Raw genomic sequence first — 71,634 nt, 5'->3', positions numbered from 1 at the left:
TCTCCCTGATAGTGAGTTAGTACTGTACTACCATGGGATATTTGTGCAAGAGTGAAACAGGTTAGATGAAATGAGAAACCAACTAGATAGAGATGTGAGTCAAAGATAGTAAGTTGCTAACCTGATCAACGTTACTTACAACACCCTAATACACATGCTTTGGCTAACCATGGACCATGCCAAGATGGGACGGGGAGCACTGAGATTTCTACATGAAGCCGAAGAAATAGGGTTTCTGTATACAAAGTTGGGCACACTGCTGTAATAAATTGCTTGTGTCGACAAGGAAGGATGGATAGGGCTCAAGATATAGTTGAAGAAATGTTCTCAAAGGGGTACAGTCCTGATGTTGTAACATATACTGCTGTTTTGAATGGATTCTGCTGCCTAGGAGAGGTTGATAAAGCGAAAAAGTTACTGAAGGAGATGTACAAGCACGGTTGTCAGCCGAATGGTGTCTCATTACAGCCTTGTTGAATGGGCTTTGTAAGACTGGGAATTCTTCAGAGCAAGAGAGATGCTGAGCATGAGTGAAGGATGGTGGACTCCAAATTTTGTGACTTACTGCGTTGTCATGCATGGATTTCGTCGGGAAGGAAAGCTGTCTGAGGCCTGTAATTTGTCAGTGAAATGATCAGAAAAGGCCTTTTACCTTCCCCAGTTGAAATTAACCTCTTGATTCATTCTCTTTGTCATGGGGGCTTTCCGGAATCGGGCGAAAAAGTTCATGGAGGAGTGCCTGAATAAAGGTTGTGCAGTCAACGTTGTAAATTATACTACTGTTATTCATGGCTTCTGTCAGAAGGATGACCTGGACACTGCTCTATCTGTCCTTGATGACATGTATTTGAATAACAAACACCCTGACGAAGTGACTTATACGAACGGTCATTGATGCATTAGGCAGGAACGGTAGAATAGAGGAGGCAATAGAAATGAGCAAGAAAATGCTGGCACAAAGGTTTACTTCCAACTCCTGTGACATATCGATTACTCATCCACCATTTCTGTCGGCATGGTAGGGTGGATGATTTGTTGATGTTACTAGAAAAGATGCTTCCAAGACAAAATTGTAGAACAACATATAACCAAGTTGTTGAAAAGCTTTGCCATTTTGGACACATTGATGAAGCTTATAAACTGTTGGGAAATATTCTGAGAACAGCTTCTAGAATTGATGCAAACTCTTGCCACGTTCTCATGAAAAGCTTTTTGAAGAACGGGAATCCTGTTGGGTCATATAGAGTGGCATGTAGAATGTTTAACCGGAATCTGATTCCTGATTTGAAGCTGTGTGAAAAAGTGGGTAAGAGACTAATTTTAGAGGAGAAATCAGAAGAGGCTGATAAGCTTATGCTGCGGTTTGTGGAACGTGGTCATCTCGCACCGCAGGTTTAAACCCCACGTACTTGTTTAGGGTTCTACGTGGTCGAAATGTGGGGAGTGCTGCCTTGTTTATTCATGCTCCTCTTCTGGTAAAACCAACCTCAATCAGAGTAAACAAAAACAGATGTTGGGGAAACCAAAGACTAATTTCTTCTGTGGATTTGAAGGAAATAATTTCCTTGTCCACCGGTAAAGCCAAAAGATTGTGCCCCATATGCTGTGATGTGGCTGTTGGTATAATTACTGGCTGAACTGCTTCGCGTGAAGATATTCAGTTTATGCTCCTGCACAGAACTAGTCTCAAGGACTTTGGTTGTGGTAACTTTTTTCTCCTCAATCCAAATGTCCTTTAGCAAACTTCAGAGTTTTAATTGATGATCAATGGAGAAGAATAACAGTACAACACACACCTATTGCCGGCTACGGTGTAAATTATAATCCAGTTATGTGTTGTAGTTAATAGTTGCTACGGATTATTTTTAAACAGGATACCGATTTTGAACGGTAGTTGGTTCAAAATGATTAAAAGTTTATTGAAGTTTGCTGGTGCATGAAGAAAATTTTGTAAATTAGCACGTGTGGAGATTTGTTATCAATCAACATGCACTGCTTTGTTTGTTGCTATTTTATTTTGTGTTTTGTGTACTTTGATTTTATTTCCATATCATTAAAGTCTTCTGTTTTGAATAGGGGTGCTAAATATTGATTTGACCTACTTAACTTCTGATGGCGGACCTTCTAATGCCCAGCATTTTGAAGCTCATAACCATTATATTAAGAATGAAATCCAATCATAATCCATTAGTTGTTAGTGGAGGTTCAAATATAGGAGTCAAGTCCACTATATTTTAAAAAGATCTTAATGAGCTAATTCCACAGTTGCTTGGAACATATTAATGAGCAGAGTTGAAGTGGATCAACTTGATGAGGACAAATATTAGAGAACTCATCTATGTGCCTGATTCACATGTAAGACGGTGAATCTTGTCTCTTCTGCCCGAAATGCTAAAAAATTGATGCAAATATAATTCGACTTAATATTAATCTCCGAAAAGGTAATTTTTTGAAAAACAGAAACATTTACAAAGAAAATAGAACCGCGTTGGTAGAGTAAGGGAAGCATCCAAACGATCAACTTTCAGGCATTGGTAATATATTCAGTGCCAAAACAGAACATAACAAGAATTAGCTTATCAAACCAAAGTTCTAACATGTACTATTTGCACGTGAGATAATTACTAAAAAACACATTGATTTACGATAAGTATTCTCCTTGACGTGTTTCCCAGCATGTGTTTTGATCGGTTTTACTTTGCTTTCAAAATAACAATTCTTTTGCAGCAATTTCTCAACAACGGAAGGTATCTTGGGAGACGATGCCGCCAAAACATCCCACAAACATGAAAGACAGGTTTAGTAATTTGAACATTTATCTTTGAAATTAACAAAAAATTATCGTTATAGAACACTTGATGACTGAACTAATGGCTATCCCAAAGAACTGTAAAGGCCTTCTTCGATGCTGTATTGTTGTGGATGCTTAGCACCTTTGTTGCAGCTCGTTGGGGGGTAGGCACACCCTGCTTTTTGATATACTTTCTCCACTTTCAAAGTTTCGAGCCTTCAATTATATTTGTCAGAGGTATCCAAAACCAGCTACTGTTAAGCCATAAAATCTGAGCATGGAAACAGTGGTAGAAATTATTATGGTTTGCACAGGTTCAAAGCCAGTTCTGATCCAAGTTATGGTTGCCACAAGGGGTGCAACAGATGCTTTTTCTAATGTGCAAAGACATGCCAATAGTTCTGTTAGTCTCTCTTATATATCATGTTTGGATTGTTTGTTGCTTTGTCCGAAAGATCTAACTGTCCAATGTTCCTTTTGCTCATCTTTCCTATGTTCTATTGAGAAAAGTGGGTGCAAAGAACATTGAAGTGGGAGTCAGTTGTGGAATAGGTTTTGGTCGTGGCTTTTGTGTTGGTGGATACACTTCTACGGTATACTTCCCTTTTTGCAAGTTAATTATCACTTGATATTTACTATTTGAACTTGTTGGGTCTATACTATACCGAGATTGTCTTTTTCGTATCACTTTTACCACCTACATGGCTAATACGACCTTGGAGAATAATTGAAAGTTGACTTGGTTTTAAAAATGAGTGAAAGTGGAACATAATTCTATAGTCATATAGCTTCTTTTAGGTTGTGTTGGATTGAATAATTTAATTTGAGAAATGAATTTGAAGGTATGGATATCAAGTCCCACCAGAATCAGGTAATTTGAAATAAACTAATGTCATAACAAAAATTAGCAAAATTGTTAGTTTAAAGATTTGGAATCAAGTGATTCAGTGTGAGTGTCAAAATGGATTAGACCCGTCGGGTTGGCCCGCCCCGCCATACAAAATAGGTGGGTTGGGTTGGGTTGGCATTTTTCCAACCCGCCTAAAAGGTGGGCTGACCCGCCCTGCCTAATGATGGGTTGCGGATGGGTTGCGGGTTGGCCTGCCAAAACCCGCCAAATTACATGTAGGCCCGCTGGGTTGGCCCACCCCACCACCTAAAATAGGTGAGCTGGGTTGTTTTCCCAGCCCGCCCCGCCTACTTGGTTGTGACGGGTTGTGGGTCGGCCCGTCCTGCTAAGCCGTTTTGACACCTCTAACTGTGAGCCAAAAATGGAATAGGTATATGATGTTAAAAATAGATAATTTGAAAACAAATATATTCCTCAACAACTGGAGTATCACTTCATTAACAGCCACAAGTTTTCATCCATTAGCAAGCTGATCCATCATCATCATCATCATCGTGACCATTTAATTTATAATCGAATCCAAGACCACTTCTTCATCCTTAAACATTGCAGTCGGCTGAACCACTCTGTATTTTGATCTATTTTAGCCCTCCATTTTCTCGATCTTTTTATGATTATATATCACTAGTCACTACACCCAATGTACAGCGGTGGTTTGAGATTCTTTCTTTTCCAATCCTCTAATCCAGCAGACTGCTAGATAATTGACCATAGCAAGACTTATAGCTGATTTGTTCTATAACAAAAACCTTTCATGCCATTCAGGTCTTGCTGTGAAGCCTCGTGTGGTACATCGGGTACAACCCCATTTTTCTGTACGTGTCATGTTGTTTGCTGTTTGTTCGTTGTTGTTCCAAATCTTACTTTACACCCTAATTTCTCAGCAGGCGGTAACACCATATGCAGTGGAAAAACTTGGAATAGCTTCTACTTTACTGATTAGTCAGGGCGTTTTCCCACCATCTGTTCAAACCGGCACAAGAATGATCAAGAAGATTCAGTATCAAGCAGTTCATTTCAAGACAATGTCTAGGATGGAAAAACAAGCATTCTTTTTTTCGGAAGGAACTTTAGTGCCAAAAAGTGAGGTGAATACATAATATGGAAGTTGAACAGAAGTTGCCATAAATGACTTTTTGAACAATCTCCTTCTGAAGTATTGGGAACTACATGAACAATATGTTTAATGAAGCTTACTTTTGTTTTTATATTCGCTTTGTATCGTACTTAGACTTGCATAAGAGGGAACATGGGCAATTTTTCATTCCTTTGAAGTCATATTTATATAGGTGAGTGGGCGTGTCGTGCATTTGATTAACCGAATCTTATTTATTTTAAGATTAATAACTGAAGAATTAGAGTTTACATCTAATTTTTATTGCATCGTTGTTCATATCCTCTTATCTGTATATAGCATAATTTGGAGCACCATCGTAGTTTAGGGTTGAAAAAGTATGGATCTTTCCTAAATCCTAGAGAAAGACATGATTACTCGAATAAATGAGATGAACAATGGACAGTGATTTAGATTGTACGATCGAAACTCAGTTGCTTACATACGCATAGAAACTCTAAGAGAGTCGTGAACAAAAAGCTTCAGTTTGGGCAAAAACTTGAAACAAAATATTCAGCGAAAATATTAAATATTTGATATATAAAGTTTTCTTCCTAAAGACACCAAAATATTATTTAGCTAGTTGGTCTTGATAGAAAAATAAATAAATGCATTAAAAAAAAAGATAGAAATTCTAAAAATACATTTTTTGTATTTTATGTGTTCGTTAATCTATTGATTGATTTGATAAAGTTAAAATTATACTAAAAATAAAAATGTATGTTCATGATTAATCTCATACTAACCTGTTTAAATTATAAAAATTGATATCAAGGTTTCGACGCGCTTCATATTTTTAAAACCTTGTTTACAACACGACTTTAGAAAATAGATGTAAAAACATGGACAAGCCTCACTGACAAGAGCCTGTGTAACTGCATTCCCTCTATCATAACCAGGCCCCGTGCTTGGTTGGCTTAGATCTGTCAAGTGTTTTAACATCCCTACCAAGAGTAGGATCAGAATTAGCATTATTTTTAGGGAGACATAATATATGAGAATATTAATATAATTTTAATATGGTGGAATATCGAAAAAAAAAAAAGATAAGGTAGTTATTATAAAACTTAAAAATACCAAAATATTTCCTTAGTATAAAAAACTATAGCTTTATGAGACAATGTGTTTGATCGTCTCACATAAGTTTTGTGTGTCTTTATATATACTTCAAATCGATACAAACAAGATATGATACAGAGCTCCGGTGCAGCTTGGTAACTATACTCGTGAGTGAAAAAAAGCAAATCTTGTACAAAACAGACGGCAAATAATTCCTGGATAACTCAAACTAAAGTTGCTAGCAGGTGAAAAAAAAAATAATTCCTTGGAAGAGCGTGAAATACAAGCCTCTCTCTCATTTGAAAGTCGAAAGCCTAGGAAGTTTGTCACGAAGATAGTACAGCCGGGCTCGTCTGACTTTCCGGTGCTGCAATACTTTGATCTCTTTGATATTTGGTGAGTATCTATCAATAAGAGAGGCAAGAGTCGCAATCAGAAGAAACCATCTTTACGAAAAAAGAAAATAATTATATAAATGGCGAATACCGAACAAAACACATTCACAAACTAAATTATCAACAAATTCATATGACGGAGATGATCATAGAGGTACATAGACGATAAAAGAGCTTATGCTGAAAACGTACAATCTCCGTAGTCCATGCAAATTTAGTGCAATGCAGGACTAGATGGACCTTTTCATATGCATAAAGGTGGATGCAAGAAAATTTGCAGATCCAAAGTGTGTAAAATTAACTATTCTTATATGCTAAACACTTTTAAATTCCAGATCCAAACTCTTCTTGTAGTTCAAATTTCCAGATCCGAAGTCTCCTTTTTCAATCAGAACATTTTTAATGCTGCCATTTCTAATCGGATTTTCACTTGCATTAGTATTTTCAGAGGATATCCACTAACCATTTTTCAGAGGATATCCACCAACATTTTTCAGAGGATATAAAAGGAAACAACAGTAAAGTACCATAAAATTGCTCAATGACAACGGAAAGAAATAAATAAAAAAAGAAAAAAAAGAAAAAAAAGAAAAGGAGGGTTCTGATTAAGCCACCTCAGAAGCAAACAGTGAAGAATACTTACACAGGGAACACAATTTCAACTCCAACACCAGCAATTATTCGTCTAATCCGAATTGTCGTGTGGATGCCAGCATTTTGCTTCGACATAACTATCCCCTTATACACTGATAAACGCCGTTTATTCTCAGACTTCCTGTAAGCCAATTACATCCATTCAAATTTCTCAAGATACTAAGTGGGCAGGTACAAAAAGATTGACCAATCTAAAATTCTTAATAATTATAAGAGTTTGATGATCGGGCAACCAATTTGATCTCCACAACATCCCCAGTTCGAAGATCAGGAGTTGGCCTTTCTGTGTCTGCTGCTTCGATTGCTTTCTTGTTCAAAATCTGTATGAAAAAAAGCAATCTTCAACTGCTTGCACAGCAATTAACATATTTATTCTAAAAACCCAAAAAATGAAAAGAGAGATTTCACTGGTAAAATGTGAGATTCACCCTCATACTATGTGTGACATATTAACTAAAGAACAAGTATCTGGGGCAGAATCTATTAGCTGCTTGTTTTGATGGTTAGTTCACCTCATTGCTCTCTCTCACCGAAGAACAACACATAGACAACGGCATATGTCACATCCTCATACTATGTGTGACATATTAACTAAAGAACAAGTATCTCAAATTTCCATTCCTTCAGTTATCTTGGCGTCACATTGACAGATTCGAATACAATTTAATTTGCAGGTAATAAACATCCATTGTACCTAAAGCAATTTAAACAAAATTAGAACCCAAAGCATTACCCCCATAATGTCACCAAGCTTGATTCTGGGTTTTCTTGGGGATTTCTCCTCAGAAGCAACAACAATCTGGGTAACTTCGGCCTCCGCACTATCTTCCACTTCAACTTCAGCATTTGCCTCCGCTCTCACAACAAAGGAGCGACTTTTACTCAACTTCGGAAGACTCAACTTGCGAGAACAACTTGTAGAAATCAATGCCGCGGCGGAGGGATGCCGCGAAACTGCCGCGGAGAAGGCCAAAGTCTTGGGAGCTCTCGGGACCATGAACGGAGCCTAGGAAAATAATCAAACAACAGAAATTACACAAGAATTGAGGCCGATTGCATCACGGGAGAAGAAGTAGAGAGCGTAAATTAGGGTTACCTGTAAAAGTACGTTGGAAGCCATGATTGAAGCCTGGAATGGCTTATCCTCTTCTGTATGTATGGTTCTGTAAATTGGATTTTTCTTCTGATTTGAATCAAACGGTTTCGGGTGCAATTGGACCGAACCAAATCGGGTGTTATCAACTAAACGGTTTGACACATAAGGGTCCGGGACTCCGTTCATAGAACCAAACCGTAATTCCAAACCGAAATAGATAAAATAAATAATTAGAAAAAAAATTTCGGTTTAGTCTCGAATGTTTTGGGTTATATCCGGTTCAGTCCAAATGAATTTAATAGGCCGGTTTAGTCCCAAGCGTTTTAGTTTTTTTTTTTTTTTTTCCAATTCGTTTTTTCGTCAATTAAAACGTTAATTAAGACGCAAAAAGTCCAAAGTTTATCTCCTACAATTCCCAAATCCGTCCGCCCTTATTATTCTCCCCAAACCGTCTTCTTCCTTCTTGTCAAAATTCCTCATCGGTTACTGCCGCCGACGTCCGCTGCAGTACCATCGCTTTTCGGACGATCCTCATTTAAGGTTTCTTCTTTCTTTTTTTTTTTTTCCAAACTCTTCTCTCCTTGCATTATCTTTCCAAATATTTGTTTTTTTAAAAAAAAAAAAAAATCTCTTTCACTCATATATATAGACACAAGAATTATAGTATACTAGTAATTCACGCACGCAAAAATTCACGTGTATAAAAAGTTTATGTTACATCTAAAAATAATAAACATTTTTTATATTTTTAAATTGAAATAAATAAAGTTGAAATATGATAGTTATAAATATTAAGAGCGTTTTTGTTCATCCATTAATTTGACCAATGTAGTTATTCTAAGGAGTTCATATTTTATTATATTATATAGACTTGTTCCCCTCGCCCTGAGCTGTTTGGCCCACCCATGCTGTAATAGTTGGGCCATACCTGCCAAAACCCGTTCCCCCATGTTTTGTTATTCTCATTGGTTAAAGTTGTATCACCTCGATCGATCTCTTCCTGCCTTCTATCTACAAATATTTCAACAGTCCACCGTGACCGAAACACATGATACATCAAAAGGAAAGCAAATATTTTCCAACTTGCATAACATGTTCTTCAATTTCCCCTTAAATTATTTTTAAAAAATAACCTTGGAAACCATAACACAAACTCCAGAACATCAAAATAAACTTGACCTAAAGCTTACAAACTTTGCGGTGAGTTTGAATGAGATCTTTATGGTGAGAGTGACGCTTATCCCCGATACCATGCTCTGGTACCAAGTTGTAACGTACTCATTTTTAAAGGAATACATAAAATAAAATGATGAATATTTTTTTTTAAAAAAAAAGTGGGGAAGGGAGAAGCCTAAATAAAATATCAAATCCTTAAAAGAAATTGTTTACAGCAGTAAATTCAGCGATCAAACAAGCAATGAAAAGTTTAGCAAAAATCAAAGGATTTCTTTCTATACCCCATAACTTAAAAATTTCAAACTTCAAAATAACAAGCTAGTAAGAAAAATAAAAATGGATTTCTTGTGCAGAACTAGATGGTCATGGATAAGCGCTTGTTCAAGATCGCTACTTTCGCCAGGCTGCACCGTATCAATCATCCTCACCTGCATTAAAGAAGTTAGTAAATCTAAAGGTCCGACAAATAATATCGCAAGTAGCAAGGTACTTAAATAATAACTCAAAATCTTTCGAAACTGAACACATTTAAAATTCTCAACTTCATGTCATGCAAGAAAATATCATACACATGCACACAAAAGTTATTTTTTTTTCCTCTTTGACATTACCCCATCACAATACCTCAAAATTTTTCACAGTCATCTCAAATAAAAATATACTCACACCTCAAAACTTTTTCTCTATTTTAACATGTGGTTCGAAAACTTCTACCTCAATTTTTTTAAGGATGCTTGATCAAGTTAATACAAGAAAATCCAGAAAAACACACACATAGAAATCTGCACGCACACATAAAAAATATCTGCACGCACATACGCAAAAATCTGCACACATAAAAAAAAAAAGCTGCACATGCATAAAAACACACACTACACACATAAAAAACATACACACATTGCACACACAAAAACACACTGTTCATGCGCGCGCACACACCAAACACAAACTGCTCATGCACACACACACACACACACACACACCAAACACACATTGCACACACCAAACACACATACACACACACATATAGTACACGCACACACACAGTACACACATCGAATTTTCATAATCATGTACATAATTCATCAAATAGTGTATAGATCATTAAAAACTTGTAAAAATCCTTTAAAAACTACTATGATTTCAACGATATATCAAAGAAACGGATTTTAATTGCCTTAAATCAGAGTGGAGATGATTTGGAGATGATATGCGATCGGAGCATAGCCGAAACACGTTCGAAGTCTCTCAAGAAGGCGAGTGGATCAAAATCTCTACCTTAGCCGCCCTTCTCCTCTCACGTTTTCTAAACCTTCTTTTTTTTTCTTTTGACTTATGCAACCCAGTCCAATAGTATTTTTAAACACTCTAAAACTTACTAACCAAAGAAGCCCAGTTCACTCTCTAAACTACACATTTATTTTTGAAATAAAATAAGTAACTAAATAATTAAAATAAATTTTTTTAAACTTCTAACCGTACTCGGGTATCTCTTCTCCAGAATGCATCTTGGAAATCATCACCTAAAACTCAAGCCTCAGAAATAAATATTAAATGTTAGAAAAATAAAAATAAATAAAGTCTAGCACACAAAAAAAAAAAAAAATCTAAACCCTTAAACTTTAAAAATCAATTGAATGTAATTCATGCGGTTTGGTCGGTCACTTAAATTCCTTGGTGTTACAGGTCCAATTGGTATTCTCTCATGTAGAAGAAAACCAGTTGGCTTCTGAACCAACTATTCTTTACTCTCATCCTAACTTCCCAAATGAAAACTTCATCTCCAATGAGAGCATATATTCCCATCTGGATGACATCCGACAGTTGATCCAAAGCACAGACAACCAGACTATTGCAACTTCAGTTGCACCGACAAACTTCAGGAACATGGTTATGAGAGACTTGATACACCTTTGTGAAAACATGAAAACGTGTGTAAAGAAACTCTTTGATGCCAAGTTGAATACATCTGAAACTGTGACTGAGCTTTCAATCAATTTACAATAACTAAGAAATGGTTGGAAGTAGGGGTGTCAAAACTTAAATCAACCCAGCAACCCGACACGAGTCAAACCAAAAAATATCGGGTTAGAGTTGGGGGTTTTTGGGTTCGGGTCGAATCAGGTTGACCCGAAAGCTAACCCAAAAAAATTAATTGGGTTCGGGTTAACCCGAGTTGACCCGAGATGACCAAAATTTTTTTATTAGAATTATTTTTATGTAAATTAAGAAAGATTTGCTACATTTTTATACATGATATGTTTGAAAAAAATTATTGTATATTGATATAATAGATTTTCGTCATTTAATATATTTTTTTGTATAATTTCTATTATTTAAAATATGTTTTTATTTTTTGTAGTAAGTATACTTTAACTTTTTTACAACTAGACTTTCAAATTTAAATTATACATAAGCTTAGATTTTGTTATCATGTAATTAAATTAAATATTTTTATTATTATTGTGTTTTTGAATTTTTATTTAATATTTTGTTAAAAAAATAAAAAAATAAAATCGGGATGGTTCGGGTAAATCGGTTTAGTCGGGTTAGCCGGATGTGGGTTCAAGTTGGCCATTTTTGGGTCGGGTTCGGGTTGAGAAATTTTTAGAAAATATTTTCATGAACCCGAGAACCCACCCGAATTGACACCCCTAGTTGGAAGCGCTTGAATTAGCAGTTTGGAAACCAATCTGGAGACCCAAATTCATGAGATTATTTAACATTTGCAAAATGGTGATGTCAAAAATGGGGAAGATGAGCTAAGAATAAGATATGAAGAAGAAAAAAGGAGAAAGAAGAAGCTATAAGAAAAGATTTATATAAGAGAATAGGAAAGATTTAAATAGGGTAGCAGTTTTGGAAGAGGAGCTTCATGGTTTAGAAGATATGATTTTCCTCTTATTATTCCAATATGTGTAATGGATTTTATTGTTCTATTCTTATCATTTTAAATTTGAAATTCATTCTCTCAATGAAATTAAAATTCCTTTATATCTTTAATTTTGATATTTTTATGTCCAAAGGGTTTTTATGTTTTATTATCATCAAAAAGGAGGAAATTTTTAGATCTTTTAGTTTTGGTGATAAAAAAATATATATCATTGTTATAGGTCAAACTGTCATTATTTGTACCACAAGTAACCAGTTCGAGACTGACAACTGCTCAACGGTTCAAAAGATTGGAACACTTCTACTAGTTCAGAACCATTAAAGTTAGATCAAGTCAGCTCAACTAGTTCAGACAGTCCAAGATCAGTTTCAGATGTATTCAAGAATGTTTGAACTACCTAAGAAGTTTAAACTGCTAATATAAGTTCAAACTGCTCGAAAGCTTAAAACGCTAACACAATTTTTTTTACTAACTCTAACATTTCAAACTGCTAATTGTTGAAGATATTTCCGTTGAACCAATACATCAAATTTAAAATTTGTGCAAGAAAAGTCACCCTTCACATATGTTAAGTGCATAAAAAATTGATGGTAATAAATGAACAAGATTTAGACATTCAAAAATCAAATATTTGTCAAAAGTAGCACATGCGAGAAGTTCACTTTAACGGTTGCAATAACCGCTCTCCTAAATTTTAGGAAAGAGTCTCGTCTCACATTTATTAAAGAGGTACAAGAGTTAACATGAAATGAGACATCTTTGCTCCTCGCATTTAATGAATAGTGCAGTCAAACGTTGAAATTCCTGTCTATAATAGAGAATGCAAAGTGATTTAGAAGATACAAGAAACAAAAGCTATCGACGCTAAAAAATCACAAGCTTGCATTTTCTCTGAGCACTCTAAAGTTTATCATCCACTTTGATCAAATTGCTGATACACAACTGCCTATCAGATCATCAAGGATCATCAAGGGCCTTGAGTCAGCCATTCAACCGTTTATCTTAAACCATTGAAGGAGTTTCTCACTTTTTTAAATCTATGAATTCATTCATTATCAAATATATGTATTTGTATTGGTGTTAAGGCATATTGTTTTGAACTTGTTGTTGACTAGGAGTTCCTGTAGTGACCTATCTCGGAATCACCTACTAATCATACTTAGTCATGCAATAAAAATTAAAATGTAATAATCATAAACTATGGAAATAAAATGGTACAACCAAAAAATCGGCGAAATACAACCAGCCCTAAAAAAAGCAACAGTGAAATATTGTTTATACAACTCCATCGAAAAAAGTACGGAAACTAGAGTCCCCAATTCTCAACCTGAAACGAAAACAACGTCAACACCCGTGACATCTAAAACTCAATGACTGCTACCAACTGGTCCATCCAACTTAAACCCTGCTCCGTGGAATGGGGTGTCTGTAGTAGTCAGACTCCTAATTAAGTTAATCTACTGCCTAAACATGGTTAAGGGTTTCTCAATTGGATTTAAGGAGTTAGAAATCAAATTCAGGACGACCAAAAGTGGTTCTGAGAGTTTAAATTATTGGGACAGCTCGGAAACACCAAACTAATTCAGAAGCCAGTATAGTTAATCGGAAGTACCAAGTAGTTCAGTTTTACCAAACTGCAGATCAGAAGCTCCGATCTTATGTCAATCAGACATGGTAGATTGAGAGAGTTTAGTAGATCCGAACTATGTAGACAGGAGTGTGTTGTCCAATCAGAGACATGCATTTAAAAGAGGGAGTTCGGAAGGACGATCGAAAGTTCCGAAGTGCGTTTGGAAGCTCCGAATGAGGGATCGTACATTCCAATTGAGGTCTATATATAAAGGCTGAGAGCCTCACTTTCTTCACATTTCTCAAGCTTTTCTCTTGTTCCCAACTAGTCTTAAGGGTTTTTGGGTGTCGTATTCGAGGGCTAGACGGTGACAAAGAGCTACCGGATCATAGCGGTGTTTTGCCTTGAGTTTAGGGCAATCGTCATCAAAGGGCTGACTACGGACGCATGTATATCGCTAGAATCTGATTAGCTTCAGTGAGTAGCTATTATTCTAGTTAAGGCTTTTAGTAGACGTTTAATGATACTGTGATTGTCTGCTTATAGGCTTGAACTAGAGAGCCAGTATCGCTAGGCTACTTATTTTGAGGTGCGGACGTACTATCCAAGATACCCTGATTGAGTATGCATGTTCTATGTTTGCATGGTTTATATGACATAATTTATGTGCATTTATTATGTCACGATTATTATGCTGCATGCATTATCACGTTGAGCCTATACCTTGATATTATGAGTAGAGAGGTTGCTCAGTCCCGAGGTTTTGTGGATGAATTCCATGGATTTGGGTCTGGATATTCTACTTATTTTTATGGTATGGGAGTATCTCCTGATACGATGGTCCAGTGTGCTACATACCATGTCGCCATTTTTTGAGCAAGATTTTTTACCGAGATAGGTTTTTGGTACGCATGTGTTTTTTTGGATGAGATTCCAGGGTTTCCTCCAGTTCGAGAAGTCAAGTTCGGGATCAATCTTGAGCCCTGGATGACACCGATATCTCGTGCACCTTATCGTCTAGCACCAGCAGAGATGAGGGAGTTTCAGCCACAATTGCAGGATTTGTTGGATAAGAGATATATCTGACCGAGCGTTTTACCTTGGGAAGCGTTAGTGCTTTTCGTCAAGAAGAAGGATGGTTCCATGCGTCTCTGTATTGACTACAGACAGTTGAACCAAGCGATAGTTAAGAATATGTATCCTTTGTCGTGAATTGATTTGTTCGACAAAATTCAGGGTACCTGATTTTCTGAGGTCAGAGTATCATCAATTGCGTGTTCAAGATGTAGATGTTTTTACGTCAGAGTTTTGTACCAGGTATGGTCACTACGAGTTTTAGTGATGTCTTTTGGACTAACGAACACAACTGCAGTGTTCATGAATTTGATGAACAAAGTTTTATGCAATTATCTGGACAAGTTTGATGTGGTTTTTATTGACGATATATTGGTCTACTCACGTATATTGACGAGCCTGCGCAACACTTGAGGCTCATACTGTTGATTCTTCGTGAGAAGCAGTTATACGCCAAGTTTAGTAAGTTCGAGTTTTGGATTTACCAAGTGGTATTGCTTGGACATGTCATTTATTGGGAGGGCGTAACAGTGGACCCGAGTAAGACTGAAACTATATTGAATTCGTCACGTTTTATGACAACATCAGAGATTCGTAGATTTTTTGGTTTAGCAGGTTATTACCGACGATTTTTCGATAATTTCTCATAAATTTCTAGACCTCTGATGCAGTTGACGAGGAAAGATGTTCTTTTTTTCTGGTCAAGATATTGTGAGCAGAGATTCGATGAGTTGAGGAGTCAAACAACTATCATGTCTGTTATTGTCTTACCATCTAGACCCGGAAGATATGTGGTTTATACCGATGCATCTCTTCAAGGATTGGGCTGTGTGCTGACATAGAGTGGGCATATGATTACCTATGATTCCAGACAGTTAAAAACTCACGAAGAAAACTACTCAGTGCACGATCTAGAGCTTGCAGCGATCGTGCTTGTACTAAAAATTTGGCGCCATTATCTATATGGCGAGCGGTTCGAGATCTTTTCGAACCACAAGAGTTTGAAGTATTTGTTTACTCGGGCAGAGTTGAACATAAGGAACCATTGTTGAATGGACCTTCTTAAATACAATGATTGTGAGATTAAGTACCATCGAGGTTCTGCAAATCCGTGCCTGTTCTTGTTTTACCATTTAGACCCGAAGGATATGTGGTTTACACCGATGCATATCTCCGAGGATTGGGCTGTGTGTTGACACAGAGTGGGCATATTATTGCATCTCTCTGAGTGTTTTTAGTGCTAGCTGAGCCACCACTGTTTGCCCGCATCCGAAAAGTGCAATTTTCTGATCCGAATACGCAAAAGTTAGAGAGACTTTCTTAGGGAGACAACGCATCCAATTTTCATTTTCAGATAGATGGATTAATTTTTTGTGTTTTTCTGGTAGAGTGGTGGTACCTAGTGATTCGACCTTGCGATATGATATTTTGTCTCAGGCTCATTACAGTAGATTTACTGTGCACCCAGGCAGTGCCAAGTTGTATAATGATCTACATACAATATTCTGGTGAAAAGGTATGAAGCGTAGCGTTTACCAGTTTGTCTCTTGATTTCTTTTTTGTTAGTAGATCAAGGCTGAGCATCGTTGACCGGTGGTCTGATGCAGATCTTGGGGATTCCAGAATGGAAGTGGGAACATGTGACGATGAATTTTGTCACCCACTTGTCAATGTCCTCAAGAAAGTGTGATGCTATTTGGGTTGTGGTGGACAAGCTATCCAAATCTGCTCATTTTCTTCTGTATAACCGCGAGTTCACTTTTGATTTCATGCAATGTTATACACCCAGGATATTGTGCGATTGCATGAAGTTACTTTGAGCATAGTCAACAATAGAGATCCGAGGTTCACTTTACGGTTTTGGGGTAGCTTTCAGCAAGCTTTGGGTACTACTTTGAGTTTGAGTACTGCATATCACCCAGAGACTGATGGTCAATCCAAGAGGACTATTTAGAAATTAGAAGATATGCTGAGGTTTTAAGTGATGGATTTTGGGTTATCCTAGCAGGAACACTTGCCGATGATAGAGTTTTAATTCCTACAACAATAGCTATCTTTGTAGTATTGACATGACACCATTCGAGGCTCTTTATAGTCGCCGTTGTCGGGCACCCTTATCTTGGGACGAGATAGGGAAATGACAGGTTGAAGGACCGAAATTGATCCAACAGATCGTGTACAAAGTTGAGTTGATCGAGAAAAAAATCAAGATCGCACAAGACAGATAGACCAGTTATGCCAACACTAAGCGCAGACCATTGCATTTCGAGGTGGGAGAACATGTTTTCCTGCAAGTATCACCTTTTCGGAAGGTGATGATATTCGGTCTAAATGGCAGGTTAGCTCCTAGATTCATTGGTCTGTTCGAGATACCAGAGAAGGTCGGAGATGTAGCATACCATTTGACGTTACTACCGTATCTCTCTATCATTCACAATGTGTTCCACGTATTGTTACTGCGTCAGTATATTGCATATGAGTCGCACATTCTGCATCCGACAGAGGTTCAGCTAGAGCATGATTTTTCATACGTGGAGAGACCGCTTAGGATTCTCGACAAGAATGACAAGGTACTTCGGAATAAACGCATTCCTGTAGTTATGGTTCAATGGTAGCGCCGAGGCATCGAGGAAGCGACTTGAGAGTTAGAGAGTCGTATGCGTTCTGAGTATCCGGAGTTGTTTTGATTATATTTTGTTTTCTTGAGCAGTAACTGTATTTGAAACTACAATATTTTAATAAGGTTGTTCCAGTGATGTTTGATTCTGATTATCCTAGTTTGGATTTCGAGGATGAAATCTCTTAAGCTGGGGAGAATATAGTAGTCCAAATCCTAATTAAGTTAATCTACTGTCTAAACATGTTTAAGGGGTTCTCTATTGGGTTTAAGGAGTTGAAAATTAGATTCAGGATGACCAAAAGTGGTTTCGAGGTTTTCAAGTGTTGGAACAATTCGGAAGCTCCGAAGAGTAGATCGGAAGCCAATGTAGTTAATCGGAAGTACTGAGCAGTTCGGAAGCACCAAACTACAGATCGGAAGCTCCGATCTAGTTTCAATCAGACAGGCTGACAGGGTATGAGTTTTGATTTTGTGATTGGACTTGAGAGAGTTTGAAAGCTCCGAACTAGAGTTCGATAGATCCAAACTGTGTCGACAGTAGTGTTTTTTGTCCAATCAGAAATACGCTTTAAGTAGAGGGAGTTTGAAAGGACGATTGGAAGTTCCGAAGTGCTTTCGGAAGCTCTGAACGAGGGAATTAGACGTTCGGAACAAGGTCTATATATAGGGGCCGAGAGCCTCAATTTCTTCACACATTTCTCGAGCTTATCTCTCGTTCTCAGCTAGTCTTAAGGGTTTTCGGGTATCGTATTCGAGGACTAGGTGGTGAAAAAGTGCTACCGAGATCGTAGAGTTGTTGTTCCTTGAGTTTAGAGCAATCGTCATCAAAGGGCTGCCTACGGACGCATGTATATCGCTAGAATCTGATTAGCTTCAGTGAGTAGCTATTATTCTTGTTAAGGCTTCTAGTACACGTTTAGTGATACAGTGATTGTCTACTTATAGGCTTGGACTAGAGAGAGAGTATCATCAGGTTGCTTATTTTGAGGTACGGACGTACTATCCGAGATATCCTGTTTGAGTATGCATGTTCTATGTTTGCATGGTTTATATGACATGATTTATGTGAATTTATTATGTCACGATTATTTTGCTACATGCATTATTACGTTGAGCCTATACCTTGATATTATCAGTATAGGTGTTGCTCATCCCCAATGTTTTGTGGATGGATTCCATTTATTTGAGTCCGAATATTTCACTTATTTCTTATGGTATGGGAGTACCTCCTGATGCGATGGCCCAGTGTGCTACATAATATGGCGCCATTTGTTGATCAAGAGTTTCAACCATGATAGGTTTCCGGTACACGTTTATTTTCATTTAGCATTCATAAAATATGTATACTCATACTTTCATACAGAGAATTGTTAGCTCATGTCCTTGGTTTTGGTTATGGACACCCCATTCTACATGGCATGACTTAGGTTGGACGGACCCAGAGGTAGCGTTCGTTGAGCTACAACATGATGGATTGTACTGTTCCAGGTTTTCATTTGTGGAATTTAGTATTACTTTTGATTGGTTTTATAACATTTTTCAATATTATCTTTGGGTCCGGTTGTATTTTTGCCTGTAGTTTTAGTTGAATTATTTACGTTTTCGTGAGTATATACATGATATGAATGCTAATGCACATGAATGGGTACTGGAAACCTATCACGGTAAAACACCTGCACAATCAAGGGCGCCCTAGTATGTAGCACATTGGACCATTGCACCAGGAGGTGGCTCACACACCAGAAAGAAACTGTGGATATCGATGCCCTGATCCCGTATTCCCAGGGGTCCAACCATCCACTCAAGAACTCGAGGCTGAGTGACCTCACTACGGGTTATATCGAGGTACATGCTCAACATAATAATGCATACATCATAATAATCTTGACATAATATATGCACATAAACCATGCTATATAAACATGCAAACATAGAACATGCATATTCAATCAAGATATCTCAGATAGTATGTACGTACCTCTACTTAAGCAACTCAAGCAACCTAGCAACTCGGGTACTCATGTCCAAGCCTACAAGCAATTAATCACCATATCAGTCTCTGCATACTAAAAGCTTGAATTAGACTAATAGCTACTCACTAAAGCTAATTTGAGTCTAGCATTATACCTGTATCCGTAGTCAACCCTTTGATGACGATGACTTCAAACTCTAGGAACAACTCCGCTACGATCCCGACAACACCTCGCTATTGAATGACCTCCGAAACGACGCTTAGAAACCCTCAAGGACACACAAGGAAAGAGATAAAAAAAAGATAAATGAGCAAAAAAAAAGTGAAAGCCTCAGCCCCTATAGATAGGCAACGATCGAAACTTCCGATCCCTGGTTCGAAGCTTACGAATGCACTTCGAAACTTTTGATCTCCCCAATCGGAGCTTTCGATTTTTAGCCACCGAACACGTGTCCTGTGATTGGAAAATTTCAGCTGCCGACAGAGTTCAGACATTCCGAACTGAGGGTTCGGAGCTTTCAAACTCACCCCTATCAAATCACCAATCAGAAGTCCATACTTGGCTGTCAGTGTAGGGTTCGGATCCACTAATATGCAGTTTGGAACTTTCGAACTGCTCGGTGCCTCCGATCTTGTATATTGTCATCCGATCATGTTCGGAGCTTCCGAACTGCTCTTCAGAGCTTCCGAACTTTCCCAACACTTGGGTCCCTCTGGACCATTCTGATCGTCCTGAATCCGTTTTTTTAAAACTCTAATTACCCAAACAAGAATCTCATAACCATGTTTTGACCAATTAAACATGATTAGGTAGTTGATTAGTTTAATTAGGAAATTGGGCTACGACAGTTCCAGTCTAGACAAGGGATAAGTCATACAATTGGATTGGGTTGTATTGCCAAAGTTTTCTAGTGAATTTTTTTCTAAGTAGAAGAAGGGGAGACAAGACGTAGAAGAATTTTACCTTCTAACTTTCATATATCTTATGACATTTACTTCCCTGCTTATATTATCTTGTTAAATGTGCTTACTTAAGTACAAAAGAGTCATAAAACTCTTGGACCGTTTATTCGCACTACCTTGTGGTCCAAACCGTTTTTAAGGTTGAGACAACTAGTCTTGGTTAGCTAACTTGACGGAGTGGGAAAACTCTTCAAAAACCTGTCATACGACAGGGCGGGTTGGACCGCCATCCCGACGGGGTAGAAATCCTCGACCCAACTCAAGGTCGGTTGCGGGTTAGGCATACCACAAAAAAATAAAAATAAATATAAAACATCATTATAATTACTTAAAATCTTCATTTCATTAAAAATATCAATAAAACTTCTAATTTTTTATTTCACATTTTTGTACATTTTATACAAAACAATATTTTTATAATCGAACCATCAAACCATTAAAAAACAGTTCAATCGGTTGGATCGATTCAACCGGACAGTCGGACTGAAATATTGTTATATTGTATAAAATAATAATATAATATAATAATTGATATATTTTAATTTTAAAAACCTTAAAATATTTCTATATATAATAATATATATACTTGACAAAGGTAAAGTTTAAAATAAAAAAAAACAACATATATTTGATCAATATATATATGAATATGATTATTATATATTTTATAAACACAAAATAAATCAAAATAAGTTCAAATATTACTAAAATACTATTTTTAAAAACTTAAAACCAAATAATAATGTATATGTAACCAAAATAAAATTTTTAAATATGAGAAATATGTTGTTTCATGGAAAATAAGAAATAATTACATTTTTTTTTAAAAAAAATTAGGTGAACCGGTTAAGGTCAGTCCAACCAATTTTTGATCGGGTTTGACTGGTTCTAAGCGATTTAACCAGAAAAATGATTTTTGATCTTATTTCGGACCGGATCCATAATCGGTTCGTGGTCGAACTAGTTGAACCGACCGATCCGGTCTGGTTTGAAAAACATTGATACAGAACCGTTAATACAAAAAAAATTCACAAATTGCAATATATATATATATATATATATATATATATACCACAATAAATCCATATAGTGTATAAATTTTTTTCTTTTAAAAATAAGGTTTCCTTCCAAACCTGCGAAACCAACCTAGGCCTGTTTGGGCTCACGACCAGTGCGGGTTGGTGCATTTAGGCTCGTCTTTGAATGAGTTGACAAAATTTTATTCAACACACTTAAATTACGTGTCTAGCTAAATTAATCCGACGTGCTCAATCCAAATTAGTAGCTCTAAATTGCATTATTATTATTTTTTTTTCACAAATGCATGCATCCATTTTACTTGTAAGAGTCTCATTGGCGCTAAAAATATGTTTTAAAATATAGTATCTATGGTAAAAATATGATACAATACTAGTCACGAGACACATGCATTACATGTATAATGTAATATTTAAATATAATCATATGCTATTTTATATTAATAAATTAGTAAGATATAAGATTTACTATCATAAATTTACGTAAATTATAAGCTGAAAAAAGAAAATTAAAAACGTAGAGAAGGAAGGAGGATGAGGGATAAATAAACTTGGGGAGAAAATGCGCAACAGAGGAGGTTGGGTTTGGTCGAATCATTTTTTGCCTTTCGGATTTTTTATTTTTTTTGAAGGAGTCCTTCTGATCTTGGATCAAAGAAAAAAATATGACAATTTTGTCCGTTCATATTTTTGACTAAATTTAGTTTCTCTAATAACTTTGTGAATTTATAATATACTAGTATTCCGCTGCACGCGTTGCGTGCTCGTACATTTCGTTTTTTAACGAAGACATTAAATAATAAATTTTAAAATTAAAAAATAATAAAAATTTAACGTTTTCCTAAACAAATATTCACAAAAAATATATATCAAAGTAAGTGTCATTTTTGTAAATAAAAAAATATCAAAGAGCACAAAGTGAGCATCTAATGGCTAGAAAAGAGAAAATCGTATAAAATGACTATTTTGCCCAATAATTTTGGTTTTATTGAAAATTAAGTTAGTAGATAATGGTAATTTCAAATCAAGATTCTACAATTAATTGAAAGTTTGTTAATTATAGGGTATGTACTTTAATAATATAGTAAGATATAAGTAAAGATACGTGGGTTTTTTTTTTTTTATAAAAACTGCAATTAAACATATTTATTCTATCAATTAACAGGTATGAAAAATAAAAAAAAAATCAACTTGTAATTTATAATTAGCATTTTTTATATGGTGGCGGCGTTCAACAATCAGCATCAACTAAATGTAAAACACAGCACCCCTCTATTGTTTGCTCCGAAGCTAAAACTTGCAAAAACCCTTTTCTTGGATCACCAATTGCTGCTGATTCAATTCATTACTATGGTAGTATTGGTTTGATTCGTTGAAGAAGATTGAACGAAATGGATAAGCTCTTGGAATTTGGGAGAAAAGCGATGTTCTATGTTAGGGTTCTTTCGGGCTACGAAGAACGAAGGATCCGATCTTATAGATTGCAGCTGCAGCAACGCCTTCAGAAGGTTTCTTTTTATTTTTCCCTTTTTGGTTTCTGTTCCGTGCATCTGCGATATTTTGCTTTTAATTTAAAATTTAGATTGGACATGCTGGGAAATTGCTGAAATTTTGTTTTCCTGTTTTCGATGAAATGGGATTTTTGTTCTTTAGAGATAAAAATAAATTATGTTGAAATGTGATGAATTAATATAGTAGGTGAATATTTCTTGACAGCGGAAATGAAGGGATGTGATTTTTCATATGAGTATTTCATTTAGTTTACCTCATGGTTTATGAGCATTTCAGTAATCAAGATATTTGATTGATCTTCACTAGAGTTCAATCGGACAAAATCATAGCGCGTATAGTCCTACCTACCTCTGGCAGTCCGGCTGTTTTGTTCCTAAAGTGAATCTAAACATGAGAGTTCTTCAAAACTGTAGCCGTAATCCTCAATGCCTCACTACATGGTATTACATTACTACATTAGTCCTTTAATTAGTTTTTTTTTAAATAATTGGTTAAATTTGGGAGTTGCATAATGTGCAAATTGTCATATTGATATAGCACTTTCTATTACTCTGTAGTGTTACACTGTCTCAAGTATTGCGGCCAGTATCTTGTTGTCTATGACTCCATATGAGGAGTCGTGTCGCCGTTACTTTCAAACTAACTGCTTACAGTTAGTTCCCAAAGTTAAAATGTACACGTGAGAGAACTACTTCAACCATGTTGACAATACGACATCGTAGCAGCTAGTTGGCAATACTTGATGAAAATCTGAATTTTATATTTCCAGATTAATGTTATGATAATGTACACTCCTAAACTTCTTGTCATTTTCTGTTCTTACTTCAACTTTCTTCTTCCTAAAAAGGCGGAAGAAAAGAAAGCCGCTATCCAAAAGGTACCTGAACAAATTATTTTATCAGAGGTGCGGCAGATGGTACGAGATATGCAATCAATGAATAAGAAGTTAGAGGAAACAGTAAGTTTGTCATTTATACTTCTTCTATTGCATGTTATGTAATAGTTGGCAATGTTCCGTCATCTATCTCTGTGTGCTTATTGGACTGAACACACCCACTTGACAAACTGGTGTTCAGTTCGTTTATATATATTTTAAGAAAGAGTCTACCTAATGCACGCATAGTGTACTGTTGCCGGTTGGTGGTACCCTTGTATCTGTTTATTGGAATCTAAAGGAACATACTTTATTGGAATTTGTTTCCAAAAGCACCGACTGATGTTAATAAAATATGGATTTCCTTATTTTACTGTATGCAATTAATGCGACTAAATAGATTTGAACCATGGTGATAGTTATTAGCGCTCGTTTGAGGTGGAGCAGGCCTTCTGTGTAGTCTGTTCGCATTTTACTGTATGCAATTATTTTATTTTATAAATATTTATTTATGAAATAAATTTTTAATTAATTATAAAGTTTTTTTTTTTGTGAGCCGGCCCGCCTAACCCGCAACCCACCTCGGGTTGGGTTGGAGATTTCCGACTTGAGGGTTGGGGATTTCCGGCCCGTCGGGATGGTGGGTCATCCCGCCTGCCTATGGGTTGACTCATCTGAGAGCTCTACAAGCACATTGCACCTCTGTATTCCTAAACTACAAGGACCACTATGCATAGATTTGTGTCCAGAGAAATCATGATAACTTCCACAAATGAATAATTATAATTGATTGGTACGATAGTTGTATCTTGATTAGTTATTCTCAGAATGGGCTGAGATGCAGTCGGTGATGCATAAAATTTGAATGTTTCTATCTATATGGGGTGATTACTAAATAAGGTGGAACCTATTCCAAGTTTTTCCATTACATGTGTCAATGCTTGCAGATAAATTATGATACAAAGTACAAAATGGACAAGGATTGAACAAAAAACAAACAATATAAATACGTACAGAAAGATGTGAATGTATCTGATGCACCACATGAGGGTTCATAGCAAGGCCTGCATTTCACGAAAGGTTTTTATTTTATAACTAATCAGCTATAACTATAAGCCACGTACTAGGCTGAATCATCTAGAAACTTGATCGATAAGAGGGCTGGAAAAGAAATAATTTCAGACTGGCACCGTAAACCCACTCAATCTGTTTGGCTAACAAGGAAAAGTTTGATTCCAAATCTTTTTAGCAAACAATTAAGTCAATTTTCACAAATCGTGATTTTTTTAAATTTCTGATTTTTGGACAGATTTGAAATCCACAACTTCAAATTTATTTCTCAAATAAAATTATTCAGTACAACACAGCTTATATGTAGCCAGATAACTACAGAATAATGTTCCACTTTGACTCACCTTAAAACCTAAGTCGTCAACTTTACGTAACCCTTCAAAATTTTATCAGACATTGTAGGCGACAAAAGCACTACGGCAAAGAGAATCTTGGTATAGACCAAGATACATTTAAATTTCAATATATCAAGTGATATGGATTCACTTGCAAAAAGGGAAAGCATATCAAAGACGTGTATCTACCCACTCCAAAGCCATGGCCACAACCTATTCCTACCTCAATGTTCTTTGTACCCACTTTCCTCGACTAAATACAAAAAAAATAATAAAATCGACTATCGAGAGTTGGAGCTTTCACAAAAAGCAACAAAAATCAAAACGAAAGATATCAAGAGAGACATACAAAAGTACTGAAATGTCTTTGCGCGCCAGGAAAAGCATATGCTGCACTCCTTGTGGCAACCATAACTTGGTTCGGAACTGGTACTGAACCTGAATACACGATCAACCATTTGATAGTTAACACGGCATCATTTTGGTCTTGAAAAGGATGAACTAATTGAAGCGATATCAGTGAGTAGCAATATTGCAGAAGATGTTTGGCAATGTTCAGAAATAGATAACTGACACATATTTGAGTCCATATTCTTTCAAAAAATGTCCTCGGTACGTAGCAATATCGCAGAAGTTGCTGGCCCAAATTTCTTATGATTTTGAAATTATATTTTCTGGTGATGGCTGTATGTTCTTGCAACAAATTTTATGAATTGATAGAGTTATCAAATCAAATTCCAGGTAAGCTTTTGGAACCCAAAAGTATAGAAATCTAAATGACGCCCATCAATCTAAGATTCTAAATGACGCCAATCTATTATAGAAATGCAAAGATTAATCCAATGCATATATCGGTTTCTAGGTGGATTTTTATAAGAGTACTTTGAAAGCAAGTTTAAAAACATATTTGCTCAAAGTTTGTGTGAACAAGACGACAAGTAAGTGATTATTATGAATAGGCTAATTAAAAAGCTTCCAAAGCAGAAATTGAGCAGCTTTATACACATGACCTGATAAACTCAAACATCAGTCAGGCCAATATCTCAATATAAGAAACCCATAAAATTCAATCATTCATCTGCCGTGGCTGCGAAGGTGTAACGTTTGGAAATAGCAAGTAACAAATAAAATCCTAGCGACCCGGAGAGAGATAATTTTTAAAATTACTAACCCGCTCCTTGGTGCTTACCGTCGCTCCTTCCCCCTCCTTCCCCGGCCGGCTCCGACCACCGGAGCTCGCCGGAGACTTTCTCTCTCCTAATCGATCGCTGGTATTTCAACCCTAGCCTCGCCGTCATCTTTTTCCCACACCTTCTCCTTCGTTTTTCGGCTTGGCATCTGTACCTTGGTTGCAGACGCAGTGCTCTCTCTACAATGTGGGCCTTGGGGGATTTGGGCCTTAGCGATATGGGCCTTGAAGACTTTTTTCTCTGCTGGGCTTATGTAATGAGCAATGGTGAAGTTCGGGCTTTGTGGATTGGGAGGATGAATATTTTTTAGATAAAAGATTGGTGGGCAATCGGCGGAATACAGTTCGTATCAATTAGGGATGTAAACGAGCTGAGCCGAGCCGAACAGTACTAGGCTCGGGCTCGGCTCGTTAAGTATATGTCATGGCTCAGGCTCGGGCTCGGCTCGGGTAGGGATGTAAACGAGCCGAGCCGAGCCGAACAGTATTAAGCTCGAGCTCACTTAACGAGTCAGAATACGAACCTGCTAAACGAGTTCGAAAACGAGCTCGAGCTCACTTAACGAGTCAGAATACGAACCTGCTAAACGAGCTAACGAGCCTGAAAACCAGCTCGTTTAACGAGCCAAACTCGAGCCAGACTCGTTTAATACGATAAATGAGCCGAGCCCGAGCCGACATATGTAGTAAACGAGCCGAGCCCGAGCCCGAACTTCACCATTGCTCATTACATAAGCCCAGCAGAGAAAAAAGTCTTCAAGGCCCATATCGCTAAGGCCCAAATCCCCCAAGGCCCACATTGTAGAGAGAGCACTGCGTCTGCAACCAAGGTACAGATGCCAAGCCGAAAAACGAAGGAGAAGGTGTGGGAAAAAGATGACGGCGAGGCTAGGGTTGAAATACCAGCGATCGATTAGGAGAGAGAAAGTCTCCGGCGAGCTCCGGTGGTCGGAGCCGGCCGGAGAAGGAGGGGGAAGGAGCGACGGTAAGCACCAAGGAGCGGGTTTAGTAATTTTAAAAATTATCTCTCTCCGGGTCGCTAGGATTTTATTTGTTACTTGCTATTTCCAAACGTTACACCTTCGCAGCCACGGCAGATGAATGATTGAATTTTATGGGTTTCTTATATTGAGATATTGGCCTGACTGATGTTTGAGTTTATCAGGTCATGTGTATAAAGCTGCTCAATTTCTGCTTTGGAAGCTTTTTAATTAGCCTATTCATAATAATCACTTACTTGTCGTCTTGTTCACACAAACTTTGAGCAAATATGTTTTTAAACTTTCTTTCAAAGTACTCTTATAAAAATCCACCTAGAAACCGATATATGCATTGGATTAATCTTTGCATTTCTATAATAGATTGGCGTCATTTAGAATCTTAGATTGATGGGCGTCATTTAGATTTCTATACTTTTGGGTTCCAAAAGCTTACCTGAAATTTGATTTGATAACTCTATCAATTCATAAAATTTGTTGCAAAACATACAGCCATCACCAGAAAATATAATTTCAAAATCATAAGAAATTTGGGCCAGCAACTTCTGCGATATTGCTACGTACCGAGGACATTTTTTGAAAGAATATGGACTCAAATATGTGTCAGTTATCTATTTCTGAACATTGCCAAACATCTTCTGCAATATTGCTACTCACTGATATCGCTTCAATTAGTTCATCCTTTTCAAGACCAAAATGATGCCGTGTTAACTATCAAATGGTTGATCGTGTATTCAGGTTCAGTACCAGTTCCGAACCAAGTTATGGTTGCCACAAGGAGTGCAGCATATGCTTTTCCTGGCGCGCAAAGACATTTCAGTACTTTTGTATGTCTCTCTTGATATCTTTCGTTTTGATTTTTGTTGCTTTTTGTGAAAGCTCCAACTCTCGATAGTCGATTTTATTATTTTTTTTGTATTTAGTCGAGGAAAGTGGGTACAAAGAACATTGAGGTAGGAATAGGTTGTGGCCATGGCTTTGGAGTGGGTAGATACACGTCTTTGATATGCTTTCCCTTTTTGCAAGTGAATCCATATCAATTGATATATTGAAATTTAAATGTGTCTTGGTCTATACCAAGATTCTCTTTGCCGTAGTGCTTTTGTCGCCTACAATGTCTGATAAAATTTTGAAGGGTTACGTAAAGTTGACGACTTAGGTTTTAAGGTGAGTCAAAGTGAAACATTATTCTGTAGTTATCTGGCTACATATAAGCTGTGTTGTACTGAATAATTTTATTTGAGAAATAAATTTGAAGTTGTGGATTTCAAATCTGTCCAAAAATCAGAAATTTAAAAAAATCACGATTTGTGAAAATTGACTTAATTGTTTGCTAAAAAGATTTGGAATCAAACTTTTCCTTGTTAGCCAAACAGATTGAGTGGGTTTACGGTGCCAGTCTGAAATTATTTCTTTTCCAGCCCTCTTATCGATCAAGTTTCTAGATGATTCAGCCTAGTACGTGGCTTATAGTTATAGCTGATTAGTTATAAAATAAAAACCTTTCGTGAAATGCAGGCCTTGCTATGAACCCTCATGTGGTACATCAGATACATTCACATCTTTCTGTACGTATTTATATTGTTTGTTTTTTGTTCAATCCTTGTCCATTTTGTACTTTGTATCATAATTTATCTGCAAGCATTGACACATGTAATGGAAAAACTTGGAATAGGTTCCACCTTATTTAGTAATCACCCCATATAGATAGAAACATTCAAATTTTATGCATCACCGACTGCATCTCAGCCCATTCTGAGAATAACTAATCAAGATACAACTATCGTACCAATCAATTATAATTATTCATTTGTGGAAGTTATCATGATTTCTCTGGACACAAATCTATGCATAGTGGTCCTTGTAGTTTAGGAATACAGAGGTGCAATGTGCTTGTAGAGCTCTCAGATGAGTCAACCCATAGGCAGGCGGGATGACCCACCATCCCGACGGGCCGGAAATCCCCAACCCTCAAGTCGGAAATCTCCAACCCAACCCGAGGTGGGTTGCGGGTTAGGCGGGCCGGCTCACAAAAAAAAAAACTTTATAATTAATTAAAAATTTATTTCATAAATAAATATTTATAAAATAAAATTTCTAGTTATTGATTTCACACATGTACATTTTATACAAAATGATAAATACAAAAAAATTCACAACTTTCAATTAAAAAAAAAACATATATCACCATAAATCCATAAAGTAATTTTTTTTAGTTTTCTTCCAAGCCCGCAGGCCAACCCAAGCCCGCCTTTAAATGGTTTGAAAAAATTTCATCCCAATCCTCTTAAATTATGCGGCAGAGCAGGCCGACCCGACGAGTCTAACCCAAATTGACGGTTCTATGTGCTTGTAGTACACATACTTGTGTCAATTTTTTATAACTTCGAAATTAAATAATTATAGAACGCTAAAGGGACCAATAGCTTTTTTTAGACATCTGCATATTATTAAATATTTTTGTTAAATCAACAACGAAAGGCCCTAAGTTTGTCATTTATGTGTCACTAGAGCGACATTTCAATTGACGGCTATGACCGGTGCATCAGTAATGTTTGTTCTTCCACACATTCTCCTGCTCAATACAAATATATTTTATTTTTACTTGAATATTATGTTTGATCTTTGTTTTCTTTATCATGTCTCGTAATATATATAAAAGCTAGGGCCATTATTTGCAATGCAGGTTGAAGATGAAAAGGGAAAAAGTGTTTATGAGAATGCCGATGATGTTCGGGCTTCTGAATCATTTTGCAGGAGAGAGAGAAATGATGTTGTTAGGAAAATTGAGGTGGACGTTGATGAATCAAGACACCCTTTAGTGAGAGAGGTGTCCAGGTTAATTGATCTTCGGATAGCTTGGACCCCCAAACTTGAAGCGGAGTTGAAGCACTTCCTTAGAAGTTTGAAGCCCAGTCAAGTTTGCGCTGTACTTAGGGCTCAATCTGATGAAAGAGTTGCTTTAAATTTCTTTTATTGGGCCGACAGGCAGTGGCGATACAGGCACGATCCCATGGTTTATCATGTGTTACTTCAGGTTCTCAGCAAGACTAAGTTGTGTCAGGGGGCTAAGCGAGTCCTTCGGTTAATGGTTCGGAGGAAGATTGAGCTTTGGCCTGAAGATTTTGGTTGTGTCATGGTGTCTTTCAGTAGAGCTGGACACTTGAGGAAAGCAATGCAAGTCTTGACTATTATGCAGAGAGCAGGGGTGGAACTGGATATTTCAATGTGTAATATTGCAGTTAATGTACTGGTGGAATGGAAAATGTTGGAGAAGGCATTTAGGTTTCTGGAGAGAATGCAAGTGGTTGGAATTACACCTAATGTCGTCACCTATAATTGTTTGATAAAGGGTTATTGTGAGGTGGGGCGGCTTGAAGATGCACAGAAGCTGATTTCAGAGATGCCCTTCAGAGGTTGTTCTCCTGATAGAGTTAGCTACTGTACTACCATGGGATATTTGTGCAAAGAGAAAAGGATAGATGAAATGAGAAGCCAACTAGATAAGATGTCCAAAGATAGTAAGTTGCTACCTGATCAAGTTACTTACAACACCCTAATACACATGCTTTGCAACCATGGCCATGCAGATGAGGCACTGAGATTTCTACATGAAGCCGAAGAAATAGGTTTCTGTATTGACAAAGTTGGGCACACTGCTGTAATAAATTGCTTGTGTCGACAAGGAAGGATGGATAGGGCTCAAGATATAGTTGAAGAAATGTTCTCAAAGGGGTACAGTCCTGATGTTGTAACATATACTGCTGTTTTGAATGGATTCTGCTGCCTAGGAGAGGTTGATAAAGCGAAAAAGTTACTGAAGGAGATGTACAAGCACGGTTGTCAGCCGAATTGTGTCTCATTTACAGCCTTGTTGAATGGGCTTTGTAAGACTGGGAATTCTTCAGAGGCAAGAGAGATGATGAGCATGAGTGAAGGATGGTGGACTCCAAATTTTGTGACTTACAGCGTTGTCATGCATGGATTTCGTCGGGAAGGAAAGCTGTCTGAGGCCTGTAATTTGGTCAGTGAAATGATCAGAAAAGGCCTTTTACCTTCCCCAGTTGAAATTAACCTCTTGATTCATTCTCTTTGTCATGGGGGCTTTCCGGATCGGGCGAAAAAGTTCATGGAGGAGTGCCTGAATAAAGGTTGTGCAGTCAACGTTGTAAATTATACTACTGTTATTCATGGCTTCTGTCAGAAGGATGACCTGGACACTGCTCTATCTGTCCTTGATGACATGTATTTGAATAACAAACACCCTGACGAAGTGACTTATACGACGGTCATTGATGCATTAGGCAGGAACGGTAGAATAGAGGAGGCAATAGAAATGAGCAAGAAAATGCTGCACAAAGGTTTACTTCCAACTCCTGTGACATATCGATTACTCATCCACCATTTCTGTCGGCATGGTAGGGTGGATGATTTGTTGATGTTACTAGAAAAGATGCTTCCAAGACAAAATTGTAGAACAACATATAACCAAGTTGTTGAAAAGCTTTGCCATTTTGGACACATTGATGAAGCTTATAAACTGTTGGGAAATATTCTGAGAACAGCTTCTAGAATTGATGCAAACTCTTGCCACGTTCTCATGAAAAGCTTTTTGAAGAACGGGAATCCTGTTGGGTCATATAGAGTGGCATGTAGAATGTTTAACCGGAATCTGATTCCTGATTTGAAGCTGTGTGAAAAAGTGGGTAAGAGACTAATTTTAGAGGAGAAATCAGAAGAGGCTGATAAGCTTATGCTGCGGTTTGTGGAACGTGGTCATCTCGCACCGCAGGTTAAACCCCACGTACTTGTTTAGGGTTCTACGTGGTCGAAATGTGGGGAGTGCTGCCTTGTTTATTCATGCTCCTCTTCTGGTAAAACCAACCTCAATCAGAGTAAACAAAAACAGATGTTGGGGAAACCAAAGACTAATTTCTTCTGTGGATTTGAAGGAAATAATTTCCTTGTCCACCGGTAAAGCCAAAAGATTGTGCCCCATATGCTGTGATGTGGCTGTTGGTATAATTACTGGCTGAACTGCTTCGCGTGAAGATATTCAGTTTATGCTCCTGCACAGAACTAGTCTCAAGGACTTTGGTTGTGGTAACTTTTTTCTCCTCAATCCAAATGTCCTTTAGCAAACTTCAGAGTTTTAATTGATGATCCATGGAGAAGAATAACAGTACAACACACACCTATTGCCGGCTACGGTGTAAATTATAATCCAGTTATGTGTTGTAGTTAATAGTTGCTACGGATTATTTTTAAACAGGATACCGATTTTGAACGGTAGTTGGTTCAAAATGATTAAAAGTTTATTTGAAGTTTGCTGGTGCATGAAGAAAATTTTGTAAATTAGCACGTGTGGAGATTTGTTATCAATCAACATGCACTGCTTTGTTTGTTGCTATTTTATTTTGTGTTTTGTGTACTTTGATTTTATTTCCATATCATTAAAGTCTTCTGTTTTGAATAGGGGTGCTAAATATTGATTTGACCTACTTAACTTCTGATGGCGGACCTTCTAATGCCCAGCATTTTGAAGCTCATAACCATTATATTAAGAATGAAATCCAATCATAATCCATTAGTTGTTAGTGGAGGTTCAAATATAGGAGTCAAGTCCACTATATTTTAAAAAGATCTTAATGAGCTAATTCCACAGTTGCTTGGAACATATTAATGAGCAGAGTTGAAGTGGATCAACTTGATGAGGACAAATATTAGAGAACTCATCTATGTGCCTGATTCACATGTAAGACGGTGAATCTTGTCTCTTCTGCCCGAAATGCTAAAAAATTGATGCAAATATAATTCGACTTAATATTAATCTCCGAAAAGGTAATTTTTTGAAAAACAGAAACATTTACAAGAAAATAGAACCGCGTTGGTAGAGTAAGGGAAGCATCCAAACGATCAACTTTCAGGCATTGGTAATATATTCAGTGCCAAAACAGAACATAACAAGAATTAGCTTATCAAACCAAAGTTCTAACATGTACTATTTGCACGTGAGATAATTACTAAAAAACACATTGATTTACGATAAGTATTCTCCTTGACGTGTTTCCCAGCATGTGTTTTGATCGGTTTTACTTTGCTTTCAAAATAACAATTCTTTTGCAGCAATTTCTCAACAACGGAAGGTATCTTGGGAGACGATGCCGCCAAAACATCCCACAAACATGAAAGACAGGTTTAGTAATTTGAACATTTATCTTTGAAATTAACAAAAAATTATCGTTATAGAACACTTGATGACTGAACTAATGGCTATCCCAAAGAACTGTAAAGGCCTTCTTCGATGCTGTATTGTTGTGGATGCTTAGCACCTTTGTTGCAGCTCGTTGGGGGGTAGGCACACCCTGCTTTTTGATATACTTTCTCCACTTTCAAAGTTTCGAGCCTTCAATTATATTTGTCAGAGGTATCCAAAACCAGCTACTGTTAAGCCATAAAATCTGAGCATGGAAACAGTGGTAGAAATTATTATGGTTTGCACAGGTTCAAAGCCAGTTCTGATCCAAGTTATGGTTGCCACAAGGGGTGCAACAGATGCTTTTTCTAATGTGCAAAGACATGCCAATAGTTCTGTTAGTCTCTCTTATATATCATGTTTGGATTGTTTGTTGCTTTGTCCGAAAGATCTAACTGTCCAATGTTCCTTTTGCTCATCTTTCCTATGTTCTGTTGAGAAAAGTGGGTGCAAAGAACATTGAAGTGGGAGTCAGTTGTGGAATAGGTTTTGGTCGTGGCTTTTGTGTTGGTGGATACACTTCTACGGTATACTTCCCTTTTTGCAAGTTAATTATCACTTGATATTTACTATTTGAACTTGTTGGGTCTATACTATACCGAGATTGTCTTTTTCGTATCACTTTTACCACCTACATGGCTAATACGACCTTGGAGAATAATTGAAAGTTGACTTGGTTTTAAAAATGAGTGAAAGTGGAACATAATTCTATAGTCATATAGCTTCTTTTAGGTTGTGTTGGATTGAATAATTTAATTTGAGAAATGAATTTGAAGGTATGGATATCAAGTCCCACCAGAATCAGGGAATTTGAAATAAACTAATGTCATAACAAAAATTAGCAAAATTGTTAGTTTAAAGATTTGGAATCAAGTGATTCAGTGTGAGTGTCAAAATGGATTAGACCCGTCGGGTTGGCCCGCCCCACCATACAAAATAGGTGGGTTGGGTTGGGTTGGGTTGGCATTTTTCCAACCCGCCTAAAAGGTGGGCTGACCCGCCCTGCCTAATGATGGGTTGCGGATGGGTTGCGGGTTGGCCTGCCAAAACCCGCCAAATTACATGTAGGCCCGCTGGGTTGGCCCACCCCACCACCTAAAATAGGTGAGCTGGGTTGTTTTCCCAGCCCGCCCCGCCTACTTGGTTGTGACGGGTTGTGGGTCGGCCCGTCCTGCTAAGCCGTTTTGACACCTCTAACTGTGAGCCAAAAATGGAATAGGTATATGATGTTAAAAATAGATAATTTGAAAACAAATATATTCCTCAACAACTGGAGTATCACTTCATTAACAGCCACAAGTTTTCATCCATTAGCAAGCTGATCCATCATCATCATCATCATCGTGACCATTTAATTTATAATCGAATCCAAGACCACTTCTTCATCCTTAAACATTGCAGTCGGCTGAACCACTCTGTATTTTGATCTATTTTAGCCCTCCATTTTCTCGATCTTTTTATGATTATATATCACTAGTCACTACACCCAATGTACAGCGGTGGTTTGAGATTCTTTCTTTTCCAATCCTCTAATCCAGCAGACTGCTAGATAATTGACCATAGCAAGACTTATAGCTGATTTGTTCTATAACAAAAACCTTTCATGCCATTCAGGTCTTGCTGTGAAGCCTCGTGTGGTACATCGGGTACAACCCCATTTTTCTGTACGTGTCATGTTGTTTGCTGTTTGTTCGTTGTTGTTCCAAATCTTACTTTACACCCTAATTTCTCAGCAGGCGGTAACACCATATGCAGTGGAAAAACTTGGAATAGCTTCTACTTTACTGATTAGTCAGGGCGTTTTCCCACCATCTGTTCAAACCGGCACAAGAATGATCAAGAAGATTCAGTATCAAGCAGTTCATTTCAAGACAATGTCTAGGATGGAAAAACAAGCATTCTTTTTTTCGGAAGGAACTTTAGTGCCAAAAAGTGAGGTGAATACATAATATGGAAGTTGAACAGAAGTTGCCATAAATGACTTTTTGAACAATCTCCTTCTGAAGTATTGGGAACTACATGAACAATATGTTTAATGAAGCTTACTTTTGTTTTTATATTCGCTTTGTATCGTACTTAGACTTGCATAAGAGGGAACATGGGCAATTTTTCATTCCTTTGAAGTCATATTTATATAGGTGAGTGGGCGTGTCGTGCATTTGATTAACCGAATCTTATTTATTTTAAGATTAATAACTGAAGAATTAGAGTTTACATCTAATTTTTATTGCATCGTTGTTCATATCCTCTTATCTGTATATAGCATAATTTGGAGCACCATCGTAGTTTAGGGTTGAAAAAGTATGGATCTTTCCTAAATCCTAGAGAAAGACATGATTACTCGAATAAATGAGATGAACAATGGACAGTGATTTAGATTGTACGATCGAAACTCAGTTGCTTACATACGCATAGAAACTCTAAGAGAGTCGTGAACAAAAAGCTTCAGTTTGGGCAAAAACTTGAAACAAAATATTCAGCGAAAATATTAAATATTTGATATATAAAGTTTTCTTCCTAAAGACACCAAAATATTATTTAGCTAGTTGGTCTTGATAGAAAAATAAATAAATGCATTAAAAAAAAAGATAGAAATTCTAAAAATACATTTTTTGTATTTTATGTGTTCGTTAATCTATTGATTGATTTGATAAAGTTAAAATTATACTAAAAATAAAAATGTATGTTCATGATTAATCTCATACTAACCTGTTTAAATTATAAAAATTGATATCAAGGTTTCGACGCGCTTCATATTTTTAAAACCTTGTTTACAACACGACTTTAGAAAATAGATGTAAAAACATGGACAAGCCTCACTGACAAGAGCCTGTGTAACTGCATTCCCTCTATCATAACCAGGCCCCGTGCTTGGTTGGCTTAGATCTGTCAAGTGTTTTAACATCCCTACCAAGAGTAGGATCAGAATTAGCATTATTTTTAGGGAGACATAATATATGAGAATATTAATATAATTTTAATATGGTGGAATATCGAAAAAAAAAAAAGATAAGGTAGTTATTATAAAACTTAAAAATACCAAAATATTTCCTTAGTATAAAAAACTATAGCTTTATGAGACAATGTGTTTGATCGTCTCACATAAGTTTTGTGTGTCTTTATATATACTTCAAATCGATACAAACAAGATATGATACAGAGCTCCGGTGCAGCTTGGTAACTATACTCGTGAGTGAAAAAAAGCAAATCTTGTACAAAACAGACGGCAAATAATTCCTGGATAACTCAAACTAAAGTTGCTAGCAGGTGAAAAAAAAAATAATTCCTTGGAAGAGCGTGAAATACAAGCCTCTCTCTCATTTGAAAGTCGAAAGCCTAGGAAGTTTGTCACGAAGATAGTACAGCCGGGCTCGTCTGACTTTCCGGTGCTGCAATACTTTGATCTCTTTGATATTTGGTGAGTATCTATCAATAAGAGAGGCAAGAGTCGCAATCAGAAGAAACCATCTTTACGAAAAAAGAAAATAATTATATAAATGGCGAATACCGAACAAAACACATTCACAAACTAAATTATCAACAAATTCATATGACGGAGATGATCATAGAGGTACATAGACGATAAAAGAGCTTATGCTGAAAACGTACAATCTCCGTAGTCCATGCAAATTTAGTGCAATGCAGGACTAGATGGACCTTTTCATATGCATAAAGGTGGATGCAAGAAAATTTGCAGATCCAAAGTGTGTAAAATTAACTATTCTTATATGCTAAACACTTTTAAATTCCAGATCCAAACTCTTCTTGTAGTTCAAATTTCCAGATCCGAAGTCTCCTTTTTCAATCAGAACATTTTTAATGCTGCCATTTCTAATCGGATTTTCACTTGCATTAGTATTTTCAGAGGATATCCACTAACCATTTTTCAGAGGATATCCACCAACATTTTTCAGAGGATATAAAAGGAAACAACAGTAAAGTACCATAAAATTGCTCAATGACAACGGAAAGAAATAAATAAAAAAAGAAAAAAAAGAAAAGGAGGGTTCTGATTAAGCCACCTCAGAAGCAAACAGTGAAGAATACTTACACAGGGAACACAATTTCAACTCCAACACCAGCAATTATTCGTCTAATCCGAATTGTCGTGTGGATGCCAGCATTTTGCTTCGACATAACTATCCCCTTATACACTGATAAACGCCGTTTATTCTCAGGGACTTCCTGTAAGCCAATTACATCCATTCAAATTTCTCAAGATACTAAGTGGGCAGGTACAAAAAGATTGACCAATCTAAAATTCTTAATAATTATAAGAGTTTGATGATAGGGCAACCAATTTGATCTCCACAACATCCCCAGTTCGAAGATCAGGAGTTGGCCTTTCTGTGTCTGCTGCTTCGATTGCTTTCTTGTTCAAAATCTGTATGAAAAAAAGCAATCTTCAACTGCTTGCACAGCAATTAACATATTTATTCTAAAAACCCAAAAAATGAAAAGAGAGATTTCACTGGTAAAATGTGAGATTCACCCTCATACTATGTGTGACATATTAACTAAAGAACAAGTATCTGGGGCAGAATCTATTAGCTGCTTGTTTTGATGGTTAGTTCACCTCATTGCTCTCTCTCACCGAAGAACAACACATAGACAACGGCATATGTCACATCCTCATACTATGTGTGACATATTAACTAAAGAACAAGTATCTCAAATTTCCATTCCTTCAGTTATCTTGGCGTCACATTGACAGATTCGAATACAATTTAATTTGCAGGTAATAAACATCCATTGTACCTAAAGCAATTTAAACAAAATTAGAACCCAAAGCATTACCCCCATAATGTCACCAAGCTTGATTCTGGGTTTTCTTGGGGATTTCTCCTCAGAAGAAACAACAATCTGGGTAACTTCGGCCTCCGCACTATCTTCCACTTCAACTTCAGCATTTGCCTCCGCTCTCACAACAAAGGAGCGACTTTTACTCAACTTCGGAAGACTCAACTTGCGAGAACAACTTGTAGAAATCAATGCCGCGGCGGAGGGATGCCGCGAAACTGCCGCGGAGAAGGCCAAAGTCTTGGGAACTCTCGGGACCATGAACGGAGCCTAGGAAAATAATCAAACAACAGAAATTACACAAGAATTGAGGCCGATTGCATCACGGGAGAAGAAGTAGAGAGCGTAAATTAGGGTTACCTGTAAAAGTACGTTGGAAGCCATGATTGAAGCCTGGAATGGCTTATCCTCTTCTGTATGTATGGTTCTGTAAATTGGATTTTTCTTCTGATTTGAATCAAACGGTTTCGGGTGCAATTGGACCGAACCAAATCGGGTGTTATCAACTAAACGGTTTGACACATAAGGATCCGGGACTCCGTTCATAGAACCAAACCGTAATTCCAAACTGAAATAGATAAAATAAAAAATTAGAAAAAAAATCTCGGTTTAGTCTCGAATGTTTTGGGTTATATCCGGTTCAGTCAAATGAATTTAATAGGCCGGTTTAGTCCCAAGCGTTTTAGTTTTTTTTTTTTTTTTTCCAATTCGTTTTTTCGTCAATTAAAACGTTAATTAAGACGCAAAAAGTCCAAAGTTTATCTCCTACAATTCCCAAATCCGTCCGCCCTTATTATTCTCCCCAAACCGTCTTCTTCCTTCTTGTCAAAATTCCTCATCGGTTACTGCCGCCGACGTCCGCTGCAGTACCATCGCTTTTCGGACGATCCTCGTTTAAGGTTTCTTCTTTTTTTTTTTTTTTCCAAACTCTTCTCTCCTTGCATTATCTTTCCAAATATTTGTTTTTTTTTTTAAAAAAAAAAAAATCTCTTTCACTTAAATATATAGACAAAAGAATTATAGTATACTAGTAATTCACGCACGCGAAAATTCACGTGTATAAAAAGTTTATGTTACATCTAAAAATAATAAACATTTTTTATATTTTTAAATTGAAATAAAGAAAGTTGAAATATGATAGTTATAAATATTAAGAGCGTTTTTGTTCATCCATTAATTTGACCAATGTAGTTATTCTAAGGAGTTCATATATTATTATATTATATAGACTTGTTCCCCTCGCCTTGAGCTGTTTGGCCCACCCATGCTGTAATAGTTGGGCCATACCTGCCAAAACCCGTTCCCCCATGTTTTGTTATTCTCATTGGTTAAAGTTGTATCACCTCGATCGATCTCTTCCTGCCTTCTATCTACAAATATTTCAACAGTCCACCGTGACCGAAACACATGATACATCAAAAGGAAAGCAAATATTTTCCAACTTGCATAACATGTTTTTCAATTTCCCCTTAAATTATTTTTAAAAAATAACCTTGGAAACCATAACACAAACTCCAGAACATCAAAATAAACTTGACCTAAAGCTTACAAACTTTGCGGTGAGTTTGAATGAGATCTTTATGGTGAGAGTGATGCTTATCCCCGATACCATGCTCTGGTACCAAGTTGTAACGTACTCATTTTTAAAGGAATACATAAAATAAAATGATGAATATTTTTTTAAAAAAAAAAAAGTGGGGAAGGGAGAAGCCTAAATAAAATATCAAATCCTTAAAAGAAATTGTTTACAGCAGTAAATTCAGCGATCAAACAAGCAGTGAAAAGTTTAGCAAAAATCAAAGGATTTCTTTCTATACCCCATAACTTAAAAATTTCAAACTTCAAAATAACAAGCTAGTAAGAAAAATAAAAATGGATTTCTTGTGCAGAACCAGATGGTCATGGATAAGCGCTTGTTCAAGATCGCTACTTTCGCCAGGCTGCACCGTATCAATCATCCTCACCTGCATTAAAGAAGTTAGTAAATCTAAAGGTCCGACAAATAATATCGCAAGTAGCAAGGTACTTAAATAATAACTCAAAATCTTTCGAAACTGAACACATTTAAAATTCTCAACTTCATGTCATGCAAGAAAATATCATACACATGCACACAAAAGTTATTTTTTTTTCCTCTTTGACATTACCCCATCACAATACCTCAAAATTTTTCACAGTCATCTCAAATAAAAATATACTCACACCTCAAAACTTTTTCTCTATTTTAACATGTGGTTCGAAAACTTCTACCTCAATTTTTTTAAGGATGCTTGATCAAGCTAATACAAGAAAATCCAGAAAAACACACACATAGAAATCTGCACGCACACATAAAAAATATCTGCACGCACATACGCAAAAATCTGCACACATAAAAAAAAAAAAGCTGCACATGCATACAAACACACACTACACACATAAAAAACATACACACATTGCACACACAAAAACACACTGTTCATGTTATAGGTCAAACTGTCATTATTTGTACCACAAGTAACCAGTTCGAGACTGACAACTGCTCAACGGTTCAAAAGATTGGAACACTTCTACTAGTTCAGAACCATTAAAGTTAGATCAAGTCAGCTCAACTAGTTCAGACAGTCCAAGATCAGTTTCAGATGTATTCAAGAATGTTTGAACTACCTAAGAAGTTTAAACTGCTAATATAAGTTCAAACTGCTCGAAAGCTTAAAATGCTAACACAATTTTTTTTTACTAACTCTAACATTTCAAACTGCTAATTGTTGAAGATATTTCCGTTGAACCAATATATCAAATTTAAAATTTGTGCAAGAAAAGTCACCCTTCACATATGTTAAGTGCATAAAAAATTGATGGTAATAAATGAACAAGATTTAGACATTCAAAAATCAAATCTTTGTCAAAAGTAGCACATGCGAGAAGTTCACTTTAACGGTTGCAGTAACCGCTCTCCTAAATTTTAGGAAAGAGTCTCGTCTCACATTTATTAAAGAGGTACAAGAGTTAACATGAAATGAGACATCTTTGCTCCTCGCATTTAATGAATAGTGCAGTCAAACGTTGAAATTCCTGTCTATAATAGAGAATGCAAAGTGATTTAGAAGATACAAGAAACAAAAGCTATCGACGCTAAAAAATCACAAGCTTGCATTTTCTCTGAGCACTCTAAAGTTTATCATCCACTTTGATCAAATTGCTGATACACAACTGCCTATCAGATCATCAAGGATCATCAAGGGCCTCGAGTCAGCCATTCAACCGTTTATCTTAAACCATTGAAGGAGTTTCTCACTTTTTTAAATCTATGAATTCATTCATTATCAAATATATGTATTTGTATTGGTGTTAAGGCATATTGTTTTGAACTTGTTGTTGACTAGGAGTTCCTGTAGTGACCTATCTCGGAATCACCTACTAATCATACTTAGTCATGCAATAAAAATTAAAATCTAATAATCATAAACTATGGAAATAAAATGGTACAACCAAAAAATCGGCGGAATACAACCAGCCCTAAAAAAAGCAACAGTGAAATATTGTTTATACAACTCCATCGAAAAAAGTACGGAAACTAGAGTCCCCAATTCTCAACCTGAAACGAAAACAACGTCAACACCCGTGACATCTAAAACTCAATGACTGCTACCAACTGGTCCATCCAACTTAAACCCTGCTCCGTGGAATGGGGTGTCTGTAGTAGTCAGACTCCTAATTAAGTTAATCTACTGCCTAAACATGGTTAAGGGTTTCTCAATTGGATTTAAGGAGTTAGAAATCAAATTCAGGACGACCAAAAGTGGTTCTGAGAGTTTAAATTATTGGGACAGCTCGGAAACACCAAACTAATTCAGAAGCCAGTATAGTTAATCGGAAGTACCAAGAGTTCAGTTTTACCAAACTGCAGATCAAAAGCTCCGATCTTATGTCAATCAGACATGGTAGATTGAGAGAGTTTAGTAGATCCGAACTATGTAGACAGGAGTGTGTTGTCCAGTCAGAGACATGCATTTAAAAGAGGGAGTTCGGAAGGACGATCGAAAGTTCCGAAGTGCGTTTGGAAGCTCCGAATGAGGGATCGTACATTCCAATTGAGGTCTATATATAAAGGCTGAGAGCCTCACTTTCTTCACATTTCTCAAGCTTCTCTCTTGTTCCCAACTAGTCTTAAGGGTTTTTGGGTGTCGTATTCGAGGGCTAGACGGTGACAAAGAGCTACCGGATCATAGCGGTGTTTTGCCTTGAGTTTAGGGCAATCGTCATCAAAGGGCTGACTACGGACGCATGTATATCGCTAGAATCTGATTAGCTTCAGTGAGTAGCTATTATTCTAGTTAAGGCTTTTAGTAGACGTTTAATGATACTGTGATTGTCTGCTTATAGGCTTGAACTAGAGAGCCAGTATCGCTAGGCTACTTATTTTGAGGTGCGGATGTACTATCCAAGATACCCTGATTGAGTATGCATGTTCTATGATTGCATGGTTTATATGACATAATTTATGTGCATTTATTATTTCACGATTATTATGCTGCATGCATTATCACGTTGAGCCTATACCTTGATATTATGAGTAGAGAGGTTGCTCAGTCCCGAGGTTTTGTGGATGAATTCCATGGATTTGGGTCTGGATATTCTACTTATTTTTATGGTATTGGAGTATCTCCTGATACGATGGTCCAGTGTGCTACATACCATGTCGCCATTTTTTGAGCAAGATTTTTTACCGAGATAGGTTTTTGGTACGCATATGTTTTTTTGGATGAGATTCCAGGGTTTCCTTCAGTTCGAGAAGTCAAGTTCGGGATCAATCTTGAGCCCTGGATGACACCGATATCTCGTGCACCTTATCGTCTAGCACCAGCAGAGATGAGGGAGTTTCAGCCACAATTGCAGGATTTGTTGGATAAGAGATATATCTGACCGAGCGTTTTACCTTGGGAAGCGTTAGTGCTTTTCGTCAAGAAGAAGGATGGTTCCATGCGTCTCTGTATTGACTACAGACAGTTGAACCAAGCGATAGTTAAGAATATGTATCCTTTGTCGTGAATTGATTTGTTCAACAAGATTCAGGGTACCTGATTTTCTGAGGTCAGAGTATCATCAATTGCGTGTTCAAGATGTAGATGTTTTTACGTCAGAGTTTCGTACCAGGTTTGGTCACTACGAGTTTTAGTGATGTCTTTTGGACTAACGAACACAACTGCAGTGTTCATGAATTTGATGAACAAAGTTTTATGCAATTATCTGGACAAGTTTGATGTGGTTTTTATTGACGATATATTGGTCTACTCACGTATATTGACGAGCATGCGCAACACTTGAGGCTCATACTGTTGATTCTTCGTGAGAAGCAGTTATACGCCAAGTTTAGTAAGTTCGAGTTTTGGATTTACCAAGTGGTATTCCTTGGACATGTCATTTATTGGGAGGGCGTAACAGTGGACCCGAGTAAGACTGAAACTATATTGAATTCGTCACGTTTTATGACAACATCAGAGATTCGTAGATTTTTTGGTTTAGCAGGTTATTACCGACGATTTTTCGATAATTTCTCATAAATTTCTAGACCTCTGATGCAGTTGACGAGGAAAGATGTTTTTTTTTTTCTGGTCAAGATATTGTGAGCAGAGATTCGATGAGTTGAGGAGTCAAACAACTATCATGTCTGTTATTGTCTTACCATCTAGACCCGGAAGATATGTGGTTTATACCGATGCATCTCTTCAAGGATTGGGCTGTGTGCTGACACAGAGTGGGCATATGATTACCTATGATTCCAGACAGTTAAAAACTCACGAAGAAAACTACTCAGTGCACGATCTAGAGCTTGCAGCGATCGTGCTTATACTAAAAATTTGGCGCCATTATCTATATGGCGAGCGGTTCGAGATCTTTTCGAACCACAAGAGTTTGAAGTATTTGTTTACTCGGGCAGAGTTGAACATAAGGAACCATCGTTGAATGGACCTTCTTAAATACAATGATTGTGAGATTAAGTATCATCGAGGTTCTGCAAATCCGTGCCTGTTCTTGTTTTACCATTTAGACCCGAAGGATATGTGGTTTACACCGATGCATCTCTCCGAGGATTGGGCTGTGTGTTGACACAGAGTGGGCATATTATTGCATCTCTCTGAGTGTTTTTAGTGCTAGCTGAGCCACCACTGTTTGCCCGCATCCGAAAAGTGCAATTTTCTGATCCGAATACGCAAAATTTAGAGAGACTTTCTTAGGGAGACAACGCATCCAATTTTCATTTTCAGATAGATGGATTAATTTTTTGTGTTTTTCTGGTAGAGTGGTGGTACCTAGTGATTCGACCTTGCGATATGATATTTTGTCTCAGGCTCATTACAGTAGATTTACTGTGCACCCAGGCAGTGCCAAGTTGTATAATGATCTACATACAATATTCTGGTGAAAAGGTATGAAGCGTAGCGTTTACCAGTTTGTCTCTTGATTTCTTTTTTGTTAGTAGATCAAGGCTGAGCATCGTTGACCGGTGGTCTGATGCAGATCTTGGGGATTCCAGAATGGAAGTGGGAACATGTGACGATGAATTTTGTCACCCACTTGTCAATGTCCTCAAGAAAGTGTGATGCTATTTGGGTTGTGGTGGACAAGCTATCCAAATCTGCTCATTTTCTTCTGTATAACCGCGAGTTCACTTTTGATTTCATGCAATGTTATACACCCAGGATATTGTGCGATTGCATGAAGTTACTTTGAGCATAGTCAACAATAGAGATCCGAGGTTCACTTTACGGTTTTGGGGTAGCTTTCAGCAAGCTTTGGGTACTACTTTGAGTTTGAGTACTGCATATCACCCAGAGACTGATGGTCAATCCAAGAGGACTATTTAGAAATTAGAAGATATGCTGAGGTTTTAAGTGATGGATTTTGGGTTATCCTAGCAGGAACACTTGCCGATGATAGAGTTTTAATTCCTACAACAATAGCTATCTTTGTAGTATTGACATGACACCATTCGAGGCTCTTTATAGTCGCCGTTGTCGGGCACCCTTATCTTGGGACGAGATAGGGAAATGACAGGTTGAAGGACCGAAATTGATCCAACAGATCGTGTACAAAGTTGAGTTGATCGAGAAAAAAATCAAGATCGCACAAGACAGATAGACCAGTTATGCCAACACTAAGCGCAGACCATTGCATTTCGAGGTGGGAGAACATGTTTTCCTGCAAGTATCACCTTTTCGGAAGGTGATGATATTCGGTCTAAATGGCAGGTTAGCTCCTAGATTCATTGGTCTGTTCGAGATACCAGAGAAGGTCGGAGATGTAGCATACCATTTGACGTTACTACCGTATCTCTCTATCATTCACAATGTGTTCCACGTATTGTTACTGCGTCAGTATATTGCATATGAGTCGCACATTCTGCATCCGACAGAGGTTCAGCTAGAGCATGATTTTTCATACGTGGAGAGACCGCTTAGGATTCTCGACAAGAATGACAAGGTACTTCGGAATAAACGCATTCCTGTAGTTATGGTTCAATGGTAGCGCCGAGGCATCGAGGAAGCGACTTGAGAGTTAGAGAGTCGTATGCGTTCTGAGTATCCGGAGTTGTTTTGATTATATTTTGTTTTCTTGAGCAGTAACTGTATTTGAAACTACAATATTTTAATAAGGTTGTTCCAGTGATGTTTGATTCTGATTATCCTAGTTTGGATTTCGAGGATGAAATCTCTTAAGCTGGGGAGAATATAGTAGTACAAATCCTAATTAAGTTAATCTACTGTCTAAACATGTTTAAGGGGTTCTCTATTGGGTTTAAGGAGTTGAAAATTAGATTCAGGATGACCAAAAGTGGTTTCGAGGTTTTCAAGTGTTGGAACAATTCGGAAGCTCCGAAGAGTAGATCGGAAGCCAATGTAGTTAATCGGAAGTACTGAGCAGTTCGGAAGCACCAAACTACAGATCGGAAGCTCCGATCTAGTTTCAATCAGACAGGCTGACAGGGTATGAGTTTTGATTTTGTGATTGGACTTGAGAGAGTTTGAAAGCTCCGAACTAGAGTTCGATAGATCCAAACTGTGTCGACAGTAGTGTTTTTTGTCCAATCAGAAATACGCGTTAAGTAGAGGGAGTTTGAAAGGACGATTGGAAGTTCCGAAGTGCTTTCGGAAGCTCTGAACGAGGGAATTAGACGTTCGGAACAAGGTCTATATATAGGGGCCGAGAGCCTCAATTTCTTCACACATTTCTCGAGCTTATCTCTCGTTCTCAGCTAGTCTTAAGGGTTTTCGGGTATCGTATTCGAGGACTAGGTGGTGAAAAAGTGCTACCGAGATCGTAGAGTTGTTGTTCCTTGAGTTTAGAGCAATCGTCATCAAAGGGCTGCCTACGGACGCATGTATATTGCTAGAATCTGATTAGCTTCAGTGAGTAGCTATTATTCTTGTTAAGGCTTCTAGTACACGTTTAGTGATACGGTGATTGTCTACTTATAGGCTTGGACTAGAGAGAGAGTATCATCAGGTTGCTTATTTTGAGGTACGGACGTACTATCCGAGATATCCTGTTTGAGTATGCATGTTCTATGTTTGCATGGTTTATATGACATGATTTATGTGAATTTATTATGTCACGATTATTTTGCTACATGCATTATTACGTTGAGCCTATACCTTGATATTACCAGTATAGGTGTTGCTCATCCCCAATGTTTTGTGGATGGATTCCATTTATTTGAGTCCGAATATTTCACTTATTTCTTATGGTATGGGAGTACCTCCTGATGCGATGGCCCAGTGTGCTACATAATATGGCGCCATTTGTTGATCAAGAGTTTCAACCATGATAGGTTTCCGGTACACGTTTATTTTCATTTAGCATTCATAAAATATGTATACTCATACTTTCATACAGAGAATTGTTAGCTCATGTCCTTGGTTTTGGTTATGGACACCCCATTCTACATGGCATGACTTAGGTTGGACGGACCCAGAGGTAGCGATCGTTGAGCTACAACATGATGGATTGTACTGTTCCAGGTTTTCATTTGTGGAATTTAGTATTACTTTTGATTGGTTTTATAACATTTTTCAATATTATCTTTGGGTCCGGTTGTATTTTTGCCTGTAGTTTTAGTTGAATTATTTACGTTTTCGTGAGTATATACATGATATGAATGCTAATGCACATGAATGGGTACTGGAAACCTATCACGGTAAAACTCCTGCACAATCAAGGGCGCCCTAGTATGTAGCACATTGGACCATTGCACTAGGAGGTGGCTCACACACCAGAAAGAAACTGTGGATATCGATGCCCTGATCCCATAATCCCAGGGGTCCAACCATCCACTCAAGAACTCGAGGCTGAGTGACCTCACTACGGGTTATATCGAGGTACATGCTCAACATAATAATGCATACATCATAATAATCTTGACATAATATATGCACATAAACCATGCTATATAAACATGCAAACATAGAACATGCATATTCAATCAAGATATCTCAGATAGTATGTACGTACCTCTACTTAAGCAACTCAAGCAACCTAGCAACTCGGGTACTCATGTCCAAGCCTACAAGCAATTAATCACCATATCAGTCTCTGCATACTAAAAGCTTGAATTAGACTAATAGCTACTCACTAAAGCTAATTAGAGTCTAGCATTATACCTGTATCCGTAGTCAACCCTTTGATGACGATGACTTCAAACTCTAGGAACAACTCCGCTACGATCCCGACAACACCTCGCTATTGAATGACCTCCAAAACGACGCTTAGAAACCCTCAAGGACACACAAGGAAATAGATAAAAAAAAAAGATAAATGAGCAAAAAAAAAGTGAAAGCCTCAGCCCCTATAGATAGGCAACGATCGAAACTTCCGATCCCTGGTTCGAAGCTTACGAATGCACTTCGAAACTTTTGATCTCCCCAATCGGAGCTTTCGATTTCTAGCCACCGAACACGTGTCCTGTGATTGGAAAATTTCAGCTGCCGACAGAGTTCAGACATTCCGTACTGAGGGTTCGGAGCTTTCAAACTCACCCCTATCAAATCACCAATCAGAAGTCCATACTTGGCTGTCAGTGTAGGGTTCGGATCCACTGATATGCAGTTTGGAACTTTCGAACTGCTCGGTGCCTCCGATCTTGTATATTGTCATCCGATCATGTTCGGAGCTTCCGAACTGCTCTTCAGAGCTTCCGAACTTTCCCAACACTTGGGTCCCTCTGGTCCATTCTGATCGTCCTGAATCCGTTTTTTTTAAACTCTAATTACCCAAACAAGAATCTCATAACCATGTTTTGACCAATTAAACATGATTAGGTAGTTGATTAGTTTAATTAGGAAATTGGGCTAAGAGAGTTTCAGTCTAGACAAGGGATAAGTCATACAATTGGATTGGGTTGCATTGCCAAAGTTTTCTAGTGAATTTTTTTCTATGTAGAAGAAGGGGAGACAAGACGTAGAAGAATTTTACCTTCTAACTTTCATATATCTTATGACATTTACTTCCCTGCTTATATTATCTTGTTAAATGTGCTTACTTAAGTACAAAAGAGTCATAAAACTCTTGGACCGTTTATTCGCACTACCTTGTGGTCCAAACCGTTTTTAAGGTTGAGACAACTAGTCTTGGTTAGCTAACTTGACGGAGAGGGAAAACTCTTCAAAAACCTGTCATACGACAGGGCGGGTTGGACCGCCATCCCGACGGGGTAGAAATCCTCGACCCAACTCAAGGTCGGTTGCGGGTTAGGCATACCACAAAAAAATAAAAATAAATATAAAACATCATTATAATTACTTAAAATCTTCATTTCATTAAAAATATCAATAAAATTTCTAATTTTTTATTTCACATTTTTGTACATTTTATACAAAACAATATTTTTATAATCGAACCGATAATCGAACCATCAAACCATTAAAAAACAGTTCAATCGGTTGGATCGATTCAACCGGACAGTCGGACTGAAATATTGTTATATTGTATAAAATAATAATATAATATAATAATTGATATATTTTAATTTTAAAAACCTTAAAATATTTCTATATATAATAATATATATACTTGACAAAGGTAAAGTTTAAAATAAAAAAAAACAACATATATTTGATCAATATATATATGAATATGATTATTATATATTTTATAAACACAAAATAAATCAAAATAAGTTCAAATATTACTAAAATACTATTTTTAAAAACTTAAAACCAAATAATAATGTATATGTAACCAAAATAAAATTTTTAAATATGAGAAATATGTTGTTTCATGGAAAATAAGAAATAATTACATTTTTTTTTAAAAAAAATTAGGTGAACCGATTAAGGTCAGTCCAACCAATTTTTGATCGGGTTTGACTGGTTCCAAGCGATTTAACCAGAAAAATGATTTTTGATCTTATTTCGGACCGGATCCATAACCGGTTCGTGGTCGAACTAGTTGAACCGACCGATCCGGTCTGGTTTGAAAAACATTGATACAGAACCGTTAATACAAAAAAAATTCACAAATTGCAATATATATATATATATATATACCACAATAAATCCATATAGTGTATAAATTTTTTTCTTTTAAAAATAAGGTTTCCTTCCAAACCTGCGAAACCACCCTATGCCTGTTTGGGCTCACGACCAGTGCGGGTTGGTCCATTTAGGCTCGTCTTTGAATGAGTTGACAAAATTTTATCCAACACACTTAAATTACGTGTCTAGCTAAATTAATCCGACGTGCTCAATCCAAATTAGTAGCTCTAAATTGCATTATTATTATTTTTTTTTCACAAATGCATGCATCCATTTTACTTGTAAGAGTCTCATTGGCGCTAAAAATATGTTTTAAAATATAGTATCTATGGTAAAAATATGATACAATACTAGTCACGAGACACATGCATTACATGTATAATGTAATATTTAAATATAATCATATGCTATTTTATATTAATAAATTAGTAAGATATAAGATTTACTATCATAAATTTACGTAAATTATAAGCTGAAAAAAGAAAATTAAAAACGTAGAGAAGGAAGGAGGATGAGGGATAAATAAACTTGGGGAGAAAATGCGCAACAGAGGAGGTTGGGTTTGGTCGAATCATTTTTTGCCTTTCGGATTTTTTATTTTTTTTGAAGGAGTCCTTCTGATCTTGGATCAAAGAAAAAAATATGACAATTTTGTCCGTTCATATTTTTGACTAAATTTAGTTTCTCTAATAACTTTGTGAATTTATAATATACTAGTATTCCGCTGCACGCGTTGCGTGCTCGTACATTTCGTTTTTTAACGAAGACATTAAATAATAAATTTTAAAATTAAAAAATAATAAAAATTTAACGTTTTCCTAAACAAATATTCACAAAAAATATATATCAAAGTAAGTGTCATTTTTGTAAATAAAAAAATATCAAAGAGCACAAAGTGAGCATCTAATGGCTAGAAAAGAGAAAATCGTATAAAATGACTATTTTGCCCAATAATTTTGGTTTTATTGAAAATTAAGTTAGTAGATAATGGTAATTTCAAATCAAGATTCTACAATTAATTGAAAGTTTGTTAATTATAGGGTATGTACTTTAATAATATAGTAAGATATAAGTAAAGATACGTGGGTTTTTTTTTTTTTATAAAAACTGCAATTAAACATATTTATTCTATCAATTAACAGGTATGAAAAATAAAAAAAAAATCAACTTGTAATTTATAATTAGCATTTTTTATATGGTGGCGGCGTTCAACAATCAGCATCAACTAAATGTAAAACACAGCACCCCTCTATTGTTTGCTCCGAAGCTAAAACTTGCAAAAACCCTTTTCTTGGATCACCAATTGCTGCTGATTCAATTCATTACTATGGTAGTATTGGTTTGATTCGTTGAAGAAGATTGAACGAAATGGATAAGCTCTTGGAATTTGGGAGAAAAGCGATGTTCTATGTTAGGGTTCTTTCGGGCTACGAAGAACGAAGGATCCGATCTTATAGATTGCAGCTGCAGCAACGCCTTCAGAAGGTTTCTTTTTATTTTTCCCTTTTTGGTTTCTGTTCCGTGCATCTGCGATATTTTGCTTTTAATTTAAAATTTAGATTGGACATGCTGGGAAATTGCTGAAATTTTGTTTTCCTGTTTTCGATGAAATGGGATTTTTGTTCTTTAGAGATAAAAATAAATTATGTTGAAATGTGATGAATTAATATAGTAGGTGAATATTTCTTGACAGCGGAAATGAAGGGATGTGATTTTTCATATGAGTATTTCATTTAGTTTACCTCATGGTTTATGAGCATTTCAGTAATCAAGATATTTGATTGATCTTCACTAGAGTTCAATCGGACAAAATCATAGCGCGTATAGTCCTACCTACCTCTGGCAGTCCGGCTGTTTTGTTCCTAAAGTGAATCTAAACATGAGAGTTCTTCAAAACTGTAGCCGTAATCCTCAATGCCTCACTACATGGTATTACATTACTACATTAGTCCTTTAATTAGTTTTTTTTTAAATAATTGGTTAAATTTGGGAGTTGCATAATGTGCAAATTGTCATATTGATATAGTACTTTCTATTACTCTGTAGTGTTACACTGTCTCAAGTATTGCGGCCAGTATCTTGTTGTCTATGACTCCATATGAGGAGTCGTGTCGCCGTTACTTTCAAACTAACTGCTTACAGTTAGTTCCCAAAGTTAAAATGTACACGTGAGAGAACTACTTCAACCATGTTGACAATACGACATCGTAGCAGCTAGTTGGCAATACTTGATGAAAATCTGAATTTTATATTTCCAGATTAATGTTATGATAATGTACACTCCTAAACTTCTTGTCATTTTCTGTTCTTACTTCAACTTTCTTCTTCCTAAAAAGGCGGAAGAAAAGAAAGCCGCTATCCAAAAGGTACCTGAACAAATTATTTTATCAGAGGTGCGGCAGATGGTACGAGATATGCAATCAATGAATAAGAAGTTAGAGGAAACAGTAAGTTTGTCATTTATACTTCTTCTATTGCATGTTATGTAATAGTTGGCAATGTTCCGTCATCTATCTCTGTGTGCTTATTGGACTGAACACACCCACTTGACAAACTGGTGTTCAGTTCGTTTATATATATTTTAAGAAAGAGTCTACCTAATGCACGCATAGTGTACTGTTGCCGGTTGGTGGTACCCTTGTATCTGTTTATTGGAATCTAAAGGAACATACTTTATTGGAATTTGTTTCCAAAAGCACCGACTGATGTTAATAAAATATGGATTTCCTTATTTTACTGTATGCAATTAATGCGACTAAATAGATTTGAACCATGGTGATAGTTATTAGCGCTCGTTTGAGGTGGAGCAGGCCTTCTGTGTAGTCTGTTCGCATCATCATGGCTTCACAGCTTTCGTGTTGTTGGCATGTATGGCATTTTTAGCTATGAAGGTGGTGTTGTGCTGAAAAGGAATCGTATTTTGCGACTTCCTAAATGCAGTTTGGCTTAAGCATGTATATTGTTTGGGGGAGAGGGTTGCAAATGATGGTGATTGGAATTTGCAATCGTTTAACCGACACTAAAAACAAAAGCTTATGAAATGCGGTTGCATTCGGAATATAAGATATCATTCTACCCATATGTTAAAAGTATAGCTTAACGACCCAATTTTGATGCCGATATGTTATATTTTGACTTAGGTCCTTATAGGTTGGCATCCAATTTATTAATGAACTAAATGAGTTTCTTTCAGTTCTCTATCCACCGCCATAACCTCATTATTTGTGGATTTGTTCGGCTCAGTGTTATTAAAGGCGAGCGCCTCTCGCTTTAAGGCAAGAGGCGCCACCAGGCGACCCCTCTATGCCTGGGTGTATAATATACCTAGGCACGTGCCTCATTTTTTTTCCCTTTCTTTTCTGTTTTAAGTTTTAAGATAAGAGAAAAGAAAAGTTTACCAAACCAGAGAAGAAAATAAATGGGCCTAAGGAAAGTCATATATTTTCCCTTTTACAATTTAAGAAAATTTAATTGATGTTCTATTTCGTAAAAATATTCGAAAATTACATATATAGATAGATAGATAACAACTGTAAACTAGGGTCTAAATTGTCAATTTGCCTTGGACAAATTAGTAGAGAAAATCCCTACACTTTGGGTAAAAAAAAAGTAAAGAAAAGAAAAAACTGCTAGCAGTACCCGATTTTTTAACTACACACAACATACTAAAAATAAAATCTCAATCATCTAGATTAGAAAATAAAAGTAACACGGAAATTATTGTTCTAACTGCATTCTAAAAATATATGCACTTTACCATAAAATAGCAGTAGTCTGCAGTACTAGATAATATTTTTTGTGATATAATATACTTTTGTAGTGTTTTGTCATATAATAGTGGTAATTTAGTGCATGTTGCTTTGGTGATGTGCACGCCTCTCCTTTCTTCTCAGCTCCAGGACCCCTTTGCGATTTTAACAACTATGGTTTGGCTCCAACAGATCAATTCATAATATCTGTTTCACACGTTGATTAATATAATTTTAATGCCTAGGCATTCTCTTCCTACGGACCTACGCATTTGACGGTCTTAGGTCAGAGGCAAACATCATTTTGTTCATATATTTTATTAACTTTAGAACTCATTGTACCTTCATAACAGCTTTCTTTGTACTAACTACTAATATTTTTTTTTTATTAATATGATTCAAGACTTGTAAGTTTGATTCATAATTTTAAAGAGAACCATGGGTTTTAAAAAAAAATAAAAAAAATTTAGCAACATTAAATCTTTGAAGTAGGCTTTTATATTCCATACTACAAAAATTGATTGCAGTATGGATAACTCCTCAAATTCCTTGGTGTAATCCTTCTATTTGTTTCTTCTCTTTTTTTTTTAGCACAGCTTGTGCTTATTATTTGTTTGTTTCCCAATTTCTTCAGAGTTATTTTTTAGTTGTTGAACAATAATAGTTGATGATTGCACACAGGAGGCAGCCATTGAGGAGTACTTCAAGCCAATTGACAAGGAAGCAGAGATGCTAATGAAAACTCAGCTTGAAGGAGAGGAAAAGACAATGAAGGAGATGATGAAGGCAATGCAATCACGGGCTTTACTTGAGCAAGCTGAAGTTGAAAAAACCGAAAAGTTGAAAAGCACCACCCAACCTGATCAACATACCAACGATTCAATATCTTCGGATAAGCGTGCTCAAGTGAGTTAAGCCGGTGCATTTTTGTTCTGAAATTTTGAAAAGTAACGTGTAGAAAAGCCACACTTGTTTGTTTCTCCAAAATGCTTAATTATATTTGATGCACTCTAATATCAAATTCATTTTAAAAAACTTTGATTATGTTGTATGTAATGTGACAAAGCCACACATCATCATATCTTGCATGAAGGGCGGGCTTGTCGAATAAGTAGGCTATTCTGGGAAATGAATCTAAAAGTTTTTGGCGGCAACACATTTTCGTGTGAGTTTTCTGCCATAATTTTTCGGATTTATACATTATATTCTGAGCTTGTGTATTGTTATTTGAAGCCACGATTAAGTGTACGTGTCATATCAGCTCTATGGCTAATCTCTGTTAAATTGTAGCTAAATTGTTGACACATTTTCACGTATATAGTCTGTGATAAGTACACACTATCCAACTTGTTGATACATGATAGTATGTTAATGCCCCGTGGTATGTCACTGCATAAACCCGTGATATATAGGAAAACTAGAATGATTTAAATTCTGCATGATTGTGGATTTTATGATGTTTCCTGTTTGCACCAAATCTCTGTTCTACATCAAAACTCCAAATCCTTCACCAACTTTAGAATTTTCGAAAATCGACTACTCTTTACAAAATCCATGTACTGACTATCAAGTTCCTGGTTAGTTTTACTTCAATCAAGCTATCACAATATGTGTTGCGTCTGCAGATACAAGAATCACTCAGAACAACGGTAACTATTTTATAAGCTCCTTTTAAACGACAATCTGTTAAAGAGGGAATATATGAAAACGTAGAGTGCGGATTAAAATCGATAAAGCATCAATCGTAGCCATTGGACGGATTAAACTAGATTCGGTCTTGCAGAAAGTGCCTTGATATTCATTACGGATGTCCTGATTTTTCCATGTTTTAGTGGCGAAGCATTTGAGGTTTAAGATGGACGTTATGTTTCCCATGATACAATGGTCGAACTTGTGGTAGCTTAGCGTAAAACCACTATATTGTCGAACATAAGAGTGCATGAACTTTATCATCAGAAAACAGAAATGCATGGAAGATGTGTGTACAAGAAATGAGAACCGTTTTGATCTTGACGGTTTAGCATTTGTATGCATAGGTCGCTCGAGAGAGTCTCTTTGCTATACAGTCTTACACTTCGGAAGAATTCCAATTGTAATGATATATATAAACTATAGCTTGCAACTTACAAGATCCACTTCCATAACATCTTTTTAGCCACTTATGAAACCTAGAATGAAATAGCTCCCAAGTTTCCGACACAATCGACGAACGAGACTAGAAAGTTTGCTCTCCATCGAAGGCAGAAGTGATTGAATGGTCGATTAGAACTAAACCTCACTATCCCGACGTTTATCTATTCTATTTTATTTGGTCTGACTTTTAACGTTTATTGGTAAGCCTTTACTTCTCCCACCCAGGTTACTAAATCCTTATGCTAGTGAGCCTTTACGGGGTGAAAACCAGATGGAATGGGCTCCGATATAGCCTATCAAAGTGTTGATTTGGAATCATTCAACAACTTATTATAGTTGTATATATGAGAAAACTCTTGCAACATTGGAAATCCACTAGGCAAAGACAGATGGAATGGACTCCAAAAACAGACTATGCCATCAAATTAGCGTACATGTTTACTAAGTTTTCATTTCCTTTAATTTTCTGAATAACTTCATTTATCTTCTCTCTTATCTTTAGGTAACAAATTAAGGATAGCATCTTTTGTTAATTTCCTGTTGATTAATACCAAATTAATGTGATTGAAGCACATCAGTCGAAGTTCATCATCCTTCTCATTTATCAATCATCAAGATTTTTCATTGTACTATTTGCATCCTTGATAGTTAATGGCTTTGCTATGCATCTTTGCCATGAAAGAGGCTATTGGTTTATGGTTTTCATCTGCACTCATAATTGAAAGATAAGCATAACATAACTATTTTTAACTCGGAGTAATGTAAAATTTGAGCCAAACACGGGAGGATATAGGGATTTTAAATCACATCTTTCGTATCAAACGAATTTGTTCACTTAAAACAGTTGAACAAATTATAATTCTAAATTTCTAATGTTTATTTTTCCTTTCAGCATTTTCTCTTTGAAATTTATTATATAAAGTGGAGTAAGTTATTGGCTTTGCTAACTTGCATTTAGTGAACTACACTTCAAAATCAATCACTCGAACGAGAGAGTTAGGAATTAGGGTAAATTGTATATGCAAGGTCCTAATCAATACACATCTTTATTTTATTAGGATTTAATCTAACCATTGTGCTCTTTAGCGATGGCATGCACCCCACAAATTCGAGCAAATTGTATTCAGCGGCCACCCAAAAATAAAATAAAATAAATAAATCCTCGTATGTTTTAAAACCACACACACATACATATAGTTTGATTCCATGTACCCTAAGGTGTATGCTAACTTTGGACGACTACAAAAATCTGCTGCCATGTTTTAGGGGGAAAAGAAAGTATATTATGATAGGTTTTTGAAAAACACAAAATCCTAATAAAGATGATGAAAAATTTGCCCCAAAAAATTCATTGGAAAAAAAAAGAAGGAAATGAGATCTCTTGGTTATTATTCTTATGAACTTATAAGAATTCATTGTAACATATTATTATCATTATTATTATATAACACACATTAACATTTTCAAACAAAACCAATCGCTACTGATATAAAAAATAAATATATGACAATAAAATGGATAATTTAATCAAAGAAAACCAAAGATGAGATTCTGAAAATTTCATTTCCGATTAATTTAGGCGTATAGTTTAAATTTTCTCTAGAATGCCCAAGAAATATTCTTGTTCTTTTCTTCTCTTTTGAGAGGACGACCAATTAACGAATACCAAATGGCATTTCATCCAAATAGAATTATTGGATTGTTTGCAGCAAGGTGGGGCCAGTTGGGAGGAATACAAAAGTCAAATCAAAAAAGGATTTTTTCCAAATACCTTCTTTCTTTCTTTTATTTTTATTTTTATTTTTGGTTTGGAAAGAGCAAAATATATACACACACTACTATTTTTCCGATTTAAGAAAATCTCTTTTTAAATATTTTCTTAATGATTTTTATTGCCAATTTTTTTAAGTAAATATTATAGACGAAGTTTTGATACAGGTTTAAAAGTTCAATGGGTATGAAACAAGTAATTTTTTCAAAGGGGTGAAATAGATATTTTTCAAATTCCACAATGTTTTTGTAGCTATTTCATATGATCATATGTAAGTTATTCTTTTTTCCCCCCAACTATTAATAAAAAAAATTAAATACAATTTTTTGTATAGATTATTTTTAAGCGGAGAAAGAAAGGGAACAAAGCTTCTTGATTCTACAAAACCACACCACTTTTTTTTTTTTTTCATAATTACAAACAACATACGTTTTGTTTGGATAAATATTTATAATTTTTTTTATAAAAGTATTTTTTTACATAATTTTTATAAAAGTTTTGTAAGTTGTTCTAAGTATATAAATATTTGTTTGATATAATTTTTTTTAAAAGTTAAAAAGCAGTTTTGACAACTATTTTAAAAACTCGATTTTATAGTTATAATTAAGTGTTATAAATATATCTATGTTGTGAAAAAGTAAAAATTTATGGTAAAAAGTAAAAACTTCAAAATTCAAAATATATCAAACTCTACACTTTATAATATTTTTCTCTCAACTCAATTGTATTTTTCATCACAAATGAAGACCTATTTATAGATCCACATTTGAGATTAGTCCAAAAATTAAAACATCATCATCTACATCATCACACACTAATTTTCCACATTTTACAACTCAATATTCAACATTCAACATTCAATATTCAATATTCAACATAATAATAATAATATATTTTTCAACACTCCCCCTTGTGATGATGATCATGATATGATGACTGTCTTCATTACGTGTTTTATACTGCCTCGTTAAAAACCTTACTGAGAAAAACCCAGTGGGATAAAAACCATAGTAAGAAAAAAAGAGTGCAGCCATGTAAACTCCCCCTCATGTTAACATGAGTGATTCTTCACATATTCCGTAGATTGCGCATCCCAATGCTGTATATATGCTTTTTGAATATCGTCGTGGGAAGTGCCTTTGTGAAGAGATCTGATGAGTTCTCACTTGATTGAATGTAACAGATATCAATATCTTTATTCTTCTCAAGCTCTTGAGTGTAGGCAAAGAATTTTGGGGGGATATGTTTGGTTCTGTCACTTTTGATGTATCCTTCTTTCATTTGAGCAATACATGCAGCATTATCTTCATATAGTGTCACAGGCTTCTTGTCTACTGTCAATCCACACGATATTTGAATATGTTTGGTCATTGACTTTAACCATACACATTCACGACTTGCTTCATGTAATGCAATAATCTCGGCGTGATTTGATGAAGTTGTTACGAGTGTTATTTTCTGTGAACGCCAAGAAATTGCGGTGCCTCCACGAGTAAATACATATCCGGTTTGGGAACGTGCCTTATGTGGATCAGATAAATATCCATCATCAGCATAACCAATGATACTTTGATTGGTGTCTTTTGAGTACAAAAGTCCCAAATCTGTTGTTCCTCGTAGATAACGGAATATATGTTTAATTCCGTTCCAGTGCCTCTTTGTTGGATATGAACTAAATCTTGCCAATAAATTGACAGCAAAAGATATATCAGGTCTAGTGCAATTTGCAAGATACATAAGGGCACCAATGACACTTAGATATGGTACTTCTTGACCAAGAATAACTTCATCATCTTCACTTGGACGGAATGAATCCTTTTCTATGTTTAATGATCTTACAACCATTGGAGTACTTAATGAATTTGATTTATCCATATTAAAACGTTTAAGGATCTTTTCTGTATAATTTGCCTGGTGAACAAAAATTCCACATTCTTTTTGTTCGATTTGCAAACCCAGACAATACTTAGTTTTTCCAAGATCCTTCATTTCGAATTCTTCCTTCAAGTACATCATAACTTCTTAAATTTCTTTATTCGTTCCAATGATGTTTAAATCATCAACATATACAATAATAATTACACATCCGGATGTTGTTTTCTTGATGAAAACACAAGGGAATATTGGATCATTTACATATCCCTTTTTCATCAAGTGCTCACTTAGCCGATTATACAACATTCGGCCGGATTGCTTTAACCTATATAATGATCTTTGCAATTTTACAGAATAAAATTCTCTGGGTTTTGAACTTTGTGCTTCAGACATCTTAAATCCTTCAGGTATTTTCATGTATATATCACTATCAAGTGATCCGTATAAGTAAGCTGTAACAACATCCATAAGACACATTTTCAAATTTTCAGACATTGCCAAACTAATTAAATATCGAAACATAATTGCATCCATAACATGAGAATACGTTTCTTCATAATCAATTCCAGGCCTTTGAGAAAAACCTTGTGCAACAAGTCTAGCTTTATATCTGACTATTTCATTTTTCTCATTTCGCTTTTGAATAAAAACCCATTTGTATCCAATAGGTTTTACACCTTCAGGTGTGAGGACTATAGGTCCAAAAACATTATGTTTATTCAGCGAATCCAATTCAACCTGGATGACATCTTTCCATTTGGCCCAATCATGACGAGTTTTACATTTACCAAAAGATTTTGGTTCATGATCCTCATTTTCATTTATGATGTCATAAGCCATATTATAAGAAAATATTACATTAAAATCTTCTATGTCTTTTCGGTTCCATATTTTTCCAGTATTAATATAATTGATAGAGATTTCACGATTCTCGTCAGTTTGTGGTTCTGACAGAACATTTTCATCATCAGGTGTTTTTTCTGGAACACCATTTTCTTTTTTTATGATCATCGTGCTTCTCTATGCCTTTTCTTTTCCGAGGATTTTTATCCTTGGAACCGACTGGCCTTCCACGCTTTAAGCGTTTTATGACATCATGAGTGTCTTCAATTTATTTTTTTGGAATTTCAATTCGAGCAGGGGCATTTACAGCATGCATATATGATTTTGTTACCCCTTTTGTGTCTGCAAATGCATCTGGCATTTGATTTACAATTCTTTGCAAGTGCACAATTTGTTGTACATCTTTCTCACATTGTTTGGTCCTTAGATCCAAATGTAACAATGATGGTACATACCATGTGATTTCTTTTTCGATGTGTTTCTTTTCTCCCCCTAACACTGGGAAGATTTCTTCATTAAAATGACAATCAGCAAAGCGTGCTGTAAACACATCGTCTGTCTGAGGCTCAAGATATCGAATGATTGATGGACTATCATAACCGATATAAATACCAATTTTTCTTTGAGGACCCGTTTTTGATCGTTGAGGTGGTGCAATAGGCACATACACCATACATCCAAAAATTCTCAGATGAGAAATATTTGGTTCTTTACCAAATGCAAGCTGCAATGGGGAGAATTTATGATATGAACTTGGTCATATGCGAATTAATGCCGCAGCATGTAAAATTGCATGTCCCCATATAGAAATAGGGAGTTTTGTTCTCATAATCATTGGTCTAGCAATTAGTTGTAGACGTTTAATCAATGATTCAACTAATCCATTCTGTGTATGAACATGAGCAACATGATGTTCAACAGTAATTTCCATTGACATACAATAATCATTGAAAGTTTGTGAAGTAAATTCTCCAGCATTATCAAGTCTTATTTTCTTGATTGTATAATCGGGAAATTGATTTCACAATTTTATTATTTGAGCCATTAATCTTGCAAATGCCACATTTCGAGTTGACAATAAGCATACATGTGACCATCTGCTAGAAGCATCGATCAATACCATAAAATATCGAAATGGTCCACATGGTGGATGAATTGGCCCACAAATATCACCCTGAATGCGTTCAAGAAATATGGGTGATTCTGTTTGGATTTTAGCTGGCGATGGTCTTATAATAAGTTTTCCAAGAGAACATGCTTTACATTGAAACTTATTATTCTGAAAGATCTTCTGGCCTTTCAATGGATGACCATGCGTATTTTCATTAATTCTTCGCATCATTATTGAACCAGGATGTCCCAATCGATCATGCCAGTTGGTTAATATTGAAGAACTATTAACCACCATATTTGATTCGATTGGCTTTATATGTGTATAATGCAATCCAGTAAGGAGCATTGATAATTTTTCAACCACATATTTTTTTTCTGATTTATATGTGGTAAAACACATATATTTCTGATTTCTATCAGTTATCGTCTCAGTATCATATCCATGAGAATATATGTCATTAAAACTCAACAAATTTCTTTTCGATTGTGGTGAATATAAAGCATCATTTATCAAAAATTTTGTACCATTTGGTAACAAAAATTGTGCTTTACCACAACCTTCAATCAAGTCTACAGGACCTGATATTGTATTCACCATTGTTTTTGTTGGTTTTATTTCCAAAAAATATCTTTCATCTCGCAGAATAGTGTGCGTTGTATCACTATCCGGTATGCAAATTTCCATGATATTATTTCCATGTTTGCTCATAGCATTTTCCTTATCAAACTTCACAAAAATGCAATAAAGAAAAATTAAGTACAATACAAATGCAAAATATAACATGCTTTATAATACAAGAATGCATGAAAAATACAAATTTGTTACAATCTAGTCCCACCAATCTTTTAATCAATGTCTTCGAAATCATTCAAAAAATCTGCAGCATTGAAACTAGTTGAACCAATTAAATGGTCACTATCTTCAACAAAATTGGTCTCTTTTCCTTTTTCCTTTGTCGATTCTTTATAGAGCTTACATAGGTGCTCAGGGGTTCAACAAATATGTGACCAATTCCCTGGAGTGCCACATCTATAACAAACACTCTCAGATATTTTTGAGTGATTTTCATTTTCACTCGTATTTTCATGCTGCCTTTTTGGTGGGTGGTTCGTGACGTTCTTTTGAGATAAGTTATTGAAATAACTATCTCGATTATTTTCATATCCACAGCCATGACCACGACCGCGATAATTTTTACGTCCACGTCCACGTCCACGTCCACGCCCACTTCCTTGATCTCGTCCACGACCAAAATCTGGTCTATGCCTTTGATTTTGGTTTTCATTTTTCATTATGACATTTGCTTCAGGAAATGCCGTTGATCCAGTGAGTCGGGATTGATGATTTCTGATTAACAATTCGTTGTTCTTTTTCGCCACAAGAAGACATGCAATGAGTTCAGAATATCTTGTAGAACCACGCACTCTATACTGTTGCTGTAGAGTTATATTTGATGCGTGAAAAGTGGAAAATATTTTCTCAAGCATTTCCATCTCCGTGACTTCAAGTCCACAGTATTTTAATTGCGAGACTATTCGATACATCGCAGAATTATAATCACTGATTTTTTTAAATTCTTGGAATCTCAACGTATTCCATTCATCACGGGCGGTCAGAAGTATCACTTCCCTTATATGCTCAAATCTTTCTTTCAACCCTTTCCATAAAATCATTGGGTCTTTTTATGTGAGATACTCACATTTCAACCCTTCATCAAGATGTCGGCGTAAGAAAATCATTGCCTTTGCTTTATCTTGTGAGGTTGATATATTAATTTCTTTGATGGTATCACTTAGACCCAATAACTCAAGATGCATCTTTACATCGAGAGTCCATGACATATAATTCTTTTCAGTGATATCGAGCGCAACGAATTCAATCTTTGCCAAATTTGACATGGTGGTACTAGAAAAATAACAATGCATTTTATTAGTTAATTTCCATTAATATGACAATACAAAATAATGGAAGAACGAATATTATAAGTGCGTGTATAAATAGAGAAAAGGTATGTGGTGAAAAATCGCTGGTGAGTACAAAACTCGTGAGCATGATGTTCATAATCGTTATGAAAAATAGCCTTAGAAATGCCATCATCTTCATCTTCGAAAAATCGAGGAGAAATTATTATGAGAGAAAGAGTGAATTTGGTGTGATTGAAAATGAGTTTGAGTGCACATATGTATAGGGCAAAAACTAGCCATTTGTTACCGTTGGGGTAAGAAAAAATCGAGTATGTGTTGAATAAAAATTCGTGATAATCATGTGATGAATATAATGATAATCATAATTAAATATACGCAATAAAATATATATCATATCACGTTATTATAAGGTCAGTGTCCTAGACAACCTCTTATATAATAACATGAAATTATATATTGATATAGTTAGTATATATACATAATAAGTATATATCATATCACGATATTGTTTAAAAATCTTAGAAGATTTTATACTTGTCGTATCCCTTACTGGGAGTGTGGGATGTCGTCTTAACATCCTTCCAGGATTTATAACAAGATTTTAAAAAACTAATTTTTTTTTTCATTTCTGATAATAACATGATATTATATATTAATATATACACAATAAAAATATATAAACAATAAAATAAAAATTCTTACTTGTTGAATATTTTTTGACTTCTTCTTGTATTTTGGAGCGTCGGAAATTATAGAGAACCTTCGAGCGATCGTGCTGATAACGTGTTGTGAAAAAGTAAAAATTTATGGTAAAAAGTAAAAACTCCAAAACTCAAAATATATCAAACTCTACACTTTATAATATTTTTCTCTCAACTCAATTGTATTTTTCATCACAAATGAAGACCAATTTATAGATCCACATTTGAGATTAGTCCAAAAATTAAAACATCATCATCTAATTTTTCAACAATCTATACTATATTATAAAGTACTAAACTCTTAGAATAAATATTTTGGGTGTCTTAGTGTAATATTATCCACTTTTCAAAATTTTAAATGTTTAGATATCTTTTAAATCTTTATATGTTGAATCCCTAAGTTTTGGTGATAATAAAAAATAATTTATTGATAATTCACTGTTGTAGATCTTGCTGTCTTATTTTGTAAAACAGATTATCGACTGCTTTCTTTGAGGATCACTCGTTCGGTCGTGAGATACTCGCGTGGTTACATATAAAAGCCAAGTACTCGCCCGATCTTAAGAAGTAAGTCACTCGACTGTCTACCATGACAAGATCTACTCGTTTGGTCTATAGACAATCCTCGTCCTTTCACCATTACAAGCATATTGTTCACAACGGCTTTAAAGTGATGTATTCTGATTCAAGCTACAATTATCAGAGCTGTCATACACTCTTAAGAAAAGTATGTTGTTAAGATGTTGGAGATTAATTTAAGGTTTTGGTATTTAACAATTAAAGGCAAAATAAGACGACTGATAAAGAGTAAGTCAACTGAACTAAATTACTCAACTGGACAATATCAGTTGACGAAAGGAATAAGTCCTAAGCTACATTGGATATCTCTACGATTGAATTGGACTACTGAAGCTTACGATATTAAAGACGAAAAATTTAATACTGAAGTCAACGACTGAACTTAACATCTCAACTGAATGACTATCAAGATCAGTAAAGGGCACTGATCAACTGAAGATTAAAAGAATGAAAGCCTTCAAAGTATATTCAAGAAAGTAAATCAATAGTCAACAAACATTACCCGAGTTTTAAAATTCGATAGATTTGAATTGTTACTACTTTGGAAAAAATACAAAACCTCTTCAACAAAATGCTACAATAGTACAATGCGCTGGAATGTACTATTCTTATAATATTTCTCCAAGACTTACAATTCAAGCAACGGGACTACTGAGAGAAACAAATACATTTGTATGTATTTTTTTTACCATTTTAGAGTGGTGGCTATAAATAGGGATGAAGATCAGTTGAGGAAGAGCTCTCTCGAACACTTTGCAATCTAAGAACCATTATTGATCAAAATCTCAGTCTACCTTTGAAAGTTTTGAAGCATACGAAATTCAAAAATCACAACTATTCAAGATAGATATTTGATCATCGAGGATCTCATTTATGCTCAGATATTCAAAGTACTTCAAGCATTTGTAATATCAGCCGATGACTGAATTTTTGTTAAGTTTAGGAGTTTCGGCTTATAGAAGTGTTAAGTCCTTGCTGAATTGGGGTTATACAAAGTGTAGTATCACTCAAACCTCCTAGTATAAACCTTTCACTTGGAAGAAGGGGTTCCGTAGGATTTCCAGTCACTGAACAACAACTACCGTGTTCTTACATTACAGACAACTCTTTCTATTTGTGTTTTATCCATTAAGTTGATCTCATTCCACACACTTTTAGTGTTTCATCAATTAATATTGACAGCCAAGAAGGAAAAAATGTGTTTAGTTGTAATCACAACTGAACTAAATTGTTAGTTCGCAAGAAAAGTGTAAAACGTGTATTCACCCCTCTCTACGTACTTCCCCATCAAACACAAGACATGCACAACCATCAAGAAATCAAGAAAATCATAATGTTTTCTCGAAGTTCTCACTGATGAGCTATGATCAGAGAGTTTCTGTGACCGTTGCATTCTTTATTTTGAAAGAACCAAATCTCACATTTATTAAAACGTACTACATTTCAAGGAAGGACAACATCAACAGTACATTTGCATTAATGATCTTCAAATGAACGATGATTCTCTCCATACAAAGGACACTATAAATAGAGATTGCTTGAAAAGAGAAGAACCAAAACTGAAACATTATCTTTGCAACTTGAATCACTTGAATCTAATGTAATAGCAATCTCACTTGAGCACTCAGAAAAGTTTTATCTTCTCAAATAAACCCTCGTTTAACAAGAAAGTTATCAGATATTCAAGGATCAACCAAGGGTCTCTCAACCTTCTCGAAAACATCATATAAGAAAGCTAGGGAAAAAGAGTTTGATAATTTGGATCTAAGGATTCAAATAGTGATCGAAATTTTGTTTGTGATTATTTGATAAGAACTGTAATCTTATCTTGTGGTGTACTAGGAGTTCCGAGTTAGGTCTTGAATAAGCCCTAATATTGGAATTAGATGTTACAGTGTTTGTAAATCAAAGTATTCTAGTGAATTCCTTATTGTGTGGAAGAAGGGGAGATGTAGAAGGGTTCAACCTTCGAACATCCGTATCTCTTGTGTTATTTACTATTCTTTGTTTTGTTGATTTAATTGTGATTCGATTATCAAAACTTCATTGAAGGCATTTGAACTATTTACGCACTTTTAAGTTGTTCAAGTGACTTTAAAAGTTGAGAACTTTGGTCCAGTTGGTTAATACCTACTTGATCGGTCTTGTATTTTAAAGAAAATTTTAAAAGAGTGTGTATTCACCCCCTCTACACACACACCCGATCCCAACAAGTGATATCAGAAATGGTTTTCTCTACTGCTGATATCTATAATCTAATCATGACTTTATTTAACATGATTTCAATGTTCTCTAAAGAAGACAATGACGATTGGAAAATACGTATGCAGGAACATATTTCAGCACATGATGATGACATGTGGTATGTCATCATCGATGATCCCATGAAGATTCTAAAATCCAACAATGCCATAGCATTTTCCAGTGGTGAAAATCAAATGGTGGAGAAACACATATCAGAATGGACCACCGAGGACAAAAAGAAGACAAACTTTGACAATGTTGCAAAGGATATACTTTACAAGACACTATACAAGAACATGTTTAGCAAAATCAATATTTGCTCCACCAAAAAGGAGATCTGAGAAAATCTCACATAGTTGTGTGAAGGCAACGACCAAAAAAAGGAGAACAAGCTCACTGTATTCATCCAGAGGTTTGACAATGTCAAGATGAATGACATGAGTCATTTTTACGTATTTTTTATTGCATGATTTTTGTGTGTTTTGCATTAATGTTAATTCATTTTGTTGTGTTAAAGTTAATTTATGTGAATTTAGTGTTTTTCTCATGCATTTTGTTCACTCGTGTTTTTGTGGTTATTGTGGCAGGTAAACAAGGAAAGAATAAAATTCGGAAAAGAAACAAGGTGCACCCGAGCTATCAATTTTGCAGATCGGGCGCGACATCAAAGAAAAGACAGAAATAACAGAGGAACATGCGCTCGGGCGGCCATTTCTGCAGCCCGAGCGCATGCTCGTAAGGATGAGGCAGTAAGGAGGTATAATTTCCTGCGCCCGGGCTATCATCTGCAGCTCGGGCGCTCTCGCGTAATTTTGGAAATTTTTATTTCGGGAGTTTTAAAAGGAAAGGACTCTTGGGGCAATATAAAGAGAATATTTTCAGACGTTTGGAGGGTGCAACACGCACATAATAAGGCACGACGGCTGTGAAGGGATTGGAAGATCGTTCGGCTTGTTTTGAGTTTTCTTCTCTTCCAAACTTTGAATTTTTATGTTGAAAAACATTGTTAGATTAATTTTTATTATGATTTGTAGTAGCTAAACTTTTTTTTGTTGGAATTTAGGGGATCCGATGATGGGAATGTTTGTGTTGCATATTTTATTATCATTTTATTGTCATTTGTGCGTGCATTCATTTGTTTTAATTAATTTTTTGTTGGTATTTCATAAATCGTATCTACATTACACGCTCCCGTGTTTATTGTGTAGGACGTAGCGTTTTGTCGAGGAAAAGATGGAAAAGCTATTGCGCAAGAATGAATTACGGAGCAGCAATGATCAGAAAATCATATTTAATTTTATAAAAATCCAAATTTGATCTCCACTGTCCTGAACAAAGTTCAAGATGTTTTGAAGCAGCTGTCCAAATTTCAGCTCAATCCGACGGCTAGATCTACAGATATGAATTTTTCAAACTTGCTGCTCGCTGGGAAAAAAGCTGCTCGCTCGATCCGATGAACTCACGCGACCTAGCGGGCCTACAAGAGAAGCTGGACAAACAGTTGGCATAAATAGGCGCGCTCGATCCTACCAATTTGTGCGCTCGAGCGCACCGACTTTTACGAGAAATCTATTTTAATTAGAAAACTTTCTTGGGAAGGACTCTAGTCTTTAAATACATCATATAACGCGAAAATTACTATCTTCTGATGACTTCTGAAGATCTTTAGACAGCTACATATAGAGAATTCATCTGCCGGCTAGTTTTTATCTTTCTTGTTCTTATATTTTAATTCTTCTTGTTTTTATTCTTGGTTGAGGAAGAAGAACCCTTGAATTTATTTATCTTGTGAGATTCAGATTTTCATTGTTTGATTTTTATCGAGTATCAAGAGTTGTTCTTGTTTATTTCATGCTTGTGTGTTTGATTATTAGATTGATCACCTGATAATTCTTTCGTACAATCTACCGCTAAATTAGAATTCAAATCCGTAATTGTTTGAATCATATAATTTGTGAAGCAAGTATGATTAATATTTTCTGTTGTTGAATTTTTTAAATCGCAGGAACAACAATTGACTAGGCTAAATACAACCGCTGGTGTTTGTGTTGTCTAGTTTCATTAGTTTTACTCATTTGAATGCTACCGTGAGTTTACATCTAGATTGCTGTTATTTGGTTAATTTATTGGTAAGAGTTAATTTAGAATACTGTTTTCTGATTAGCTAAAATTAAGGTGAAACATGAATTAAATTTCCAATGATGAATATTTGATGTGAATTAATTATTTTTAGGGAATCGATGATCGAGTGAATGATTTCAAGGGTATAGTCGATCGATACCAAGTCTCGTTATTTTATTAATTTTTCTTATTTTAATTCTTGCATAGTAGTTAGTAAAATCTAAAAATCCCCTTTTATTTATTTCCATTATTTTTAATAACACAAATAAATTTCACTTTCCTCGTGGGAACGATCCCCACTCTTGCTACTACATGTTTATTTAGTTAATCTGAGTTGGGTTAATTTGGGCGTGATACGACTAAGCGTTACCAAATTTTGGCGCTGTTTCCGAGGAAAGGCGTTTAATTTATTTGTGTTTTTGTTTTTGTTTTATTTTTATTATTCCTCCTAGTGCTACTCTGGTTTGTTCGTGCGTGCAGGTGAATCTTCGGAAGAAGAAGAATTTTCATACGACCCAGAGATAGAAAGAACTTTGAATAGGCGAAGGAGGATTCTTATGGTTTAATACTTTGAGATGTCAAGTCAACAAGTATTCACAAGTTTTATCCAGCAACACGGAGAGCCATTCTACGTAGCATGAAAGAGATTCAAAGATTTGGAAACCATCTTTCGGTATCATGAGTTTTCTAACTATTCTCTCCTTACATATTTTCTTAATGGTTTGGATGCAGTGACAAGAAAATGGGTAATTGATGGAGCTTTCACAGCTGGTATTTCAATATTTTTCCGAGATGATGATACCATGAGACACCTGTTGGATGATATGGTCGAGTTTGACTATTACCGGTATTCACACTCTCAATACCCAGATTTTACAGACCAACCATTCGAGCTTCAAAAGGAGGAGGAAAGTTGTTCGCAATTGATCTTACATCTGCTGGAGGATATCATGAGAAAGCTTGTGGCATCGACTGTGGAAACTGTAGAAGATCTAAAAAATTCTAGATGTCACCTTGTGGAGAAAATGGAGGATATCAAGAGATCAATCCGCCATGAACACAAAAAACATGAAGTAAAGCAAGATACTCAAGTAGTGATCAACCCAATTTGGTTTAATGATGATGACTCAGAGAACCAGGATTAGGAGTGTGAATCAAATCATGCTGAAGATTTAGAGTTGCTTCTGTCTTCTCTTCTTATTGAACCTCAGTCGGAATATGTTCTGGAAGATACAGGGTATGATGGGAATATGTTTCCACTCGAGTTTGAGGATGACGGAGTTCAATAGTCTATCGATATGAGCTCATAGATTGTATTATCATACACACATCCCCAAGATCCTTTCTTTTTCATTAGTAACAGTTTCAAAAGATTTTGGCTTCCGAGAGCCCGTAGAGATGTTCTCTTTCTATGTTTACCAGCTATGGAGTGTTGTTGAGGTGACGAGCTTTAACTGTTTATATCTAGCCAAGCTTGAGGGCACATGGAACAAAAACCCCTTTGTGGTGTCATATGACACTTATTTTGGGCGTCATCCGCTATTTGAAGAGTGCTTCTGAGGGTCAAGCCAATGACTAAAAATCAAGCGCTGGCTGGGAGGCAACCCAGTATTCTTTCTTTTATTTAGTTTTTATCTTTCATTTAGTTCTTATGTTTTATTTTCGTTGTTTTCAGGAACCTAGCCGCCCCATCAGTAGACCAATTGTCAATATGAGTCTCTCATTATTTAGCCTGAGGCCAAAGAGGACGACAATGCCAACACTTGAACCAGGGGAGTTCAGTTTTAATTTTGCATCTCGTTATCATTTTGTTATTTGTGTTGTGTGTTGTGTGTTGTGTTTTTAGTGCTAGAGCATTGAGGGCAATGCTTTAGATAATGTTGGAGAACGCGGCGATCAGATCAATCAGGATTGATACCCGGTGCAGCGGAAGTTAAAATTTTTTATATGGAACGATTCCATAATGGGTATCAACCTTACGATTAAATTGTGTGTGTAAAAATTAAATAACGATTATAAAATTTTTACCTTCAATCTCGAATCGAGATTTTGGACACCAACAGATTTCTCTGCTCTTGTTGTATATCCCTGGAACTGATGGACGAACTGTTCTTCAATCAGGTCCACGAACGGATATTGAATCCCTCTGATAGATTGCACTAGAAAATCTATCAGAAGTTTCTACGAAGAGATTAACGAATTTGATCCGTTAAACCAGACTGCAAATTCAAAATTCACAGGCTGGGTTTTTCGAGCAGAGAGGGGAGAGGGGGGCGGCGGCCACTAGGTCTCAAAACCCTAGTTAATTTCGAAAATTATGCCTCTGTTGTGTTAATTTCTGTACTGCAATAACTTATTTATAATGTAGGCCGCTAACAGCTTAGGGCCCATTAGTCATAAGTTCAAGCCCGACAAGCAAAGCCCGCATGTTCAGAAATTAATATAAAATTCATCGTGACTCCGATTGATAAACCGATTTCACCAATGTGCACCATTTCTGCACCTTTTAAAGTCAAGATAAATTTTTCTGAATCCGAATTCAGTGGTTTCCAAAAATGTCCATCCCTATGTCATTTTAGGAAATCTTACTCCTCTACTCATAATTAAGAAGTCCAACTTCTTTGTTCATTAAATTTAACTCTTTAAATTTAACTATCTCAACGGGGATTAAAAATCCATTACTCTGTATGACCCTCAATGGTTCAGG

General features: G+C 36.0%; 5 protein-coding genes and 1 pseudogene across 17 annotated transcripts; 4 read left to right on the top strand and 2 right to left on the bottom strand.

Moving 5' to 3' along the window:
* The window catches only part of LOC140861621 (uncharacterized), a 9,804-nt pseudogene extending 8,406 nt beyond the window's left edge, over nt 1–1,398 (top strand).
* Nucleotides 1,399–1,414: 16 nt separating this feature from the next.
* LOC140865659 (uncharacterized) lies at nt 1,415–5,011 on the top strand. Of its 5 annotated transcripts, none has more exons than XR_012144681.1 (7): nt 1,415–1,704; nt 2,728–2,797; nt 2,886–3,028; nt 3,106–3,194; nt 3,302–3,384; nt 4,467–4,498; nt 4,589–5,011. XR_012144681.1 is itself a non-coding variant. In XM_073270375.1 (6 exons), exons 1-5 carry the CDS (start codon nt 1,665–1,667, stop codon nt 3,341–3,343), a joined length of 384 nt encoding a protein of 127 aa, XP_073126476.1. In that variant the 5' UTR covers nt 1,415–1,664; the 3' UTR covers nt 3,344–3,384; nt 4,589–5,011. The 5 variants fall into 5 exon arrangements, 2 of the variants coding, with proteins under 2 accessions (XP_073126476.1, XP_073126475.1); XR_012144682.1 differs by having other exon boundaries at nt 4,467–4,516; XR_012144680.1 differs by having other exon boundaries at nt 4,467–4,516; nt 4,586–5,011.
* Nucleotides 5,012–6,004: 993 nt separating this feature from the next.
* Nucleotides 6,005–8,153, bottom strand: LOC140865779 (large ribosomal subunit protein bL19cz-like). 2 transcript variants are annotated; one of them, XM_073270549.1, is made up of 5 exons: nt 8,020–8,153; nt 7,657–7,929; nt 7,157–7,243; nt 6,913–7,040; nt 6,005–6,278 (listed from the first exon to the last, which is right to left on the bottom strand). In XM_073270549.1, exons 1-5 carry the CDS (start codon nt 8,041–8,043, stop codon nt 6,170–6,172), a joined length of 621 nt encoding a protein of 206 aa, XP_073126650.1. In that variant the 5' UTR covers nt 8,044–8,153; the 3' UTR covers nt 6,005–6,169. The 2 variants fall into 2 exon arrangements, with proteins under 2 accessions (XP_073126650.1, XP_073126649.1); XM_073270548.1 differs by lacking the exon at nt 6,005–6,278 and having other exon boundaries at nt 6,910–7,044.
* Nucleotides 8,154–22,540: 14,387 nt separating this feature from the next.
* On the top strand, nt 22,541–35,692 carry LOC140864469 (uncharacterized). Of its 8 annotated transcripts, XR_012144233.1 has the most exons (8): nt 22,541–22,832; nt 23,684–23,794; nt 29,990–32,406; nt 33,430–33,730; nt 33,808–33,896; nt 34,004–34,086; nt 35,174–35,223; nt 35,293–35,691. XR_012144233.1 is itself a non-coding variant. In XM_073268668.1 (3 exons), exons 1-3 carry the CDS (start codon nt 22,716–22,718, stop codon nt 32,117–32,119), a joined length of 2,358 nt encoding a protein of 785 aa, XP_073124769.1. In that variant the 5' UTR covers nt 22,541–22,715; the 3' UTR covers nt 32,120–33,413. The 8 variants fall into 8 exon arrangements, 1 of the variants encoding a protein (XP_073124769.1); XR_012144230.1 differs by having other exon boundaries at nt 33,808–34,086; XR_012144231.1 differs by having other exon boundaries at nt 33,430–33,896.
* Nucleotides 35,693–36,711: 1,019 nt separating this feature from the next.
* Nucleotides 36,712–38,835, bottom strand: LOC140865744 (large ribosomal subunit protein bL19cz-like). Its single transcript, XM_073270488.1, has 5 exons — nt 38,720–38,835; nt 38,357–38,629; nt 37,857–37,943; nt 37,611–37,744; nt 36,712–36,985 (listed from the first exon to the last, which is right to left on the bottom strand). Exons 1-5 carry the CDS (start codon nt 38,741–38,743, stop codon nt 36,877–36,879), a joined length of 627 nt encoding a protein of 208 aa, XP_073126589.1. The 5' UTR covers nt 38,744–38,835; the 3' UTR covers nt 36,712–36,876.
* A 12,240-nt stretch (nt 38,836–51,075) lies between these two features.
* On the top strand, nt 51,076–54,843 carry LOC140865862 (uncharacterized). Its single transcript, XM_073270686.1, has 3 exons — nt 51,076–51,357; nt 52,209–52,319; nt 54,303–54,843. Exons 1-3 carry the CDS (start codon nt 51,241–51,243, stop codon nt 54,534–54,536), a joined length of 462 nt encoding a protein of 153 aa, XP_073126787.1. The 5' UTR covers nt 51,076–51,240; the 3' UTR covers nt 54,537–54,843.
* The last annotated feature ends 16,791 nt before the right edge of the window (nt 54,844–71,634 follow it).

This window comes from Henckelia pumila, chromosome 4, assembly GCF_033568475.1.
Source record: "Henckelia pumila isolate YLH828 chromosome 4, ASM3356847v2, whole genome shotgun sequence".
NCBI lineage: Eukaryota > Viridiplantae > Streptophyta > Magnoliopsida > Lamiales > Gesneriaceae > Henckelia > Henckelia pumila.
This window is presented reverse-complemented; position numbering and strand designations above follow the sequence as displayed.

Excerpts from the sequence above, each read along its gene's own strand:
- LOC140865744 (XM_073270488.1), bottom strand. The coding sequence starts at position 38,743 with ATGGCTTCCAACGTACTTTTACAG. Across the intron at positions 37,745-37,856 it reads ATGTTGTGGAGATCAAATTG|GAAGTCCCTGAGAATAAACG; the intron begins GTTGCCCTATCA and ends ATTGGCTTACAG. Across the intron at positions 36,986-37,610 it reads GTTGAAATTGTGTTCCCTGT|ATACTCACCAAATATCAAAG; the intron begins GTAAGTATTCTT and ends TCTTATTGATAG.
- LOC140865862 (XM_073270686.1), top strand. The coding sequence starts at position 51,241 with ATGGATAAGCTCTTGGAATTTGGGAGAAAAGCGATGTTCTATGTTAGG. Across the intron at positions 51,358-52,208 it reads TGCAGCAACGCCTTCAGAAG|GCGGAAGAAAAGAAAGCCGC; the intron begins GTTTCTTTTTAT and ends CTTCCTAAAAAG. Across the intron at positions 52,320-54,302 it reads ATAAGAAGTTAGAGGAAACA|GAGGCAGCCATTGAGGAGTA; the intron begins GTAAGTTTGTCA and ends GATTGCACACAG.
- LOC140865659 (XM_073270375.1), top strand. The coding sequence starts at position 1,665 with ATGCTCCTGCACAGAACTAGTCTCAAGGACTTTGGTTGTG. Across the intron at positions 3,029-3,105 it reads TTCAATTATATTTGTCAGAG|GTTCAAAGCCAGTTCTGATC; the intron begins GTATCCAAAACC and ends TGGTTTGCACAG. Across the intron at positions 3,195-3,301 it reads AAAGACATGCCAATAGTTCT|TGGGTGCAAAGAACATTGAA; the intron begins GTTAGTCTCTCT and ends TATTGAGAAAAG.
- LOC140864469 (XM_073268668.1), top strand. The coding sequence starts at position 22,716 with ATGGATAAGCTCTTGGAATTTGGGAGAAAAGCGATGTTCTATGTTAGG. Across the intron at positions 22,833-23,683 it reads TGCAGCAACGCCTTCAGAAG|GCGGAAGAAAAGAAAGCCGC; the intron begins GTTTCTTTTTAT and ends CTTCCTAAAAAG. Across the intron at positions 23,795-29,989 it reads ATAAGAAGTTAGAGGAAACA|GTTGAAGATGAAAAGGGAAA; the intron begins GTAAGTTTGTCA and ends TTTGCAATGCAG.
- LOC140865779 (XM_073270549.1), bottom strand. The coding sequence starts at position 8,043 with ATGGCTTCCAACGTACTTTTACAG. Across the intron at positions 7,930-8,019 it reads CTTCCAACGTACTTTTACAG|GCTCCGTTCATGGTCCCGAG; the intron begins GTAACCCTAATT and ends TTATTTTCCTAG. Across the intron at positions 7,244-7,656 it reads AGCTTGGTGACATTATGGGG|ATTTTGAACAAGAAAGCAAT; the intron begins GTAATGCTTTGG and ends TTTTTCATACAG.